Source organism: Panonychus citri, unplaced genomic scaffold (genome assembly GCF_014898815.1).
Source record: "Panonychus citri isolate SS breed McGregor unplaced genomic scaffold, ASM1489881v1 Contig00123, whole genome shotgun sequence".
In the NCBI taxonomy this organism is placed as follows: Eukaryota; Metazoa; Arthropoda; class Arachnida; order Trombidiformes; family Tetranychidae; genus Panonychus; species Panonychus citri.
In genome coordinates, this window is record NW_026515528.1 from 9774 (window position 1) to 81862 (window position 72089).

General features: G+C 31.0%; 4 protein-coding genes and 1 non-coding gene across 6 annotated transcripts in view; 2 read left to right on the top strand and 3 right to left on the bottom strand.

The window, feature by feature from the left end:
- Nucleotides 1–21307: 21307 nt before the first annotated feature.
- Nucleotides 21308–26856, bottom strand: LOC128390574 (uncharacterized protein DDB_G0271670-like). The gene is made up of 2 exons (XM_053350317.1): nt 25834–26856; nt 21308–25248 (listed from the first exon to the last, which is right to left on the bottom strand). The coding sequence occupies exons 1-2, from the start codon at nt 25997–25999 to the stop codon at nt 23825–23827; spliced, it is 1590 nt and encodes a 529-aa protein (XP_053206292.1). The 5' UTR covers nt 26000–26856; the 3' UTR covers nt 21308–23824.
- A 135-nt stretch (nt 26857–26991) lies between these two features.
- On the bottom strand, nt 26992–36806 carry LOC128390573 (CD109 antigen-like). 2 transcript variants are annotated; one of them, XM_053350315.1, is made up of 8 exons: nt 36481–36806; nt 34382–36270; nt 32340–32387; nt 31878–32022; nt 30933–31050; nt 28106–29829; nt 27826–27991; nt 26992–27667 (listed from the first exon to the last, which is right to left on the bottom strand). In XM_053350315.1, the coding sequence occupies exons 1-8, from the start codon at nt 36552–36554 to the stop codon at nt 27347–27349; spliced, it is 4485 nt and encodes a 1494-aa protein (XP_053206290.1). In that variant the 5' UTR covers nt 36555–36806; the 3' UTR covers nt 26992–27346. The 2 variants fall into 2 exon arrangements, with proteins under 2 accessions (XP_053206290.1, XP_053206291.1); XM_053350316.1 differs by lacking the exons at nt 31878–32022; nt 32340–32387 and adding an exon at nt 33583–33772 and having other exon boundaries at nt 36481–36805.
- On the bottom strand, nt 30029–30100 carry Trnaa-cgc (transfer RNA alanine (anticodon CGC)). The gene has a single exon. It is a non-coding gene; the product is annotated as a tRNA-Ala (tRNA).
- Nucleotides 36807–56443: 19637 nt separating the features above from the next.
- On the top strand, nt 56444–57019 carry LOC128390549 (uncharacterized). Its single transcript, XM_053350284.1, has one exon. It carries the CDS (start codon nt 56444–56446, stop codon nt 57017–57019), a length of 576 nt encoding a protein of 191 aa, XP_053206259.1.
- A 13128-nt stretch (nt 57020–70147) lies between these two features.
- Nucleotides 70148–72089, top strand: part of LOC128390547 (muscarinic acetylcholine receptor M2-like) — a 4092-nt gene continuing 2150 nt past the window's right edge. The window contains exon 1 of the mRNA XM_053350281.1: nt 70148–72089. This exon is cut by the window's right edge and continues 2150 nt beyond it. Coding sequence (XP_053206256.1) covers nt 71143–72089 — 947 coding nt within the window. The 5' untranslated portion in view covers nt 70148–71142.

The following is a 72089-nucleotide window of genomic DNA, read 5'->3' on the forward strand; positions in this document are numbered from 1 at the left end:
TTTCATCCACCTCCCACCCACTCACCTTCTCTCCCTCTCTCATTCTATTTCATAACATTATAATATTTCATTTTATTCTCTGTAAACACTAGAGATGCACAGATGCATAGGGTAAGCAAGAACATCTATGGATGACTATCTTCATCACCCAAATATCCATCCATTTAAATAAAAGTATAAGTATGTGCATGTTATTATTCACAGAGAGACAGAGAAAGGATGGAAACGAGAAGGATAGAGACAGTAAGTTGAATCTCTCTCTCTCTCTCTCTCTCTCTCTCTCTCTCTCTCTCTCTCTCTCTCTCTCTCTCTCTCTCACCTTCTACATTCACACAGATATAATATTAGTTAATATTAACAGGGAAGCAACAAGAAATAATAATATATAAATTTGAATGCTACAGATGACTGATGCTTTCTTCCTATGAGATTGAGTGTATGCATAAATTGTTTATCAAAAATGTCTCCAGGCTTATTGTAAGAGTAATAGTATCATAAAACAAACAAGAAAATACAGCAAGAGTTATATAATAAACATAAATATATGGATATGGAAAAAAATGAACCTCTCAATGAGTACAATTTTCATCATATTCATCACCATAATCATCCTCATCTTCATGATCAAACACTAAATTTGAATCGTGCGAGAAGAAAAAACCTTAAAACTCAAATAGATTGCAGATATTTATGAAAACTTTAAATGGATGAACATGAAGCTCAACAGTAAATAAAAAAGCCTTGGAGGTTTTTTCTCTCTATTTGGATGTATTAGTATATATATTTTATTCAATTCAGGATAATCAAATATAATACATCGAAAATGAAAATCTCCATGTTAATTTAGAGTTTTTCTTTTGTTTTTACTCTTCACTAAGAGAATATAAATAATATAAAATCCTATCCAAACGGATTCAATACCAACCATTTATTAGATTAAATATACACTGTGGTTAAAAGGTTAATACCTTCTGATGAGAGGGTGAAATTCATTGTGTCTGCTCAGATTCATCGGAATTTTAGTGAGATACCTGAAGAAAAATTATTGGAATAAGTGTGATGCAAGAAATAGGAAGAAGATGAAAATTCTGAGACAATAGATTATGATTATATCTTGTATTTAATGTTGATCTTTGATCATTTTCATCACCAGGATTTGAGGTATGATCGGAATGTTTATCGTTAATGAGTTTTTGCTCATCTTTCCATAAACTTTTTCTCTGTCTCTGTCTCTATCTCTCTCTCTCTCTGTCTAAGGAGGATAACATTGTTTCAATATTATCGATAAACAGTTAAAGTAATAAAAGTAATAGCATCCATGAGGATATAGCCTGTTGATGAAACTTGAATCAACAATTTCTTTTCTCTTTCTAACTCTATGTCTATTATATTGGTAAGGAAGAAAAAAAGTTTAACGAATAGCAAACTAGAAAGAGAAAAAGAAAGATATTGAAGATGAGGATGCTGACAAGCTCATGATATTTTTCCCAATAAGATAACCATGGTAACCTGTTCATCTATCATAGTGAATGGATGAAAACGGAATCTTCATCTTTCCATCATCTATTTTCAGCATTTAGACGAGAAAAAAGGAAAGAGAGGTGAAAAAAAATCTGAAGAAACTTTTTGACATTGATATATGTATAAGCATGAAGAGTGACATGAATAACATTATGCACCATATCATGGCGATGATGATGATAATTCATGAAGAAAATTTTATTCATCAAATCAAAAAGTCAAAGGTTTTCTACCCTGAATTGACAATTTAAACAAGAATATATAATAATAATAATAAAACAACTATTGAGATGAAGTTTGAAACAAAAACTGTCATTTGAATTATGATTAGCTACTTTGTGATTAATATAATCATCTTTATCATCGTTATTAACGGTTTGAATTACCTCATCTCTTCATGGAATCATCATTATCATAAAAATGAGCAGGAAAAAAAACAATCACGTTTTGATCACAGATTGGAAATCAAATTAGAAGAAGAGAAAAGTTAAATTGTAATCAGAATTTCAGATTAAATTGATTGAAAACCAATGATAATCATCATGGAAAATGAATTCAATTTTCTCTCTCTCAATTTTTCTGCTGATTATCAAGGTAATCAACTGAACCTTTACTCAAAACTTTTCTAGCTCCTTGCTTATTACATGTGAGGAGTAAAAAAGAGGTACATTTACTAATCATGATTTATGATAATTTTTAATTCGATTTGAATATTATCAATTTATGTAAAATAAGTTTCAACATGTTTCTCATCATTCTAATTCCGAGATGAGCATTTTCCTCAGAATTTTGATTCCCAACAAGGGCTACAGAATGAACTTTTTTTTTACATCTTCTCAAGAGAAACAACAATTTAGATTGTAAATTAAAAATCAAGAATCAGAATCATTCACTGAGGGTAAAAAAAGCAAGAAAGAGGAAGAAATTATTATATTTTATTATTATGAAATTGAAATTGAACTGAATTTTTTATGAATTCTGAAGGTGAAATAATTTATTATCATTATGATTAGTTAACCATCTTTCCCGCCACCAAACACACACACACACACACACACACATACATACATTGTACATTTAGACAAATGCATTTAAGATAATCTATTCCCCCTGAACTTATACTCTGATTATTATTATTAACATCATGATGGATGAACATTAATTCAATTCCAATCATTATACTGTTGTAATAATGAGGAGAAAAATATTAATCATAGTTTCATAAATCATGTTGATCCAGAATGTAAAGGTTGCGATTTTTTTGTTCAATCTCCCTGTTGTATATCTGCTCTCATGTTTCATGAAGGATTTTTTTTTCAATTTTCATATTTCACATTCATGATCAGTCTCATGTTTAACTAATTATCATCATCATGGATCAATAACAATTTTAATTGTCTTTAATTTTTCCCTATTGTTATTATTATGGTTACACAAATCATTTTCTCCATTGATATTGCTTGTAATATTAATATTTTTTACAGAGACCAAAGTTTTTTTTTAACTGCTTACAATCAGAATGATTAACTTGATGATGATGAGGATGATGATTAACCCTTTCCATGCTCTAATTTATATTATCATTTCATACTAATCATTATAATCATTGTGCTATCTTTTCCTTTGTGATAATGATTAATATAATTATCACGTTCCAAGTTTATCAAAAGTTCATGAATGATCAGTAACTGAATAGCAACTAGTGAGTAAACCAGATGATAATAAATTTTATATCATTAGATGATGATGAGGTTTGATCATGCTCTTCAATGATATTTACTTATCATCATCATCATCATCATGGTGGTAAGGAGGGAGGGAATGATGATAATAATGATGATGATGGTCGTGGTGATAATAGGAACCATTAACTACTCACAGGTTAATTGAATCAATGGTTTTTAATTGTAAATTAATTTTCGCAAATTTCATGATCATATAATAATAATGAATGAATTGAAATACATGTATCTTCATCCTCAATCAGAACTTTTTTTTTGTTATTCAAACTTTATATGATAATATTAACCATGAATTTTAGTTCCAATATCATTCAGGAAATAGCTATCAGAGTAATTACCGTTTTTTACTTGTCTCTCTCTCTCATTTTGTACACCCTAATTAGCTTTTACCAGTTAACTGATTATGATGATGATGATGATGCTGATCAAAGTTAATTATATTCACAATTTGTAATTTAATAACTAACTTTTTATTTCCATCAGCCTTCCTGAACATTACTACATGTAATATGAAACAGTTTTAACATCATAATCTGCTAATATCCATGAGATATTCACATAAATAAGTAAAGATAATTTAATGTTTAACATGAGAGAAAGTTATGATTTTAATAATCAAATTTATCATCAATGTTTTAAGCAGAATAAGATGAGAAAAAAAGATAAACACAATTCAGAATTGTGAAAAACAATGATACTAAAAGATTCAAGTAATTAACTTAATTATCATCATCTTATCTTATCATGATTATTGTGAAATTTACACAATATTATCTTCATTATAACCTTACACTTGCTTGATTCATCTATTAATACCATCACCATGAACACATAATCAACTAATATTATATGTATAAGTTACAAAAGAAAATGAATAAAAATGTAATAGTAATAAGTAAATGAATGAATCATGAAACAAAATCTGATCAGTTGAAATGCTGATTATGAAAATGTTACTCTTTTGTTCATGATAAAATGCTATGAATTAACAGTAACAATTGAAATTGATATCATCATCATCATCATCATCATGAGAATTACATTTAATACAAATTATTGCATAAATTAGATGAAGCTTTAAATCTAATTATTATTGTTGGGATGAAGAAAAAAAAAGATGAAAGCAAAAGAGGCAGAAGAAAAAGATGAAGATGATAATGATGATAATGAAGATGATAATGAAATGAGTGATGCTTCAATGAGATTTTAATATATATTCCCAGTTTTTTTTCATCCTCATCCTCATCTCCATCTCTATCCAGCACAAACGCATCATTTTAATCATTTTTCTAATTGAATTGTAACTTGAATGGCCAGATTATTATGATGATGAAGATAATGATGATAATGATAATGATCATTTGATAAAGTTGATTATACTTTTTTTTTCTTCCTTGTTGTTGTTCAATAGTATTAAATGTAATCTAATATGATAAAAGTTAACCATTGTTGCTGTTAATGATGATCAATTGATTATCCATGGGATAGTTTTTCATTCATTGTTGATAGTAAATCAAGTAAACTTTTTCAATTGCAATCACAGCGTCCAACAAGTTAATGATAATTTAATGAATAATTATAAGTATATTATTATTACATGAAAAATACTTACATATAATTCACATAAGTGTAATAAATTTATGCACATTTATCAAGTTCAAATGTCGTCAATGATAAATTGTTGCATACCCATGTAGTATTTAGTAATATCTGAAGAGAAGGTGAGGAAAAAAAAGTAAATATAATATATATATATGAGAGAGTATCTCAATTTGTCTACAGGGAATTGATTCTGTAGTTTAGTTGAATGATTTTCTATGAGATATACATTATATTGGTCTATGAATTAGTCAAGTCAATGTCTCATATTGAGATTTTTTTTTCTCTTCTTATTCTTCTTCCTCTTGTTCTGTATATGTATCATCATCTTTGACAATGAAACATTGATTGATACTTGTCATCATGCACAATAGAATATGAACATTAAAATGGATTACATAATGATAATCAGTTGACGATAATTTAATTAACTGTGTCCAATCGGTTGATATAATTATATACTTGATCATCAGAACTCAAAGTTACCATTCAAATCGTAATTTTATCTAATCTCTCATTTCAAACTCTCTCTCTCTCTCTTCACTTACTCATTTGATTCAATTCCAAGCTTCACATCACATATATACAATGGGAAAAGATCAACTTTCAATCAACTGGTTAACTTATAATGATAATAGTTTCAGTTCGTTAAATGAAGATAATCAAATTGACTCTTCTTCCTTTACTTTTTTTGTCCTTCTCTTCCTCCTTGTTGCCTTTTCCTTTTTTATCATCATGGGTCTATTAATGTGTATATATTCATTGAGCATAGAGAAAGAGAGAATGATAATGAGCCAAATTCTGTCAATGTTCTGAGACATTGCTGGGAGGTGGAATTAGTCGGTGGGATGTGATCGAGAGAGAAAAATGCACTGGGACACAATTCTCAGTTGTTGGAGTTTTTTTTTCTCTTGCCATTTCTTTTTTTTTCTCAAGCTCCTTCTTCCTGTCTTTTCCTATGTGATGGTACTTTTACTTGTGATGCTGTCTAATGAAAAGAAACGGAAATGAAGTAAATTGAGGTAGAGAAGCTTTTCTCTTTTTTTCTCTTTAACCTCTGGACAGTTCTCTCAACTGTCACCAAGAGTTAAAATAATATATGAAAAGTGACCAGTTACTATTATACAAAATACTAGCATAAGTTAAAGTTTAATAAACATTTTTCTCTTAAATAGGAGAAATTATTTCTCTCTTGATGATTGAATACCAATCCCTGATGGTTCTGGTTGTGTCCACTTGTTATCCTTTATTATTATTCTCTATTTTTCATCTTCACCATTCTCTATAGCTATAAACAGAGCCATTCGCCACCTATTGTGACCATTATGGGCTGAACATTGATTCCCATTCGATAGCCTTTCAATTGTAACAACTTGTAACACCTTCTTATTATTTGCTCATTTTGAGCTCCTTTGGACATAATCTAAATGTCTTCATCCTTTCAAGATGCTGAAAATTATCTTTAAACCTAATACTTATATAAGTTTCCGCTTCCTTCTCATCTCTCTCTCTCTCTCTCTCTCTCTCTCTCTCTCTCTCTTTCTTTCTCTTTTATCTTTCAATTTTTCTCTCTCCCTCCTTCCACCAACACCGAAACTCATCAAGAGTCACTTTCATCATTGATGATTATCTTCTATCAGCATCATGATGATGAAATTTTCCTGCCAATCTTAAGATTCTCTCTGCGTTTTTCCTTTACTTTTTTTGTTCAATAAGATTTTTGTTTCTCTCTTTTCTCATATATATTTATTTTCCTTCCCTTTGGTTTACTGATGATTCCTCTTTTTATTCCTTAGCTTGCAAACTTACAACTGATTTGTGCTCATTCCCTTCATCATCATTGTTGGATAATACAATTGAAATTAATTTGAGTGATGATTGTTTGACCTAATGGGACACTAATCTAATTTACTTATAACCAATTCAATTTAATTTTTAGCTGATATATAGAAATGGGAAGAAAAAGAGAGATGCAAGATTTAGGAAGAGATGATGAGGGATGATGAGAAGAATGAGAATGATGATGATGAAATAGAAGAAGAGGAATAAGAAGATGAGAATGAAGATGAACGATTCTCTTTCTGTTTATGCTACCAATTTTGGTGGAAGAGATGAAGAAGAAGAAGAAGAAGAGAGAGAGAGAGAGAATTACGCTATTTTTTCCAAAATCTTACAAAGTAAATGTTACAAACTCGTAAATGTAATGATAATATAATAGTTACACTAGAACACCACTAACTTTACTTTTCTCTTTGTTTTTTTCTCTCTAACCATCATCAGAATCTAGAATCATCAACTATTGTTGGATTAAAGGAATGAAACATTTTGTCAGGTCACTGGTCCTGAGAAAATGATAAGAACATGTTGATTTATCATCTCTTTTTCAACAAATTCTGAAGATCAGGGAGAGTAAGTAAAATGGTCAAATTCATTTAAGAAGAAAAAGAAAATAGTAATATGATGAATCATGAAAATATCATCGACTTCAATCATGGGATTGAAGCTATTAATAATAGAAACCATTACATATTTAAATTCTGATCTAATTGTTGCAGAATCGAAAATACAATTTAAATTTATATTAATAAATAACAGTTCTATTTTCCAGACAAACAATCAACTAGATTGAACATGTTCTTAATACATAATTTGATATTAAAACAATTAAACTGATTGATTTGATGGTAATCAGAATAATTACTCATTCTCATCTAATTTTGATGAATAGATGATCATTTTTATAAATTAAATATATTGCAACTATTTTATATTAATTTTTCCCCCTCTGCTATCAAATAGCTGTTTGGATTTTTTTCTTTTTCTGAACTTTAGCAAATCAATTTATCAACTATTAGCAATTTAATGGTGTAAATCATAATTTACAATATGAAATATATGGTTTAGGCTGTTTCTTATATAAATCTAAAGTCTATCAAGTTAGCAGAGAAAGTTGAGATTCTGTCAACTCTTTGTACAGCATTAGCATTATTATATTATTATTACATGATAAAGTTTGAGTGGTAAAAATTGATTATGTCAATCAAACAAGTAAATAAGTAAATAGTGACAAGAGAGAGAGAGAGAGAGAGAGAGAGAGAGAATGCTGAAAATATGGAAACAGAATAGGAAGAAGAAAATTTTTATAAAAAAAAGTTCATAAAGATGAATAGGAAAAGGAAGAGGAAAGAAAAATTTATATTAGACAAGTTATAAGAAGAAGGAAACAAATTAAAGTAAAACAATTGAACCTTATTACATGATAGAAGATTGAAATTGAATTGGATTGAAATTCTCATGATGATGGTGATGAGGCTGATTGATTTAAGAAAACACTTAACAATTGAATTTCTATTGAATTATTGTTGATGTTTTGGTTTTCAGAGCAACCTCTCGTCTTGTTGATTCACATTGATGGGATACTACTTGTTATGTATCGGATTTTATTACTCGTTAGTGTGGGCTATTTGACAGGGTGACCAATGATATTTAGAGTTATAACCAAAGAAAATGATGAGACTGGCAGTCAAGGAGCTATTAATAAATAAGTATTGATAAACTAATTGATAAAAGAGCATCGTGTCAACCAAATCATCTCTAATCGGATGAAAAGGATAAGTAACAACATAATTCATGTATTTTTGGTACAAATCAAGATGAAAAACTATCGGTGTATAAAAATTGGAATCAATTGGAAATTGAATATTGATCATAAACACACACACACATACATACACATGACAATTGTGATGATAATTATAATGTTAAGATGGAGAGATATTGATAAAGAAGGGGATGAGAATGATTATACAATTATCCAATGAATACCTTGTACATATTATACCATCAAGACACACACTCACTCACACACTTCAACCTTCACTTTCAACCTTTTCTATTATTATTATCACCATTATTATATATTGGTTGCTCTTTTTTTTCTTCGCCTTGTTTCAATCTCTCATTTTACTGAAAAACTTTTCTGTCATAGACATGCCAACAAAGCGAAAAAGACAATCAATTATAAGTGAATGAATAGATGAAAGAATGAGAGTGGTTAAAGTGAAAAGAGGGTGTGGATGGATGAGGATGCAAAATGAAAGAGAGAGAGAGAGAGAGAGAGAGAGAGAGAGAGAGAGAAGGTAAAAATGAATGAAATTTGAGATTTTTCTGTGTAAAAATATGATGAAGGCAAGAAAAAAAAATAACAGAGAGAAAGAAAATTATAACAATGATAATATTTAATAATTCAATCTCATCTAAACATTATTACCATTATTAATAATGAATAATAGTGTATTAACATTATCGGAAAACATTATCATCATCATCATGTATCCAAAATATGAATAGTTTACATTTAAACTGAACACCCTGCAAACACATGCATTCAAATTCAATTATCAATATTGATTAGCTTAATTGATTTTATTGATGATTCTTCCCCCATTCCCATCAACAATTTACTATTTCTTATATGCATACATGTGTAAAAGTATTGAATTGCTGTTATTTGCATTGTGAATTATATAAATCATGGCTCAGAATTATATTATTATTATTCTAGGAAAAATTATCAACAAGGAGAAAGAAAAAACAAAAGACTTGAGATACATGGTGTTTACATGATATCGAATGAAATTACACTCAATGAGATTGATATTTTCCTTTACAGTGTGAGGATTCCGTATCTCTGGCTTTGAATTGTGGTTACAGTTGATGACGAGAATGATGATAATTCAGTGATTGCAAGAATTGGGATGAGAAAAGTTTACTTTATCAATACACAAGTAAAATATATAATAAATACACTACTAGTATATTTGTGTTTACATATTTTACAATTGGATGCACTTATCCGCAAGGTAAAATGAAAATGATGATGATGATGAGGATGAAGATGAAGATGAAGAAAATGATGATGATGATGAACAGAGTGAGGATTATTATTATTATTGCTGTTGCTTCAGTATTATCATTATATATTGTGAACGAAATGATAATAATAATCAAACCAAAGGGAAGAAAAATTGAGATTCTTATCTTGTCTATTTCTTTTTACTTTTAGTGATTGTATGTTTGTCTCCCACATCTCAACCAATGTGTGTGTGTGTTGTTTCAAAATGTTGTAATCGCTTGGGGGCTTTTTTCTGTTTCCTCTTTTTTTGCCTCTAAACCTTCCACTTCCACTTCCTCTTTTACGTTTTGCTTGTTTTCTGCTGATTTTGTTTATTGTTTAATGTCATTTTCAATGAATATAATATAATAATAATGTTAGAGTAAATCATGACGCATTAAAATGCAAGAATGTACTTTGTCAAGGTACATTAATTCAAGATATAAGCAGAAAGATTTGACATGAGAAAGAGAGACTAGTGGGAATCTTTTTCATGAGAGATGTACAAGGAGATAAATAAAAAAAGGTGCTCTCTCTCTCTCTCTCTCTCTCTCTCTCTCTCTAGCTCTCTCTCTAGCTCTCTCTCTAATGTGATGAGCTTCATGTCTTTCTAATGATGACGAGCGAAATTATCATGATCGTCATTTTGACGATAATTTTGATGATTTGAACTAAATAAAAACGAAGCATTTTTTTTCTTCAAGTACTTGATAATACTAAAGAAGTTTGATATCTAAAAGAATATAAAATGAACGATATTCTCGAATACATTTAACATTCATATTCCTAACCATTAGCTGGTAAACTTACTGATTTAGTTCAATTGTTTGCTCATCTGTTTATCATACCTGCCGGCGATGCTTACCCGATATTATCATTTGAGGTAGAGTTTCAAGTTAAATCAAATCAGACAGAGTTAAGGTTAACTTTTAGGAAGGAAGAGAAAAAAAGAAAAAGTTCAAATCAGAAATCGAGAGAGAAAAAGTATTATAATAGTTAGGGAAATGAGAAAAGAATAAAAAAGATTTTCGAAACTCTAAAAATCGAAAATCTCGAAAAAAAAAGAATCGAAATCTTCTATTGTGGTAAATGGTGGAGAATATTTTCATCTTATTGATAGGTCCATGATCTTGCTACATGTTGATGACGATGAAAATGAAGAAGATGATGATAATAATGAAAAGTGGTTTGATTTAATTACGATTTGATCAAATATCGTCAATGGTGATATCATCATCAATTCAGTTAATACAAACAAGTCAATGGTAATGATAATAAGCATTGACAGTGATTCGAGATCAAACTTTTAATCATCATAGTTGTGTCTTTATCTTCAATCTATTTTGTCGTATTCCTCTAACTTGACCTCCTCTACATCTTCATCCACCAGCATCACTATGTCCGATATTATCTATCCACTGTGTGATAGTATATATGATGGAATTGAATTAATCAAAATTCTGTTGAAAGAAATATAATAAAAGATAAAATGTTATGATGGTGTGTAATGATATTATCATTACTATTATTAGTATTAGTTTATTGTCAATGGTCATAACATGATGGTCAGAATCGGAAATCTTTTCTCTCTCTCTCTCTCTCTCTCTTGCTTATTTCGCCCACTAAGCATTTGTTTGTTTATTTTTCATCTTTCCCTCTTCGTATTGAGATAATAATACATTGAGACGTAACACTAATGCTCAGTGGTTTCAACTTTATTTGATTTAAATAACTTCTTATGCTTTGATCCGTTCCTGTAATCTTTATTTTCCTCATCTCTCTCTTTTTCTGTTCTCATCATCATCATATTATCTCTCTCTCTCTTCTCTCTTTCTCTGTCCTTTTTCTCTACTATCAAGGCTAAATGGTCAAGAATAGATCAATCTAGAAGACACTTTCCTCTGTCTTCCACTTTCTCAACGATAGATCACAATCAGAGTAAAGTGACTTCATCTGTCACTTATTTCATTCTGACATTTTGTTATTATTTGTTTCTTTATTTTGGACTCTCTCTCTTTCTCTCTCTCTTATTGTGCCCTTAATCTAACTCACAGTAATACTTTTCTCTCTTTCTGTTTTCATTCTTGACCTATCATGAACTTCCCTCTCCCCTTAAGGGAAATGATTACCAGAGTTTTCATCAACCTGCGGTTTCGTGGTGAAACTTATGAAATCTTAAGAATCCTACAAGTTCATCATTATATTATAATTTATACCGTATTATATATGCAATAAGCTTAAGTTTAGAATGAAAAAATTGTATCATCTCCTTTAGTCTCATCAACTTGATTTCCATCATGTTTAAATATCAAACTATTTGGTTCATGGTAAGGATTGAGAATATACCAAAAAGAACAAAAAAAAACTTTTACATAGATTATCTTGTTTAACGTAATTGCATCTTCATGATATAAAATCCATGAAAATGATAACTAGCATGACACTTACTCATGATGAGATAAAATTATCAAAATGCTATAACGAGTAAATCGGATAAAGAAAATGTTTCTCTCTCTCACTCTCACTTAGGTACATAATAATATCCATACATTTACATAAACAAAAAGTAATCTAGAGAAAATATCTGTCATATGTATAAAAGAATATAAGGAAAATCGAAAAAGAATAAGATGACAAATGGAATTGCATATTTTTCCTGATATCTTGAGAAAAAAAAGAAAAAAAAACCGTTTCGTGAGAGTTTCAAAGAGTTTTCTTTCTCTAACCCAAACATGAATAAAATTCTCATTCTATCGGAATTTCCAAGAAAAAAAGAAGAAGAAAAATAGAAATAAGTTTGATGCTAGATTAAGATGTAACTCGAAATGTTATTTCATTTAATAGTGAACAATATTGATATTTTGACATTTTCTCTTCTCTTATCCAACTAATCATCCCTTTAAGTAAAAAGACAGATATTATATGGGGATAAACTGTTATTCTTAATGATGAAGATAATGATGATAATTGATATTGATGATGATTATGAGGTTGAAAGGAATGGTACAAAAGTTGATGGCAGAAAGAGGGAAAAAGTTTATAATCTTGATACATTATCAACGTTAAATGTTATCCAGACATAGAAAATGTGATCTAGTTTTGCTTGATTTTCTCTCTCTCTTGGCTTTTGACGAAGAACTTTTTCCAAGCTGTTTCAGGGTTAATTCAATAAGTATTCAGTCTGTGTTGAAGATTCTTTAAGAAGTTGATTCAATCAAAGTTCTGGGATGCATGAGATTATCGATTAAATTTGATTCATTTAATTAAACTTTTACCGTTATGTTTAAGGTGATGGTGGTAGTGGTGAGTGGGTTAGTCAATATTTGATTGAAAAGCTAAAGAGGTGAATGTGATGTAGATGAAAAAAAAGTAGTAATAGTAAAGTTTAACAAAGAATCTAAAAAGAGAAAAAAGAATGATGATAACATGATCATCATCATGATAGAGAGCGAAGCTCGTGAAAGAGAGAGAGAGAATAGTATTGAAGAGATTGAGATATTAGAACATAAATAGAATCAAGAATAGTGAGAGATTTTTTTCGGAATGGGAAGAAACTGAGATAACTTGAGATGGGAGAAAAACTAAAGGGTAAAAGATGATGAAAAAAAAATCAGTTTGATCGCATCAACCAGTGTATGAGAAAAGAGCAACAACTTAATAATAATAACAACGATTATAAGTTAGAGATGTTATCATGATAATATTTCATCAAGTGCCCTGGGTAATAATAAGCTAACATCATGTCCCATGTTTAATATAAAACTTTTTTCATGATTCTTGAGAAATCTCCTTTCATATATTTCTTTACTATTTTTTTCCTTGGTTCTACTCTACCTGAATTCATTGAGGCAAAAACTTTTTCTCTTTATTACTGGTGTTGTTCAATCTCAGTGTGTTCGAAAGAGATCTCATGATTCCTGATAATGTTAACTGAAAGTCTTTTCGAAATGAGTTGAACAATAGATTCTAATGATTATCAATGATAATATACTTGTAGATGCAAATGATATACCGATTGTTATAAAAATGCAAATACAATATGTAATATTCAAGAAATGGATGCGGTGGGAATGGAATGAGATGAGGTAATAAGAGGTAATGAAGCAACAATATCATCATCATCTTCATCATCTCCAAATCTTTTGCTCTTTTCTCACTCTCATTTTCATTCTTCAATCAGGAAGAAAATAAAGAAGATGAAATCAACTCCTTGATCTTTCATATTTTTGCTCCACTTTCACAATCTTAACCCACTTTTCTTTCAGCTTTTTACTGTTATTTATTGTAACTGTTGGTGTTGTTGTCGTGGTTGTTGTTTACTTCAGTTGTGAGTAAAATTCATCAGTTTCATCAGAAGATTAGATTGACATTACTTTTCCTTTTTTTCCTTTTCTATTGTTGAATCAATTCTTTTCTTCTATCAACCATTCTCATCAGAAAAAGAAATCAAGAGAGAGAGAGAGAGAGAGAGAGAGAGAGAGAGAGAGAGAGAGACCTTTTATTTCCATCCTCATCTTTTTCTCTCTTTTTCATCTCTACCTTTGTATTTTATTCTTACATTTCTTGAACTTTCTCATTTACCATTATTTTCATTATCATGAATACAAAATATATCTCCTCGTGTGCATAGATTTACTAGCGATCAGAATGATCATCAGTTACTATTAATAATATGTGAAAGATGATGAAAAAATATCTCAGCATCATTTTTTTTCTTACAAATTTGAGAAAAGTAAAAAGTTTTGATTGTTTGAATTGAATGGGTAACAATCAATTTTTATTCTTATAATATATAATAGTCTATCTACTCTTTCATCATGTTCATCATACTCAATGCAAAATGGTGTAAATTATTTTCCCTGCAACCATTGGAATCAATGAATCTTTTCTATTGGTATCATCATCATCATCATCATCATCATCTCCAACAATAGGCAAGTGATATAATAATCATACTATTGACCAAAGCGAAAGTCACAAGTAGACAGTAAAATAAAAAGAGAAAGGAAGAGCATGAGAATGAACGAGATAAAAAAAAACGATTTTCTCAAGTGATGAATTGAAATGAAATTGCTCAGTGTTCAGAGTATATGTGTTTATATTCGAGATTCTCAAGTTTTGATGAGTTAATATTACAAAATAAAAGTTGCACTATTGTAAAAGTGAGAGGAGAGAAAAAAGTTTTATTGATAACCTGTCAATATCTTTCACAAGATATGTAACAAAGATACAAAAATCTAATAACTGACGGTACAATATCTTAATGACATCTCATCAATTGCAATTCAATCCAATTGACTTTAACGATTACAATCAATCAATATCGTATTAGAACGAAAATGTGGGGTTGAGAAGAGAGAGAGAGAGAGAGATTGGATGAAGTTCTAAAGGAAAATCAGGAAAACGTAAAATCGATAATGATTAACATTTGTAACTTTGACTAATCTTTTCTCTTTTCCATCATCATCATTTCTCTCTCTCTCTCTCGTTTCGTATCCCTACATTTTCTATTCTTGAGCTAATTTTCATTCTCGGTTGGTGAAGAGAAATTATATTTCCACCGTTTGAGTAATAATATTATTAGCATCCAGAGACTTGTGTGGAAACAGGTAGTTGTTTGCTCTACTAGTGTATTAGGTATTACCTGGAAATGATGATGAGAAAAAAGAAGGAGAAAAAAATAAGGTAACAGATTGCATGCTCAGCAAATTGGATAAAATGATTTGTCATCATCATGATAATGAGCTTTGAACTTTATCATATCTTATCTGAACAACTATTACAATGGATTCACCATGCAAAAATCCCTTATCATGAAACAATAGGTCTCTCTCTCTCTCACACACACACACAACTGAAAACTGCACAGTCAGAATAAGTGTTTTTGACATTTTTTACATCAACAGAAAAGTGATGATGAAGATTATGGTATGATGCTGCTTCTGATGATGATGATGATGAAGATTGTGATGTAAAATAAATAAGCTGAGGGAGAGAAAAGTTTTTACTTGAATGATATAAAAAAAGTGTACAAAAAGATGATGATAAGAGATTGTGAGGATGATATATGTAAAATTGTATTTACATATCAAAAGTCAAGGTTAAATTATCCTCATCAGGGTAACATGATAATGTTGACAGTTAAATTGTTAACAGATTAATTGACATAATTAATTTAATATGGGACAAACGTTTTTCCATTCACATTAAGCTAATCATCCACCATTTTAATTCAAATTTCAAAAATTTCGCTCTCTTTTTTTTTGCTCTTCCCTTTTTTTTATCAACTCACGTGGAAAAGTATTAATCCCTTGTAAATCTTAATCTTAATCAACTTGACGATAGTATTATCATTATATTGTAATGGTAAAAGTTTATCATGGTTAATTATATAATCAGTTGATAGCAGTTATCATTCTCATGATGATGATATTTTGTGTAGATAAAGGGATTGAAATTGCTCAACAAGTTTCCAAATCTACGTTTCATTATTTCAATTGTTTGTGATAATGTTTTTTTCTTACCTTTTTTCCTTCAACATGAAAATGTTATTCCGAGTCATCATCATCTGTAGATTATCAAAATTTGATGATTGCTGATATTTGGTGGGTATAAATTTATGCAATCATATGAAAAATGCAAAGAAATTGTTGCAATATTGTGGATTTATGACTTTTATCTGAACAAATCTCATGAATATTGCATATGGAATAGAATCCTAAAAATGGAATGAAAATTTTTCTCTCTTTTATTTTCAAAAAAAAACAGTTTTTCTTTTTATTTGAATGTAAGGTCAACAAGGTCGTTCAGTTGTTTGCATTTCATATTTCATAACATTCACCATAAACCATTAGTATAATGATGATAATGATGATGATGATGATGACGGTTACGATGATTTTCCATATTCCGTATTTTATTTAATATTCAATTGAACAAAATATATAATTGACTTTACGAAGGGTAAAAAGTCAAAGAGTAAAAAGAAAATTACATTTAGAATCATTAGTTTCAGGTCAATCCTAGAATATGATACAGAAAATAATCAAGAACATATTGTTGGATCTTAAGAGAGAAACCGTTATCTTAATGGTTATCAAAGCATAAAATAAGCATTTTCTTTTGTCAATCAGATGATTGTTCATTTTTCTTTCCACCTCCTTTCTTATTCATTCTTTATCCTCCCACTTCTCTATTTGTGGACCACAAGAAAATTTTTGCATAACTTTGTGAATGGAAATGATGAGAATGATTTCTTATTGATTATTATCATGATTATCTTGATGATGATGATGATGATGATCAACATCAGTATCAGTAAAGAGATGGTGATGATGATGATATTCATGGTAAACGATAGATGATCAATGATGTATTCAAAATGAATGGAATCAGCAATCATCTGAACATTTAAAATGCATTTCCTTTGGATGATAATGATGATTATCCTACAGAAGGTACAGTTAGATTAATGTTGAGATTTTTTTCCCTCTAACTTTACCATCCAAAACATTCAACATGGGATCTTGAATCTTGTAAGACTGTGCATCCACATCATCATCATCATCATCATCATCTCTCTCTCTCTTTCTTTCCCCTTGTCTTACTACTCATGTTGGTGACGATAAATTGTCAACGGAAACATCTTGGTAAAAAAGGCAAAAGGATGATGAAAAAATGAAGAGAGAGAGAGAGAAAGAGAGAGGGAGAGATAATGATGGGTTAAATGTTTCGCTGGCTATACTGTTAAAGGAGTAAAAGAGAAGCCAAAATGATGCAACGAAAAGACAAGATGATGATGATGATGATCTAAATCATTTACTGAAAAGAAATCATCACTTTGACTCCTGCAGTTTTTCCTCTTCCTTGCCTCCCTCTTCCCACCCTCTTCATCTTTATCTCAGTAAATGTCTTTATCTAACCATGTTGGCCTAATTCTTTTTCCATTTCTCTTCTTTTTTTTCTCCAAGAGCCCGTAGATAACAGATTCTCCATGAAGTTTCTGGTTAATGTTTATCATAAAATAGAAGACATGGTGATCATGTTTGAATCATCATCATTTTCATCTTCTTCCTATTTGATCATTTCAGTTCTTCTCTTGTCTTTTCATTCTCTTCCTTTTTATTTGTTGGTCTTTTCGTTCATCTTGATGCTTTTGGATACTTTGTACGAGAATGATGATGAATAAAATAAATTACAATTGATTTATCATTTCAGATATGAAAATTACCTTAATCATAATGTGACAAAAGATTCATTCAAAAACGAAAACAAAAATTGAATCAATTGAGTAAATAAAATTTGTTGCGAATTAAAATTATGAATAATTTTCTGATCTTTTCATATAATATATCAGATTCCAGGTAAAACAGAAAAAAGTTCAATCTAATAAACAATTGAAGATAAACTTTCCTCTCTCTCTCTCTCTCTGTCTAATCAACATTATCCACTCATGTCTGACATAATTCATATTAACATGATATATTATCTATTCACTGATTTAAACTTTTCCGTGATCCACAATCATTACAACATTTACACAATAGCCTGGTGATAATTTTCATGATTCTCATCATCAAATAATTTCTTTCTCTATCCATCTCCCTATTCTCATCATCATGAGGAAGAAAGAGAGGGAGAGTACATGTATCATTACGATATATTTCATACTTTCTTTTGTTTCTCTTTAACTTTCTCTATCTCTCTTCTTTTAAGATTAATAATATTTCATCATGATGATGAGTAGGCGTTGAGATTAATTGTTATTAAACAGTCAACATTGTTTATTTAATCAAATGAGTAAATTGTGTATTTATTATACTTACAGAATCTTAGGAACACATCGAAGAGAGAGAGAGAGAGAGAGAGAGAGAGAGAGAGAGAGAGAGAAGAAAAAATTAATAATGAGAAAGTTAATCAAGTTATAGTGTAATGAATGATGATAAAAGTAATGACATTCATGAGATAAAGTTATGAGCCAGAATTGAATGGAAATTGTGAAACAAAAAAAGACGATGAAACTAATGAACATGAATATGAATCATGAAATTGAGAATCGTGGTGAGTATCCGATGAAAGATTTTCTCAATCTTATCATTATCAGATGATTCAGTTTTCAAATCATTGGAAGTTAATTGAATATCTCTAGTTGGAAAATACACTTTAATTGTAAATCAAGTAAATTTAATATTTGCTTTTGCAATAATATATGATTGATTAATTGAATTAAACTTGAACTTGACTCTTTAATTACCATGTAAATTTTAAACATTTAGAGATACGAACAGTGAAAAAAAAGTTTATGGTGAATATATAATTTAGAATGTTGATTCGAAATAGGCAAAGAAAAGTTAAAACTTGAAATTCGAGATGAGATTAAGGATGAAAGTGAATGATATGAATATAACAGTGAATACTAATCACACCAAATGAATGAAATCAGATTACAAGAGGATCAACTTTGAATTTTCATCATCACAGGTTCCTTGATTGATGAGAATCTCAATTATATTTGTATATACACATATAAATTTCTTTATCTGTTGAATATTCAGTTTAAAATGTTAATGAAATTGAAACTTTGAAACCTTTTGAAAGATTAGGTAAACATTTCCCTCGTCAGAATTATCATTTATATTATCGTATACTTTTATCTAGATTATCATCCAATTGTGGTAATTTCAACAATTGTCCATCCAACTTTTTTTTGTACATCATCATTATCATCATGATAATTGAGTTCCAAGTTTAAAAAGTTACCTCTTGAGGTTTTAGTGTATTCATTTAATATGAGACATTTAATTCAGGATCATCATCATTTTAATATCATTATTATTATATTCTTGGTGATGAGGGTTAACAACAGAGCTTTTTTTTATTAGTATTTTGTTAAAATGAAATAATCAAAAAGAGATTAAAATTACATAGAGATTTTTGTCAGATTGTTGCTTCATTTCAGCATTTGCATACAATTGATGTTACATTGGATCTTTTTTATCATTGTTGTCGTTGGTTTCATCTTCCATTTGTTTGTTTTTTTTTGTTTTTTTTGTTTGAATTCAATTTCTACTGAAGTAGATTATCATTATTATTATTGTTGTATATAAAAAAAAGAGAAGGCTAGAGATTAGGATTAAGAGTAGGAGGTGAAAGGTAGTGTTGCTGTAGTTAGATGGGTTTAGGGTTTAAAGGTGAAAAGGTTGAGGTTTTCTGTAGGATAAGAGGATATCATTTATTTATATTTACTATCAATATATTATAATCTTGTTCAACTTGTAATTTCTGATAAAAGAGAAGAGAGATCGACAAGTGCAATGCAGTAAAATGTATTATATTCATTTGCATTTTTTTAGCATTTTTCATTTGCAACCAAACATTTTCCTTGCACTTATTACCCAGCACGTTTTGTGTCAATTATGGTTATTCAATTCATTACAAATCATCAAATGGAAAGGAAATAGAAAAGAGAGAAAGAGAGAAAGAGAAAGAGGATAAAGGGTTGAAAAGGTTAAAGGGTCAGTGGTCAAGAAAGAAAACAAGGAATATCAAGAAGGAGTTGTTTATGCATAATCTTATTGTACTGGTTAAATGAATCATTATCATTACTGATAAATTATCATCAATGGAGTTTAGTGTGTAAACCTTAACAACAACGAAAAAAAAATGGAGAATGAAAAAGAGAGAAAAAAACTTTGCATACCAATGGATCGATAAAAATGATCGATTAAAACTTTGCGATTCTGTGAGTGGGAGTTTGTTTATATACGAATGTTGACCCTATTGATTAACAAATAATATTTATAAGTATTGAGCATTATTATTATTAGAAACTAGGTAATAGTATATATATGTATAAGAAACAGGAACATTCACTAATAATGAAATATCCTCAGAACATCTCATATGGAAGATTTAACTTATCTCTGTTGGAACTTTTTTTTTATTTTATTCTCTCGCTTCACTTTGTCACTCCTTCTGTTTTAATACATCCTCATCATCTTCAATATCATCAAAATCATAATCTAATATCCCCCTTTTTCCTATTGATAAGCATTATTATTACATATAATATATATATATATTTATATTCTGTGTAGTATATGAGTATATGTATTGTTATTTATGTATATTTATTATAAGCTTGTTTGCTTACAGATAACAACATGCATGTATTTACATTGGCATGTGCATTATTATTACTATTAGTGGATGTATGTGTTACTTAAAGGTTATTGCTCGAGATTGTCTGCTTTACCATTTTACTGTTATCAGAACTTATCATTAGCATTATTATTGCTTTTGAATACCCTGAGTATTGAGAAGAGTATATTATATTTATATATATATACTCATCAATACTGTTTTCAGAACATTGTTTTTTTCCCTCCTATTCTATTCTGTGAGTAGATATATATAAATGCTGAGATCTATGTGTCTATGTCCCTCTTCACCCATTTCTACACTTCAATTATCCAACTCAGGTCTTTATTATCATTATCATTATTGTTATTGTTTTCTTTTCTCTTGAGTTTTCTCTCTCTCTCTCTCTCTCTCTCTCTCTCTCTCTGTTGCTTACTGTTGCTCTATCTATTGCTTCTTGTTGTTGACTTGTTGCTTGATCTACAATATTATTTATTTATCCACAAGTTGTATTGTGTTGTTGTTGCTGTTACTGTTTTCAGCTACTCATCATTATCTAAATTAACCTTTAAGTGATACATAAACTAACATCCTAGTGTTTTCTTGGATAATAATAATAGCGATAATAATAATAATAACCAAACTGAATGTTAAAGTTGAAATGAAGTGTTGGGTTCTCTAGGTGGGTATTTTGAAGGCTGTGGTGTTTCTTGGGTGTGTTTGTGTGTGTGGGTTAGTCTTTTTTGTTTCATTCTAATGGTGATGGTTTAGATTGAAAATTGTTCTTAAATTTGTTGGCTAATAATTAGATCTAATTGAGAAGAGGTAGTAAGAGAAAAGGGATTTAATTTAATTCTAATTTGATTTGTTTGTGGTTTTTTGCTTGCATTTCATTTTTTTCCCCATTTCCTTCATCATTGCATATGTATTATAAATGGATATGAGGTGAAAGAGGAAAAGGAAACAGTTTCCGTTGCATTGGTTATTTTCATTGTTATTATCATCAATTTAGTGTTTAGTCTTTTGCATACCTTGATTATCTAGTACAATTAGTTGATTACTGTTGCATATCATTTTTTTTATTGTCTTTTTAATATTTTTATCGATTGATGAGTTTGATTGATTGATTGATTATTACTATTTGCATAATATTTACATGAGCTTGATTATCATGATATTAAAAGTGTAATGAGAGGAGTTTGGGCTCTTTGTTTTCCTTTTTTTTCATAGTTATTGAGTTTCGAGTGGGTGGAAGAGGAAACATGGGAAATGATGGTGATGTATTAAGGGAGAGAGAGAGAGAGACAGAGAGACAGGGAGATATTATGGATGATTCATTAAATCAAAGAGTCCATAGATGGATAGACAGAGTCCATGGAGAGTGGGAGGTAAAAGGTGATGTTGATTAAATGGGAGGGATTTGATTATTGCTATGGTTTTATTTGGATTCAGGTCCAATTGTCTCTCATATATATAATATAATACATATAATTTTTTTTCTCTTTCCATCTCGAATGTGTATTATTATTACCATGATTATTATTATCATTTGAAATCATGAGTTTTGCAACATACACTCTCTCCCTCTTACTCACTCTCTCAATTGCATTTGCATTTATTATTACATTCATTCATGAGAAACAACTATCATCTATTAATAATATAATTTCATAATAATAATGATAATAATAATAAACTTTCTTCTTCTTCTTCTATTATTTTTTTATGTTTGCATAGGATGTTTGTGATTGGGTCTGTTTCAATTCCCAGAATTTTTTGTTTCCTTTTTCTTTCGATTTTTGTTTTTTTCTATTTCCCAAATTTCTCGAATGTCAAAATGTTTCCCTCAAATGCTTGTAACATTATCTCTCTGTTGCTTTTGTATACATATATTTTCACCTTGTTGCATATATAATATTCCCATAGATTGTTGATTAAATGATTGATAACTTGCTTAGATTAGTGGACAGAAATTGGATCAAATTGATGATAGGAATTCATTGATTTTAGCTTTTCATTCATCATGATTATCATGTTTACTACTCTCTCTCTCTCTCTCTCTCCCTTATGTATGCATAGATAAAAGTGTTGACATTATAAATGATTAATAATCTAAAACCAATTTAGATAACTTTTTATAAGAAACAAATATGAAGGAAATGATGACATTCAAGAAATGGAAACTGGAATAGTAAAAACAAACAAATTATCCCAAGAATTGAAATTCAGACTACAGTTAATGATTGATTGATTGATTGATAAAAGTTTCTTATTACTTTTGTTTATCGTTTTTTGTGTTTTTTTCATCTAAAACTCATCAGGATTAAAATTGTTTCTTTGCATCAATTGGGTTTCATCATTATCACCATAAAACAATTTATATATAAGAGTTTATAATAGTAATAATTAAAAGAACTTGATTGTAATTAGATTTGTATGTATAATAGGTTGAAGGTAATTCTTGTTACTTATTTGAATAAGTATTAAGAATTTAGGGTTTAGGAATTAAAGGGATTAAAGATAAAGAACAAGGGAGTGAAAGAGATGAACTGGGAGATTATAAGAATTAGAAGAAAAAAATAATTCTCTGTTAACGTGTTAACGTCATGAAGAATAAGAAGAAGATGAAATTGATTGAAATGAGAAAATTACTTTACATTGAGAGGGAGAAAAGGAGAGAGAGAGAGATAAAGAGATGATGAAAAGAAGAAGGAAAAAAGTTTTTTAAACTTTTCGAATTATTTTCCCTTTCGTCCTCTATGAGAATCTGTCTACCAAAAAAAGAGATTGATGATTTTTACTTTTTCTCTTCATTGATTAGTTTCTGCATAATTATATTATTCTTGGGTGTGTTTGTATTTATATATATATGTGTGTGTGTGTGTCTGATTGTAATCGTGTCTCTTTATATACACATGATTATTGTTGATTATGATTCCGTCGTGATGACATCTTTGAAATCTCTTCTTTCTCGTTCACTTTCCCAGTAAGAAGATGAAGTTTTAGTTTCATGTGAATTATTTGATGATATTGAAGAGGCCGGTGAAGAAGGCATTGAATTGGAAGGCATTTCTTTGAAACAGGACGACTCATAATGTTTATTTAGATAAGATTTAAGAGCAAACGATTTATTACAACGTTGGCACCGGTAACTTTTTTGACTTGAATGAGTTTGCATATGTGCTCGTAAATTTGATCTATCTGCAAATGCTTTACCACAATGGGCACAACCAAAAGGTTTCTCACCTGTATGTGATCTCATGTGTCCCTGTAATAACCAGGGTCTTGAGAATGCTTTACCGCAAACATCGCACTTATGGTTAAGGTTATGGGTTAAAACGTGCATTGCAAGAGCTGGCATAGAGACATAAATCTTGTGACAGGTTGGACATTTACGTGCCAACTGAGAATCGGGACTTCGATGGGTTTGCTTATGACGTGAAAGATTTGATGAAGTTGCATAATGTTTACCACATTCACTACAAGTATAACGTTGCCTTTCCTTACCCACCGAACCACTATTACTATTATTACCACTTCCACTGATATCCCCTCCATGAGTTGATCCACCACCACCACAACCTATTCTTCCTCCACCTTTACTATTATTATTACCAGAGGTTCGTCCAGTTCCCATTGAGATTAATGTCTCTGAACTGTCGTGTTCACTATCCGCTAGAATGGTTCCTTCACTTGACTGAAGAGCCTGTTGCTGTTTCTTACGTGATCGACCATCGGTCATGAAAAAGGTATCATAAGTGTAACTGATTGTTGAAGGTGTTGATGTTGTTGTTGTGATTATTTGCTTACGAGTTTGGCTTAATGAAGACTTGGAATTGGAAGTTGATGAGGTTGAGAATGAGGATGTTGCTGAAGAAGTTGAGGAAGAAGATGAGGAGGAAGAAGAAGAAGATGAAGATGAAGAGGAAGAGGATGAAGATGGTGAAGACGCTGGTGATACCAATGAGGGTTGTTTAGATGTTAATGTGACTAAAGTTGTCGTTGATGTTTCATTATCACTTGTATTGGTACATGTATCTGATAATTCAATCTCAATCTCGGTATCACTTACTGGTTTACAAGGTTCTGGTGTACTGGCCGGTGTGGGCAGTGATATTGGATTAACTGAGGTTAATGTTATCGTATGAAGATGCTTATTATCTGTGCCACTGATTAAATTACTATTACTATTAGTTGATGTTAGTGTTACCTCGTCAACCAACAGTTGATCTGTCGTCTTATCATTATGTCGTTTACTAAGGTCAAGCTCTTTATCCTCTTTATAACATAGTTCAACTCGAACCTTGGGACGAATCTCATCATCAGGTAAGTTGAGCTTCTCAAAGGCGACTCCTAAAGAAAATAATAGATAAAAGTAAATAGAAATTAACATTTTATCGAAATAAAATTGAAGAATATATGAACTCTATTGAATTTGAATTCAATTTCTTCATAAATATGGTAAAAAATATCATAAATTCAATAACATCATTGATGTAGAATCGATGATAGTCTTTGATCGAACAGTAAATATATATTATATAATAGCCGATAACAGAATATTATTAAAATTCAGTTGAGTATATATTCAACATTTTCCATGTCTAATAAGAATATTCATCTGTATTATCTTGTTGATATGATTTAAGGGAAAGCTCAGTGAATAACTTTCTCAGAAAGAAACAAAGTATTACCATGAAGAAGTTAATTGAGTTACAAGAAATTCTGATTCTGATTATGATCTGATATTATAATTCTTGAGAATATTTCTAATCCGATACAAGTTGTGAAACTTTGTTTTTTTGTCTCTTTCATTCAGAATCTTTTATTCATTTGAGTCTTTATGGGTTTTTGTTTACATCATGAGTTTAATTATCACTAGAATAGTTTAAACTGTTGATCATTTTGGGATTGGAGGCTCTTTTTGGTCTTACTTACCAAAAGCATTGTGCAAGGATGATGTTGATGGAGTTGAACTGTAAGGTTGATTGTTGGCTTTATTATGGAGATTATGGTGGTGGTGGTGGTGGTGATGATTATTGTGGTGGTGGTGGTGGTGATCACTGCAATGCCTCGCTTTCTTAACCAGAAATGATCTAGGCATTCCACTTGATTTCTACACTTTGATGGGAATTTTTTTATTTCATAATAACAACACACTGAACACACTGATCACAAGAAAGACTTTAACTTTATCCTCATACTTTTGGTTTATTTTCCTGGTAGGTTATCTTTCATTCCCTGCAGGATAGTGAACACTATTTACTGTTAGAAAGTGAGGAATACAGTGTAAATCGAAGTGAGATCGAGAGAAAGAGAAAAAAAGTTCGAAGGAGAGACAGAGAGTGAGACAGAGAGAATGAGAAATATTGTATTGATTCGACTCATTGAGATTGAAAAACAAAAAGTACTAAGGATATACATTCGAGACGGAGAAAAACAGAGAGAGAGAGAGAGGGAGAGAGAGAGAGAGAGAAAGAGAAGGATAAAAAGAGAAAAAGAAAGACAATGAGCAACAGAGAGAGGGAGAGGGAGAGAGATAATACCTTAGCATTTCATTTATCTCATTGAAGCCATACGCAAGTTGAGTATTTATGTTTAAATGAAGATTAAGTGGCAGGGAAAAAAATCAATACCCAATGAGAATGATGACTGAGAAGCAATAGATATGAAAAAAATGAGAATTATTATAAAATGAACATGATTCATTGTCTGTAAAACTGAATTGAAACACAAGTCAACAGCTACATTGGTGAGGGAGTTAGAGATTATCATCATCATCATTAGTAATATTATTATTCTTATAAATTACACCGATGCGTGAGTAACTTAAAGTAAAAGAGAAAATCGATAAAAATATTTAAGAAATGATGATGGAAAGAGAGAGAGAGAGAGAGAGATTAAAGGTTATCGGTAAGATTACTTGTTAGTCTTTGAATATAATACAAAGAAATTAAGAAAAAGAATCTCGTTATCATTTTCGATTTTCTTTCCTTTAGATTAATAAACGTCAAGGTATTAGAAGAATATCAAATATTGTATTATATTAGATCTCAATACGATATGATAATCATGATTAAGTGATGATTAACAGACTAGTGTTTTTCTTTATATTATTATATGTATAAACAAAAGTGATTACAAGGATGATATATTTTTATTCAATACAAATATTGAATGGCCATTAAAGTTGAGATATATATTAAATGGTGAAATTAAATTTTCGAAGACAGAAACAAAAGTTATGCTGGAAAATTGAGATTGGCATTGAAGCGAAATATACAAAATCCTGTTGGTTTGTTTGCCTTTTTCTTTTTTTTGTTGCTTTTTCTTTAAATTATCCTTAATATTAAATCAGCAATTAAATTGATTCAATGTCTTTATCCTCATCCTGGTGTATTGAGGGTGGTTATTGTTATGATTATTATCATCATCATCATTGTTATTATTATTATATGATACAGACAAAAGAAACCAATTGAAGGATGAAAATAACGGTGAGCATTGTTGCTCTTGTTGTGGTTGCTGATGGTGATGATGAGCTTTTATGATTAGCACTGGTCCCTTTGATGCCGTTTTCATCATCATTGTTACATTGACAGTCAGAGCTTGTGCAAATGGAACAGGTTGTTGTTACTTTGGGTTCGTACATTATTCGAGCTGATTCATGACGATTGTAATAATCGTATAAAATAACGGGAACAGGCTTATTATTGGCAACTTTTTGTGTTCGGTGAGCGGGAACGGTAAGGCACAGTTCTTCACGAGTGATCTTTAATTTATATCAATAGAATAAAGAGTAGAAAATGAATCATCATCATAAACCAGAACATGGATGAGAAAAAGGAGAGAGAAAGAGATGAAATTAGTTTTGATAACAAAAAGTAAACAAAAACGTTCACATGATAAAATGAAACAAATTCAACTTACCCTGTCAAAGTAAATGACAACATTTGTATCACCATTGTGACTTTCAATTCTTTTGATTCCGTTTCCTTGACTTTTGATGCTTGGTAAAGCATCAACATCAGCAGAATAACCAGAAGGTAATTCAACCTCCATAACGGCCATATTGGTGGAATTACCAGCTTTATAACTAATATAATAGAAACAATGAAACAATTAACAACAGTGAATAAAATAATCGGGCGATTAACTGATCATCTCAACGAGAGAGAGAGAGAGAGAGAAAAAATCAAGGGTAACATACTAAGTGCATAGATTAAGTTGAAGGAAGTTATCTGTTGATGCTTTTCCTAAGAGGGGATTAAGGTAGAAAGCGGGCTCTTCAGCTGATACAGCGAGATTATAACTCCAAGAAACTTGTACAATTGCAATACCAACACCGGATGATTCAATTTGAACATCTTCGGGAATCGTTTCACCTTTGGCATCGGTCATTTCAAACTTTTGCAATACTTGGGCATTTTCCGGGTTAAGTACAAAAGTACGACTTGTTTGCTTCTCACTTATTTTACCAAATTTAAATGTTACATCAATAGCTAATTTTGAACTTTTTAGGTGACTAGCGATAGAGGCCAAAGCTTGCAGGGCGATAACGGTATCTTGGGTTGATGAGAAACCACCTTGGGCATTTTGTCTTGAGATGAGCCACTTCATTACAGGTAAGGCATCAGCAATCTTATTTTTTTCGATGAATGATAAAAGTCCATAAGAAGAGGCTTCGATATCTGTTGATTTTGGTAAGAAAAAGTGACTTGACTGTTTATTTGTAATGTCCAATTTTTCCGTCTCATCAGTCCAATAACTGACATCACCTTCAATCTTCATTTTATCAACTGATTTATCTAAAGCTGATTCCATTATCGATGATCGCATGAGGATTAGCACATAGGTGAGAATATTTGTCTCATAAGAGGATTGAGATGATTTCAACATTTCAGAGAAAAAATTTTCAGCTTTAAGAAAAGTTTGCGGATATGAATGTCGGAAATGTTCATCTTGAAGTAAAGCGATCATAACGAAGGCAGAAAGTGTCCCAGAACTTTCAGCTGAACCTCCTTGCATCGGTTTATGATGAATTTCACCCGATTCCTTGAATGAACCATCAGGAGCTTGTTGTTCAATCAGAAATTCAGTTGCTCGTTTTAATACATCAGTATCAACGGTAATGTATTCCTTTGCTTGGTGGAAAGTTTTCAATACAAAAGCGGTCAACCATGTAGATCCTTTTTTATCCGCTTCTCCGAATGCAGAAAATGAACCATCAGATCTTTTATAAGTCAATTCTCGCTGATATCCTATCTCCATGTGTTGAATGGCTTTCGATTGAATATCAACAGTCAATTTTCCAGCATTTTTAAGATACCAAAGAACAACAATATTTGGAACCAAATTGAGCATATTCTGTTCACCGCATCCATAAGGCATCTTCAATAAATCATCTAAATTATTTAAACTTGTTCCTAGAACATCACCAATAACGGAGACTGATAAACGTTTAGAACCAGGAATTGCATTATTTGGCATCCAAAGGGGAACCAAATGATTATCTTTCGAGGAATCTTCAGATTTAGAGTAGTCTAAAAGTAAGGCACGATTTAGATGTTGGGTTTTCCCTTCAGGTTTAACCAGTAATTGTTTAGTAATTCCATCACCAACCGTATCAGCTAAAGCGGTTACCTTAAGTTTAATTGTTCCGACTCGATTGGTAGAGATAAGAAAGGTAACAGAAGCAGCACTTTCACCAGCAACTTGAACAAATTGACTTCGAGATTCATCTGACAGGTAAGTATCAATTTCATTGCTTGCAACGGTAAAATTAAACTCTTTGTCCTCATTAAAAAGGGTAACCTGAGCCTCTTTCGGTTTAGTCAGGTAATTGAATACAAGCACTTGAATAGCAACAGTTTCGCCCCGAATAATTGAATAGGGAAGGTTTAACGACACAAAGAATGGCCTGAATACCGTTATCTGGAAAGAGAGAGAGAGAGAAAAAAAAGATGAGAATGATTATAATAAAGAAAAATGAGAATAATATTCAACAAGTGCTGGTGAGAGAAAAGTTGAAACAATCATAAAATAAATATTCTTATGGTGATATTAATGATACTCTTGAATTGTTATGACTTTTCTCTATGTACATTTGATAAAAATAGAGAAAAAAAATTACTGGAGATGCCGGGGATTGAACCCGGGGCCTTTCACATGCGAAGCGAACGCTCTACCACTGAGCTACATCCCCAATTTTAAAAATTAGGTTTTTTTTTCATTGAAAGGAGGAATTAAGCAATTCTAGTAAATTGTTATTGATAATCAACAATGTTTATCAATATATTTTTAGTTACATCTCATTTTGATTACTTTACCAAAGTATCTTGAAATTGTAAAATTTTATGACTCAATGATAATAAATAAAAGAATGAAAAATGATTCCGTTTAAGAATCACAAGGTTTCAGCAAAAAAGATACGATTGTTTTCATTGTGGGCGAAAATTTTTTTGTCCAATTAAAGAGATAATTTAAATTACGATTAATTGTGCTCTCAATTAGTGATTTAATTTCAGCTTTCCTCTCTCTATCTCTCTCCCATTCTTTAATCTCATTCATGATTTTCTTTCAAGGCCAACTTTTTATTAATCGTATTTATCAAAATCGAGAGAAAAATCTTGTTGATAGTTTTCACTTTTGTTTTGGCGGATAGAGTAATAATTAATGAGTAGGTAGAGAACGCAAGAAGAGAAAGTCAAGAGAGAGAGAGAGAGAGAGAGAGAGACTATTTTGATCAACATTACTTGTAGGAAGATTAATCATCATTTACATGAAACTCATGATGAAATGGAAGGACAATTAATCTTCTAACACCATTCATATTTAAATGGCGATGAATGAAAATCTTGCCTACGCCTAAAAAAAGTTCACTAAAAATTAATTAACTAAATTTGATGTACCACAATAATTTTCACCATGAATTATATTCTTACGCATGGGGCAAAAGAAAAGGCTAATTGTCTAAAATTAAATTGTAACAATTAAACTGACCAACGTTATCTTGAAAAAATAATTAAATTAGATACCTTTGTAGGTCTTTCGACAACTCCCAATCCAGTTCGCTTGTCAACCGCAAAAGCTGATATACTCCAGGTAGTTATGGTATCAGGTATTATACTACTGAAATTAGCTAATCCACTGGTTCTGTAATCAAATGGGTAAACAAAAACAAGTTAATCAACATGATGCAATAACCTTGCCTGGCCTTCTCAATCTTATTGTTTCTCTCCTAGAGAAAAACACAAATTAAACAAAGCAACAATTGATGATCTTGAGTGAGAAGAGCAACAGAGAGTAAAAATGATGATAATTATGGAGTTTTACTCTTTTCTTGCCCATAAACCCAATCAGAATTAGTTCTGCTTCTTATATAATGAATTGTTGAGGTAAAAATGATTAGTTGGGAAAGAAAAGGAGATTCATGATGTAAGAAACCTGATATAAGGTGTAGTCAGTTTTACACCGTCATGTTGTTGATATTGAATAACAACAAACATTTCAAAAGATGAAGTAAGATGAGAGTAATAAGAAAAGTAGAATTAAATTTGTTAGAGAAGAGAAAAGTTTGATGAGCCTTAAGTTCCGACAATATTAGTAAACATAATTGAGTGCAATCACTTATTATGTGTATATACTGAGGGAGTAAAACTGACAAACAGTTGACAAAGTAAAGAAAAATACTTCAACTGGTTTAAATATGAAATTAAGAAAAACAAAAAGAAAAAGAAAGAGAAAGAGATTTTTTCCCCATCAAATTGAGTTTGATTCTGAGGGAAATTAGCTAATATTAAATGATGTTATTCAGGGCTCAAGATCTAATAGTATGAAGATGGTGAATCAACTTTTGATTAGTGTTAATCAAATTTGGTTAGATGTTCTCATTGAAATGATTCAGCTGATCCATTAGGTTACTGGTTGATTATCAGGGTGATGAAACTTTCTTGGTAAAATAATTAGGTATAAACATGTACCGAGTGAAAGTGCTATCCCAAAGCCAAGTCTCAGGGAAGTGTTTTCTCAATACTATCCTTGTATCGGTGCTTTCAGGTAAAACTATTTTAGCCAAATGGAGACGGTGATCAAGAAGCTTGTCATCAATAGCGATACTTGTAGGGGCTAGTGAAACAATGAAGATGTAACAAGATGATGATGATGATGATGATGTAAAGAAAAGAAAAGTTGTAAAGATGAGGAAAAAAAAACAATAGCTAAATTAGATTTGTGATTAACACTGAACAGGTAAAAGCTGTTCTCTAATTATTGTGAAATGTTAAGATTCTGTAATTAGAGTGGGAATTTGCTCCAGCTCTTTGTCTTTTTTTTTCATGGTTTTACAGGTTATTCATTTTCTCTTTTGATTTTTTTTTCTTCTTATTCTTTCATTTGAATAAAGAGAGAGAAAAAAAGAGAAATCATTAGTTAATTAAACATACCAGGTAAATAAAGTGGAACAGGTCGGCCGGATATTGACTTTCCAAAACCTGTGATAATCAAGGTAACGTAAAGATTATCATTTGAAGAGATGAAGTGATCGGTAAAGTACAATTAATAGAGAATCAAAAGAGAAATGAATGAGAATAGATGACAATGTAAATAATTTTGGACATTTTGATTGGTATACCAAATAGAATGTAACAAATAATTAAACACAATTCAAATTCAAGGCTAATGATGAATATCAGGATATGATCATATTTCAGGGTAAAGTAAATATCGAGAGAAAATCAGAACTAATTATTGAATGGTTTTTACCAGATAGAGAAGAAGAAAAAAAATCAACTATTTCCCCATAGATGAAACAAGAATTTATGAAAATATTGATATTTCTTGTTTACATAACCATGAATAAAGATTGATTCATTCGTTGGAACAATCAGAATCTAATTAGACAATCAAAACAGAGCTTGAAAGATTCTCTATTGATTTGATCATTTCTTTTTTTTTCTATGGAATCAGAAAGTTGTTCAATATTATTTATCTTTCTTTTTAAGTTGTCAATTCAATGAAAAGAAATAAAAAATTATTACCAATTGATCATTAAATTAACAGTATTCAATCAACTGGGAAATTCAATGTTGACAAATTGTCAATGATTTACAAGAAATTAATTGAAATCAAGAGGGTGAGAGAGAGAGAGAGAGAGAGAGAGACTAAATTTTTGCAAACTCGACTCAAGTTAATCTTGAAAAAAAAGAGGAGAATCAGTTACATGGAACATATTGATTAATCAATGATTGAACAATATGCTGAATTGAAAATTGAAACTTGAATGTCATAAGACTTTCATGATATATAAGTATTCAGGATTGAAGGTTATTCTTTTTGTAGAATATGGTGAAAAAAAAGAAGAAAAAAGAAAAACAGGTTTCATGGTGTTTTCTTTCCTCTTTCACAAACAAATACATCGACGATCATCTTGTTCAATTGTATATTTTGTCTATTGATAAATAAGGCTATTGGGTAAATATTACTACTCATAATATCAACTATTCAGTGGATGGTGATATTAATAGTGATGGTTTTAGTTTGTTGATGTTTTGGTTAGATGATGTTTGCTGCTTTGTTATGGAAAAGTTATCAATTTAATTGTAGTGGGAGTTGTTTGATTGAGAAGGGTTGAAAAGGCGCAATAACTTTCAATTGTTAATGAGATTAAATTTTTGATTATACTCCTACCCAGAAGTGGTTACATTTTCCCATAACCAGGTTTCAGGGAAATATTTTCTCACTTTCACTGTTGCAACCTGAGAAATGCCAGGAAAGTTGGGTTGACTGATAGTTTTTACACTCTCAGGAGCAGGCCCACCAGGAACTCCATCGTCATAAGCACTAGCAAAAGAAACGGCAAAACTGCTTCGATAGTAGACTTTTTAATTCCAGTAGTTAGAGATAATTAGTAGTTTGATGAAGAAACGGGAAAAGATAGAGAAAGAGAGAGAGAGAGAGAGATTAGTGATTAATTGGAATAATTAATTAGAATTGTAAAATTCAAGGGAGTTAGAAGTGTTATACCAACTGAAGAATGATAATTATTGATTTTTAAATAGTAAATTTAGAATATGATTCTTGCTGACTAACGATATTTGTGAACTAATTTTGATAGTTGATGGAAATTGTATCTTCATGCAAAAATCTAATACCAGAAATAGAATCAAAAATAACCAACAAAATCTAAGCTTTAAAACTAAATAATCCATTCAATTTGCTAAAACTTGATATTACTTTGATGATGATAAACATCATTATCAACTTGTGATGACGATAATGGTTTATAATTCAAACGATGAAAAAAAAAGTTTCAAGGTTAATGAGAAACAATTAATTACCCATAAGATGAATAATTGAATAATATAATCAAAAGATCAACCAGTTCTTTTTGAAATAAATGAAAGAATATGGAATTTAAATTGAAAACATGAAAGATTATAAAAAGAATAGGGGAAAACAGTCTAATAACAAAGAGAGAGACACTTACGAGGTGTTATATAATCGTAGACGATTCCATTGGAAAGGACAATAAGTCCAGCACTATGGAAGGTACTTGCTGCTGAACTTTCTGAGGGGAAGGAATTTCTATAGATAGACTTGAATGGGTCAGTTGAATCGGAATTATAATTGGAATCGTAGGTTGCCAATTCTGCAATTACATCATCTCGAGTTATATCATTGCCACTTTTAAGGAGTAAAACACTTTGATCTAATCCCAATACACCAACATAAGTGTTCGGATTAGTTTTAACGGTGATGTCGATTTTTTCACCAGGTTTAGCTTTTGTGTTAGATGCTTCAATTTCAACATTGGTACGGAAAATTCCGTCAACATCAAATGAAAGGGAATCAACGATAACCTCTTTATCGCTTGGTCTTACATAGTAAACAACTAGACGAGATTTTGGTGCCATTGAATGGGTAACCAGAAATTGGAAGACATGTTGTTGACCTGATTTAACGAAAAATGTTTGCGTAAGACAAATTTCCCCTTTACTCATGACGATGGCCACAAAATGATCGATTGGTTCGGTGGTTGCAACATTGAGAGACAAGAATTCACCAATTTTAGGTTTTGAATTTTCAGCAATTCCAACTTGAATGAATTTGGAGCTTTGTGAATGAAACATATCCAAACTCATGAAATGATAAGTTTGACCTTTATATTCAGATTTAATTCCAATGATTGATGTTGGCGATGAGATTGGTGTAAATTCAAACTTGATGATCCCTTTTTTGGGAACTTGTTCAATAACATTGGTATACTCTTCTTCATTATAACCATAGCCATACATTATTTTCACTGGTGGACCATTATCTTCAACCGGTGTATCATCTCGATAAGCGACCTTAAGGTAACAGGTCATCGTAAGATTGGGCTTATAGTATGGTGATGATTTGATTAGTTCAATGTTTATCTCTTTATCGTAAACTGTAAGGATTGAGGTTTTATTATATTTACGGCCAGTTAAATCTTCTTCAACCAGTGCAAAAAATTCAATCTCTCGATCATAGAAATCTTTTGCTAATCGTACATCTCGAATAACATCAACTGGAATATCAACTGAACCATCAAGTTTAGCTTTTACTTGATATTGTTCTAGGGGACGAGTAGTTAGAGATCCATATCTTATCCTTGGTTGAACGGTTAAAGTGACCTCACCAGTAACTGGTTTTCCATAGGTATAAGTTGCCTTTACATTAACGATAAGGTCAGATTTATTGTAGGTCACATAACTTGGTAGATTTACGTCAACACTGAAAGTGGGTAATACATATTCAGCAACGGTAAAAGTTTTCTTAAATATTTTACTATCAATGTCAACATTTATGGTCCAATCACCAAGAACCGGATTTTCTGAAAGTTGAAAATCAAATGAGAGAACACCAAATGAAGTGAAAACCCGATCCCATTGTTTGATACGATTACTTTTAGCATCCTCAATGTAAACAGTATTAGCACCAGTTTCAGCGGTTGCTAAAGTAGGACGAACAATAATTGCACGGAAGAAAACCTTTTGACCAGGCTTGTAGATCGCTTTATCCGTTTGAATAAACACAGAGAAACTTTTACTCTCATAGACAAGTTTTGTTTCATTTTTAAAGGTTAACCCATTTCCTTGGCCATTAACGGTTAACTTATAGTTACCAGCACCCCAAGGGCCAACACCAAAACGAACCAATCTGGTCTCATCGTCATTTAAGGTAACACTTTGAGAGATGGTATTTAGGTGAGATGAATTTTCATGTCCAGAAATAGTTGCATCAAAATTGATGGGTCCATGGTTATTGTGAGTAGAAATGGAAATAAAATAGTCCGAGTTTGCACGAATCTTTTCCGGTGCTAGGATTGTGTAGCTAAACAAGTCTTGAGTTCTGAGTAAAAAACAATACACAGAAATACAAGAAGGTAAGAGAGATTGAAAAAGAAAATTAGTACCAAGACATGAGAGAAAAAGAAAAACAAGAGTATAGACAAAAAAAGGTCACAAATCGAATCGTTGAAAATACAATAGAGGGAAACAAAGAAAACTGATGAAGAGAAAAAAAAACAATCGATGAGCGAAGATAAAATGATTAACTTACAATCCATGATGAGAAAAGAAAATAAGAAAAAAGATCGGTAATAACATTGAAGAGAAAATTTTTAAATAAAACATTGAGATGAATATTGGCAAATTCTAGAGATGATATGAAACACAGAGAGAGAGAGAGAAGATGATCACCGTAAACACTTTTCACATGAGTGATAATTTAATTCCTTGAAAGTGGAATTAAAAGATGACATTAAATCAAAATTAAAAATTTAGAAATAAATCAAAAAGAAAAGAAACATACAAATAGAAAAAAAAAAGATGATAAAATTAAGTTGCAAGAGTAAATTGATCAAGTCGAATAAGAAAAAAAAAATAAAATTTTTCTTTAAAGAAAAAAACTTTTCTTCCTATTTAACCAGTTCCAGGAAAATGAGCCAATCAGAAAACGAGGAAAGAGAAAAGTGCATCTTTTAGCCAAAGCTCACACTTTTCTCAGTTAATGTAACCCAATGGTAGAAGATGAAACCTGTCGCCATCTATTGGAAAAGAATGTTTGTTTACATATCAATTGGAAAATCTTTCTCAATTTCTTAATTAGATAATCAAATTAAAATCCTTCTATTTAATCAGATGGTGAATTTTTTTTTTCATATCATGAAGGGAACGAGATAATTGTCAATTATTCCATGGGAATGGTTTCCATCAATTGACACAACATTGAAAACAAGATGGAAACTCTTGTCTTCATGTTTAGATGTTCAATCTCTCCCGTTGATCAATTTGGAATAATTTTTTTTTCTTCTTTTCATTATAATTCTCTTAATCTGTTTTCATGTTGATGGATAAATTAATTCTTAATGAATCAATTTGTTTGTTTTGTTTTCTCCACTGGTAAAAACCAAAGTGCTGTTCAAAGTGACTGGATTGATCGCTGTGCATGTGTGTGTCTCTAACCCTCCATGTCTCTCCCTCTCTCACTCTTTAGGTGTCATTGGACTGGTTAACCATTTGATTAACTGTTTCTATTTAAACACAATCAATTGAATAGTTTAAAACGTAAATATGTGTATTTAAACTAATAGTTGATTGTGTGGCCATTGGGTATATACCCTAGGAGTTCACCCAAGTGAAGTGAATAGATTTTGGCACCAATCCCATTGGAATATTTTTCTCCTCGAATATAATAATACATAATCCAAGAGAGTTCAGTCAACAGAGTCTCATTCTCTGCGAGAATTTCCTAATAGCCATGAAAAGGCGAACAATCTAAAAATGGTTTGTTTGTTCAATTTAGATAGTAAATTATGGAGAAAACAAAATTCTCAACAATTAAATGAACATGAAAAAAAAGTAAACTTTTCCGGAACTAAACGATTGTACAAGAGAAATGAAAATGAAAAACATAACAAAGAAAAAAGTTCACCAATCAATTCAATAGATTACCGAATACAATCATCTTCTCACATTTAAATTCTATTGAAATCAATTATCAAACAATTAGAAATTAATTTCCAATTGAAATGGTAATGGTTTCCGTTTTCGTTTTCGTTTCCAGCAACTATTAATTTACTTCCAACATTTTACCATCATCATCACTTAAAACAATTAACTCTTAACATTAATCACTGGGCTTGAGAAACAATAAAATTAACAGTAATCAACAAGAATAGTTGATGAATTCTTTTTGTCGAATGTTGGTTTTTTTTCTCTCTCTCTCTCTATCTCATTAAGGATGAGCTCTAATTGTTTACGTTTAAAAGTCACGTAAATTTTACCTTTTGTTTTCCATTGGAAATGAAAAAAGTATTACAACCAATGTTTACACTATCAGCCCACTGATTGTAAAAGTTAATGTTCTCGGTGATGATGTTAATTGTGATTCTTACCCAATATTTACTGAGAGCTTGATATGATTATTCAGGTATCTTTTTCCATTTCCATCATCTCCAGTGGTTTTCCAAATTGTTCCATAATTTGTTCAATCATTTGATTACAATTGTAATTTTCCTCCATCTCTCTTTTGGTGGTTCATTATTGTTTCCATCATGTTTCAGGTTTAATTGTGTTTTCCATTCAACCAGAATTTACTTTTGACCCATCATAATCTATTGATAATGATGGATATGTTGATGTTGATGTTCCTGTTCATCTTCATTTCTCTCTCCCCCTTTTGTATCAAAAGTCTTGTTTCCATTTGCCTTTAGGGTTAATGTTTCCTTTTGCCTCAGTTCATGTATATTAACCATGTTTTCATTAATTCCCATCAAATGTGATTTTGTTTTTTTTTGTTGCTTCTTCTTTCCTGGTTATACACATAAATATATCTTTATCATTCTCGTTAAATTGAGTGGTTTGTAATCATTTGGGTAACATCATCATCATCATCTCATTTGATTTCTTTGGCATCACCCGTTGGTCAATTTTTGATGGTTCCACATAAGGGTTAACCAGTAGATAGACATAAATAACCTTAAAGACAGGAAACATATTAGCTTGATAATGGATGATGATCAACTTGAAAATGTCTTCGTTTCATCATCATCATCATCATGATCCAATCAACTAAATTAGCTTCTGATATAATAATAGTAATAGAAATCAAAGAGAGAGACAAGTGAAAATATCAAAATATCAAGTCAATCAATGTTAAATATATTCACATGGAGCCCAATCAATTCAAGTCTGTTGAATCTGTTAGAAAGATTGAAGAAGATAAAATCATGGAATTAGAAATATGAAAGTCAAATATATCAACATTATTAATCAATTGAAGCAATTGAAAAAATAGACTTTCAATCATGAACGGAAAATAAAAAATTCTTACCAATTTATCATTCCAAATATAATCCAGACCATCAATTCCCATGTTAATGCAACACCATAAGATCACAGAGACATCAACTAACACTAATCACAGTTAATAAAATTGAACAATTAATCACAAATGGGTTAACAATTAAACGAGAAATGTAAATAAACCAAAAATGCCAACAATTAACAACAAGAAATTAAAATCATATGGTAACCGTTTTAGTAGCTGAAGAATTTGATAGATGGCGCCAAATAGAACAACAATCAACTGATTGTCTTTGATTGTGATTAAAAACATTTAATTATTTTCTTTCTAATGTAAGGATTTAAGCAAGAAAATTAGCAACTTTGGCGAAAGAAATTGAAGCCAATTAAAACTGTTGAGAAAATCAAAAGGAATAATTAAAATTGACACAAGAGAATTGGAATATAAATAAAGTTGATTTGATTCCATTTGATTGTAATCATACAACTAATTGAGATTAAATTCAATTAAATTAACTACCCTCTTTTTCTACTTTTCTTTTATTTATTAAACAATTACAATTCGATGATTTGTGAAAAGAAAGAAAAATAAACTAAATTATCAATGAGATTCTAAATAAACTTTCACCATTGGAATTAGAACTTTTTTATTGTTACTTTAAACTTTATCGAAACTTTTTTGATTACAATTAAACAAATTCTCGTGAGGATAAAAGTATTAACATTTTGATTGAGTTAATTGTTATTGGATAACAATCAAAAATAATGATAAACATTAACTAAGTGTTAATCTAAAGATAAAAAATAATGATAATAATTATAAATAATTTAATTAATCAAAGTTAAATTTTCATCCTTTTAATTTTATTTGGTTTCATCAGATTAATATTATAAAACCATTTTAATAATACATTGATTACTGATATAATAGTAACAATTAGCTTGATAATATATAATAGTAAAGTAATTGAGCACCAAAGGAAAGGCGGAAAAAAAAATTAACTCTCAAGACTTTAATTTAATCACCATTGATCACAATTAGCCTAATTACCTTATAATAATAATAATAATATTAAATTGTTCATCCAATATAATCAAAAATTAAAGGTTTTCATTTTACACTTGAGGCAAATTAAATACTAAATCCGGTTCCCTTTATAATCAGGGAAACATTGAGATTGAAAATTTTTCCCTTCTAATAATAATTGATTAACACAATTAGTAAACTGCTAATTAGTATAATATATTTTTTCATATGAAAATGACAGTATAAGAGGTAAATATACATGTATTATAATTACAAATATAATTAACTCTTTGTTGTCTTTTAATCAGCTTTTTTTCAATCACAATTCAATTGAACAATGAGATGAATTCTGATTACCTGAAATTCAGAGGCTCCTGATGGTGAAAACTTTTCATCTATTGCCTGCCGGTATATTAACTATAATCATAAACAGATGACAAGATGAAGAAAAAAAAAATGGATCAAGAAAAATGATGAGGATGAAAAGATGACCAAGGAAAGGATGTAATCAGATTGATACGAGTGTGTGTTAATTAAACTTGTCAAAGTTAATTACCATAGATTGTAGTTTAATCACAAATCAACAGTTTTTGATATGTAAAGTTTTTCAATTCGTGTGGTGATTGGATTCATCATGATAATAATTATAATTATAATAATAAGATGAGATTAAATGTCCAGGTAATGATTGATTGTTGAACTAATTATCGAGCAAAAGTTCAATTAATGTTGTTGATCAAATTGTGACAATATTTAAATTAGGTTGAAAAAAAAATTAGCTCATTGGTGACAGTTATGTTTACTCATGAAATAACAATCATGTTGTTTCAAGTTGTTAATCAATCCAATTTTAATTAATTCCAGTAAAAATCATTACAATAATTTTCAAGCAAAGAGAAATTAATTATCACAATTGATGGATATTTAATTTCTGTCAAAACTTTTAATTATAATAGCCAAAAGGAGAGTAGATATTAAATTGTATCAACAATGATAACAATTAGAATCGATTTTCTCATTTAATTAATTAATTGTCAAGTAGAAAAATTGACTTTTATTAACTTTTTTACTTTTGCATTTTCTTGATTAGTAAAATAATTGTTCATTGATTGACATTGGATTCGTTTGTTGTTTGTTTTTACTTTCAACTGATAGTTAAATTGTTATTGATTACTTGATTTCAATCAACTGATTAACTTGAAGGATTTCCATGATTAGAGAGAAAATTGATTTATAATTACAACTGTAGTTTGTTAAATTGTTTCATTTCCATTATAATTATCTTTGGTTTAGACAGATTATGATTAGAACTTGCTCTTAATCTTATCTCAGCATTTTCTTAATGATGTTGATTATGACGAAGATGATGATGATGATGATGAAGATGAAGATGATGATAATGATGATACAATTACTTATGCTTGGGCAAAGATAAGTGAGGTGAAACCAGAGAGTGGGGATGAAGCTCATGTTGAATGTGTGAGTGAGTGGAATGAAAAAAAATCTTATAGTGATGATGTTTCAACATTCATCCAACTCCCTGAAATTTTCTATGGTAAAATGAACGATTGAATCAGAATCTTCTAGGGAAAAAGTTTCAAGAATAAGTTAATTAGTCGATAATATTTTTCAGCTGGTAAAGCTTAATGACTCTTTCTCATCAATGGATTTGATTACTCATGTTTTCTGTGTAACATAAGCTTGAAATTTAAGCTTTATTTTACTTCGAATGAGAAGAAAGAAAACAAAATATTCATGATCATTATCAACAGATTCTTTTTTTTTCCATCATGAAATCCTGAATAATCTCCTCTTCCAATTTCAAGTCAGAAAAAAAGGAAAATCTCTCTTCTCCTCTCTCTCTCTCCCTCTCTTCTTATCAACCAATGTTATTCTCACTAATCATGCATCTCATTGCCTCTCAATCATTTAGATATCATTTCGATTTGATAACCTTTTCAAATGATAAATGGTAATGATGATGTTAGATTATTTGAATTGATGTTCGCTAATTGCTTCATAAGATGACTTTAATTACCTTCACAAAATGGTTATCATGCTACGTGAAAAAAGTTACATCAATAATTTATCATGATGGCTAACAAATCCTATTGGATTTACCATTTAAATAATATCTCTTATAAGGAAAATAACATCTTCTTTATTGTAGAAATCCATACAATAAAGCAGGAAAAGGAGAGAGAGAGGATAATTCAAGAGATAAAGAAAAAGACAGAGATGTTTAGATTGGTTGTTGGATGTTTATTAGAAGATAAAGTTTCAGAATAAAAGGAAAAAAATTACAAAATTTCACCAAGAATCTCAAATTGACTAAACATTTACTAGGAAAAGTGTATTCAACAATTGATGATGATAATGATGACAAAACGATAAGGTAACTATCTAAGTACCTAATGAATATCATCAATGAAAAGAGTAGAGAATAAGTTAAAACATAATGTTACTTGGAGGAAGATGAAGAAAACTGAGATGGAATATTTTTCTTTTTTCTTTTTTCTTTCTTCTTTTTATTTTCCTACTAGTCTGTTGCTCTGATAAAAGTTTTCTTTTTCTTGTTCGAATTTTGTTTTAAAAGAATTTCCTGGTAACTATGGAGTGAAAAAGAAAGAATAAGGAAAGGAGAGAGAGAGAGAAAAAATTCAAGGTAACTTGTGATTCTATTTCATGACAATAATGATTATAATACAGAAAAAGAGAGTCTAATAAGATGATTGTAAGGGAGGAGGGAAAAAAATCAATGTTAAGAATTGCAATTATAAGGATGATAAACGAACCAATTGAAGTGGGAGAATGAAAAAGGGACGGAAAAGAATTTATATAAGATGAAGATGGTAAAGGTAAGTGGAAAGAGAAGGAGGATAATAATGATGATATAAAGATGCGGAGGAAAGGAGAGAAGTGTTGAAAATTATGATGATTGAAAAATCAAGAGAAAATAATAGTTTAGTAGGAAATAGATGAACAGGTTAACATTGTGATGTGACATTATTATTATCATTGTTACTATTTCTTCATTGACATTTTTAGCCTCATCATGTTGACCAATAGGTAGCCAATAATGGCTTCTAATAGACCATTAAAAAGGAGGAAATAATCATTATTATTATTATATTTTTATTGGACATTAAGGTTTACCGTTTGTGTTACAATGTCAATTTAAAGAGTCAATGGTTAAATTGAATGATATTCAATTGGACATTTTGTTAATCAATCGATTGTACAGTTTGACAATCATCCACCTGATTGTTTACTATTATATGTAATTTTATATGCATTTAGATAAAACTGAATTGAAATTCATTGACATCAATCATGTATTTCTCTAATTGACAAGATTATTGTTAGTATTATCCATATAATCTGAAAGTTAAAGTAAACGTTTTTTATTAACTTTTTTTTGGTTTTTATTGCTTTCACTTCTTATTATCTAAGATCAATCTTTAAGACAAACATAGCTTCTTTAGGTCAAATTTTCTTATCTTGGACGGAAAATCTTTACAGGTAAAATTTGGTAATTTTCTTCATCCAAGATTTTATCTCATATGAAGCAAGTTTTGAAAATCAAGGTTGCGCGTATTTTAGAGTATGTATATAAGAATAAAATGAAATACTAAAAGTTATCATTTGAAGTTTCATCTTTGAGTAATTCTAATTCATCTAAATGGCCGATCAACGATATTCAACTCAAGAAAAAGTTTTTTTTGTTTTGTGTTATCATGAAACTAAGAATTTGGCTGAAGTTCAACGACGTTATTGTTCGCAGTTTAATTCGACAGAAAAACCGAGTAAACATACAGTTAAACGTGCTTACGATAATTTTTCATCAACTGGTTCAGTTTTGCCTCATCTTCAAGGTAATGTTGGTCATCCATCAACTGTAACTACCGAAGAAAACATTGAAAAGGCGTGAATTCATGGAGGCTAATCCTCAGACCTCACTCAGAAAAGCATCAGCTCAATTGGAGATTCCTTATTCGAGTTTACACTGGATCGTCACCATGAACTCATTGAAACCGTACAAGATTCAAGTTCATCAACCATTGACAGGTGAGTCTAAATCGAAACGCGTTGAGTTCGCTAAGAAAGTTCTGACTTTGATTGATGATTCTAAACTTGATATCAATATATATTATGGCTACATGTAACTTCTATTTGTATTTTATTATCTATCGTATACCAGTTTGCATATACTCCAAACACATCATTCTCGTCTACAGCGAGCGTATTATACATATTTCTACCAGTGAAAAACATCATAGACTACTCACCGTAATTTGACCTTGAGATGACTTTGACATTATTGTGTGACCTTGACTTGATGTTCAACTAAATTTAGTACTTCTATATGTAGTGGTTCATTAATTATAGTAAAAGACGAATAAAGTCTCATAAAGAACACACTATAAGTACTCGTCCGTGGTAGCTAGAGTCTTAATTTTTTTCATGATAATACTTCATACCATAAGGTATAACATATACAAAAATCAAGAAGTAAAAGACACTAGTATGCATATACGAAAACTTCATTTTTACCCATAGAGCTCTATGGCAAAATCCAACTTTGAAGCCCTGTATCTCAGGAACTAGATCTTTCCTCAATTCCACACTTGCACATAATATGTAGTTTGACATGAGCTATATGTACAAAAAATTTCAGGTCTCTAAACGTGCGGACCTAATCCGAAGTCCATCCGAAACTTTTATCATTTAGGTGCGGACAACTCAAATAGTAAAGTTCAAAAATCTATCCTATGCTGAAAGTACACTTATTGAAATTATTTAATATCAAGGCAAACCTTATTGTAGAGGTCGTTATAAAGACCTTCTTTTCGAACAAAAAGATTTAGTTGGACAATACATTGTTAAAGCGTAGAAAATACGAGGATCTTCCAGAAGAAGAGAAAAAACAACTTGTTTTTGTCAGCCAAATGCAGAAATTTCATAATGATTTCATCAAAAAAACCCTTATGCTTTTGAATGCGGTTACTGTTTCACTACTAAATGTAGAGCTGACCTTCTCGTTCGTCACATCTTAGAAAGAGACGATTCTACAAATAGATTCGCAACTGTTTGCTCGAAAAGGATCTCAATCGACAATTTAATGGCGCGTGATATCCATAATACTCCTCTTAGAGATCCATGGGCGAGAATCATTATAAACGATCCATTTTATGGTTTTGATGATCCGATACCACGGAAAATTGTGCGTGAATTCAATAGGTATTTTACAAGACATACAAGTCTGTCAATCTTAATGATGACACATTCTGGAAAATTCTTTACCTGATATGGGCGGTGGTTAAGTACAACCATATCGATCTTCATGCTATGTACAAATCCTTTCTCTCATACTATGATTCCATTAAACAATGGATTTGGACTGAACAAATAACAGATGAATGGGCCAATCTTTGGTTGAAAACTGAAATAGATTATTTTAAAAACAGTTATGGGAAGACTTTATTTTAATCAAAAAATGTATTTTTCTAGAATCAAACCAATGAATTAATTAAACCTGATTTAAAAACGGAATTAATTAAAACTGAATTGAGTAAAATTATATCGATCTGTTTCAAATTTTATTATCTCGGGAGATCATTGATGCATTCAAGGTAACCTTCAGAAACGCTATAAAAGAAAGATTAAACAGCGGAAATTATCAGAGCAATTTTTTTTTGAAAAGTGCGCTTCAAATAAAATATTGCAACTAACTAATAATGGTGAGTTTATTCATCCATTTTTCTAATATAAATAATTTTCCACTTTACTTATTTATCAAATTTATTTACTTATTTCAGAAAACATCGAAAACGTCCCGGTTATGACAGACATGAAGTTTTGGTTACTTCTACACAATGAAAAAAGCAGCTGATGAGTGGTTGACCGATGAGAAAAAACAATTCATAAATGATTATGCTACAATATTCGGTCACAAAAAACTATTAGAAATTGCTATGCGCTTCAATGCTCGATCAGAATGGGAAAATATGTGGATCAAATCAGAAATCAATTATCTTTATTATCTTTTGTATATTGGATACAAAAAGTTCGAACGTAAATATATTAAAGAAAATATAAATCGTTACCACCCAGATATACCTAATCATATCTGGATCTGATTTGTACCCAGAATGCATCACGTTTTTTGTTTTAATTAAAAAGTTGGCTCTTCTACTTCAATCTCTTAAATCTCTACTTTAAACTCAGTAACGTGCGTAAGAACGGGATAAATACAAATTTCTTTCTAGATTTTCCTCAATTGATAATCATGTTTAGTGATAAAGAATATCTTCAGTGTGTCAAAAGAAGTTTAGAGGATGAAGAAAAAAATCGTCATCCACATGATATCTTTCGATTTGAAAATCCATGTTGGGGAATAAAAGAATTTGAACTTTTCCCTTTGATCACTCGTGCCTGTCCACCTAAATTTAGACCTAAAATGAAGGTTATTTCATCTCCATATGGTGAGTTATTATTATTATTTGTAAAAAAATTGCTTTTTCATTGTTTCTATTTAGTTAATGAAAATTTAGGTAACAACGATTGGCAATGGCAATGGATGTGTATTTACTGTGGTTTGTGTTTTCGAAAATACAAAATATAATGTTACATGTTTTTAGTATTGACATTGATGGTGATCGACAACCTCGAAACCCAGGGTGTATGGAACGGATAAAGCGTGAGGAGCTTAAAAATCGTGGATGGCACATTGAGCCCAAAATCAGACCTTATTTTGAGCCAGTTAATCTTATCCCATCCATAAAAAACTATTAAAAAAAATTATTCCAGAGAGATGAGCATCCAATTTACTAAATATGCTTTTTCTCTTAAGATTGCTTTTTTCTGACTACAAAAAATACAAAGGATTGTTCAAAGTTTTAGGTTCAAAGCAAATAGATTATTGTTTTTATACATGGAATAGCAATGTACAAGATGTAACTCAATATTATCATTCCATTCGCGGGTATTTTAGTCCAGACTCAATCATTGACCATACATAAATCAGCCCGGGAAAAACTTGCAGAGGTTAAGTTTCGCCTCAAATTAAATGATGCACGGTGAGTGGTTATAATTCAAATTGTTAAATTTAACAGTCAAGGCTGATATAAAATCCGAGATCTTGAAATTTTTTTCTCATTCATGTTGCATTATTTCTAGTGTTTGGGGATCTAATTGTAAGCTAACTGTACCAGAAAATGGAATTATCTCATGAAGTAAGTTTATCTTTTCTATCTAAATTGATTTTAATATTTAATTTTTTTGTTTTAGTTTGAACAAATTATGAATAGAAACAACATAGATAACTATTCTTTTGATCCTATGGAATTGGACGGAGGGCGATTCGATCGACTTTGGGAGGAGTTTATCGATAGAGAGTGGAAAGTGAGGAAAGTTGTAATGCGAGGAAGAGTTAAATCTAAAATTATCGAACTCTATGGAAAAATAATCAAACTTGAAAGAGCAAAGAGAAATTAGTTAAAATTCTAAAACTTCATGTTATATCAAGAATTAATGAAACCATTTCTGTATTGAAAAGTGTAAATCACTGGAAGTTTTATTTAAAAATTATTAAATATTGAAATCCGTTAAGCCGACAAAAACAGAAAAAGTGAAATTCAAGTGCCATCCTGTAAGTATTTTTCCAACAGATACAAAGTCAATGCCAACAAAAATGTATGTGCATCACAATCACTAATGGAATTGCCTAGACCATCGGAATCATTATCATCATTTACTCTTAAACATTCAGCCTTCCGTAAAGTGTTTCGTGTTTATCAACGAAAGTTAGATGGATTAATCTTGCCTAGACCATTTAACTTTTGCTTTGTCTTTGCCAACTGACGTAGAGTAGGTAAAACTTTTATCGCTCTTTTACTGACATATTCTTATTTGAAGAGTTTCTAGTTTAGTTAATCTTATATAATCATAATTGATAAGCTATAATTGGTAAAGTGAAAATATTTGATAGAAGTCGAACTTCATTTGGTGTTGCAGGTTTTAAGTCAATAAAAAGGGAGTGACGTAGCATCTTCATAGATCTTTTGGAACTTGGCAATTTTACGAGGGAACATTTGTCGAGCAACGATTGTTGCTATTGATTGATCACGGAGATTTTTGAATAATGTTATATATTGTGAGTTAATTGATATATTTCTATTCTCACTTCCACGAATGAAAAAATTGCGTACAATTAAAATTATTGATAAATTTCTGTGATGACTTCCTTTGTAAACAATTCTGAGATTAGTTTTGAACTGGCTGACTCATGCATTAAATCATCGATGATCATCCATGTTGGTTTCTTACCTAGTGAGTTTATCGTGTCTTCCGGAAAACCGCGATATAAATATTTATATTCTATGGCTATTTGTACATTAGGTAAGACTTCGGATTAGGTCCACACGTTTAGAGATCTGAATTTTTTGTAAATATAGCTCATGTCAAACTACATATTATGTACGCGTGTGGAATTGAGGAAAGATCTAGTTCCTGAGATACAGGGCTTCAAAGTTGGATTTTGCCATAGAGCTCTATGGGTAAAAATGAAGTTTTCGTATATGCATACTAATGTCTCTTACTTCTTGATTTTTGTATGTGTTATATCTTATGGTATGAAGTATTATCATGAAAAAAATTAAGACTCTAGCTACCACGGATGAGTAATTATAGTGTGTTCTTTATGAGACTTTATTCGTCTTTTACTATAACTAATGAACCACTACATATGGAAGTACTAAATTTAGTTGAACATCAAGTCAAGGTCACACAATAATTTCAAGGTCATTCCACGTTCATTAAACAATCCAACTTTGAAGCCCTGTATCTTAGCAACTATATCCTCCCTCAATTCCACACTTGCACATAATATGTAGTTTGACATGACATGCTATAGGTACAAAAAATTTCAGGTCTCTAAACGTACGGACCTAATCCGAAGTCCAGCCGTACATTATACTAATTTATGTAAAGATATAAAATTCATGTTCAAAGGAAACACCAAATTAGTTGAATCTGACCAATGGAACGCCTACCATAACACCTAGGAAGTGCCAGCGAAATGGAAATACCTTAAGGCTTGGCTCCTAGAAAAGATATAGAGCGCGCCCATGACGATTCAAATTCTTCGGTCGAGAGTAATCCAATTAATAGGGATCATAGTCGTTCGCCTATTAATGATTGCGACCGATTAGTTGATCCTGTTCTTGACAATATACCTGGACCTCCAATAGACGATTTCGATGCCGATACAATAATTGAAGGGGGGGTCAATTCCAGTGATGATGAGAGTAGTATATAAACCTCCGCTTCTGGGTGAGCCAGAAGCAGAGGTGGGGTAAAAAATTCTCACTGAACTTTTTTGTTTAAAAATCGGTTTTTTAGAGGAAAAATCAAACAATGCGTTATTACAACCTGTTGCTCAGCAACTTTATTTAACTAAATTTTGTCCATGTAATTTTTGTTTACGTTTTTAGTTTTTAGTTTATTTTCATGATTTACATTCTTTTATAATTTAAGCTTAACAATTTGTATATTGATTAAAACTCCTTCTTATTTTTGATTAATTAATCAATTCGAACAAACCTTTATCTTTAATTATTTCATAAGCAATGCTATATGCAGGGATTCATTTGAATGGCATTATCCAGGCCAATCAACAACAACAAGTAAATCATCAACAGCATCAACAAGAGGTTGAACAACTTATAGAGAGTCAACTAGCCATCGATGAGCCTAGCTGCTGATCACATCAGGGTAATATTTTATGAATATTTCTAGATTAAAACATGATTCAAACAACTTTTATAGGCATTTTCTTTCTCTATGAGATTCAATTGTTTACTTCTATTGTTGAAGTATTACCATTGTGTAATTAACATACATAGAAAAAGGTTGAAGATGATATGATAAGACATTTTCTTTCTTTATAGAGTTTCCATTGTTAAGATGACTAATAGGTAAAAATGTTCATGCGAGGTAATCTAATTAGTGGGACTAAATTGCAGCTTAATGAAGATGATATGAAATTTTCAATCAGTTTGACCTCTATTTTAACGATTCATAGACATTTTCTTTCTTTATGGAGTTATGGAATTTAAACGCTATTTTAACTTGTCAAGTTACATATTGATTTATATATTTTTACACTAATAATTTTTCCCTTTACTGTCATAGACAATCCAGCAGCCACTCAGCTTCGTAGTAGGAACCAGCTGCGTGCTCCTAGAAAGGATATCAACAATTCAAATGATCGCACAGCTAAAAAAAGAATAGCAGCAATTGCTCAATCTTCCGGAAGATCGTCTCGAATAATTCGATCTTCAACAACACCAACAGCTTCAGCATCATCTTCAACACCAACACTTTCGACAACAATTGATCTGATACAACGCTGTAGAACAGCTGTAAGTTCACTAACCTAACCTAACTAAATACAGGGCGTTTTTTTATCCACTACGGCTATTACACTGAATATCTCCAGAACTAAAAGTCATATGAATGTCAGACTTGACCAGAGGTCTGAACAGAATTGAAGCGCTCGACCCTACGATTTTCAAGGTCATTGAGGTCATTTAACGAAGGTAGCATTTAAAGGTCATTTTAAGGTCGTCGTGTGAAAGAGCAAAGCAAATCACGCATCAGATTTTATTTTGAAGTGTCTGTGATGAATGGATTAGAAGATAGGCATGTTTCAATCTGAAAACACTTCAAGAGCCAAGTTCATAAGAAAAGTTGGTATCTCAGCTGCCTTTTGATGGAATATCGTCAAACCTAAGACTTAAGTGTAACTTTTTGTTTTCTTTCACACGACGACCTTAAAATGACCTCTGAACGCTACCTTCGTTAAATGACCTCAATGACCTTGAAAATCGTAGGGTCGGGCGCTTCAATTTGTTCAGGCCTCTGGTCAAGTCTGACATTCATATGACTTTTAGTTCTGGAGATATTCAGTGTAATAGCCGTAGTGGATAAAAAAAACGCCTTGTATTAATTTCATCTTGAATTTTGCAAAGATCACGGGCGAAACATCTAACTAAGTATAACAACATGGCGTTTTGGCCAACAGCTCCCATAGGAAGGTACAAGAATTATCCTGACCAAGGTCGTTACATATATTCTGACTTTGGAGAAGGACCTCTCTCAATAGAATGTTATAATGATATGACAGTAGCTGATTTTGATGTTTTTCCTGAAATTGACTAGCTTTCACTTCCTGCATCTGAAAGAGTAACTTATTGTGAGGTTCTAGGACTAAGGATTATATCAAAGCGAATCCATATTTACTTGACTGTAAATACTGTAAGCAGATTTTCACTAGTGGTCCTGGTATAAAAACACATTTAAAAGGGAACGCATATGCAGCCAATCACTTTAGGAGTATTTGCCACCAACGAATAGAGAAAGATGAGTTAAGATCAAACGACGCTAAGAAGAACCCACAACTCGATTCATGGGCATCTATTGTTATTCTAGATAGAAAATATTCATTAGATGACAAAAGCTCTCTATCAATTGTCAATAAATTCACCCAAAGAGGAACAGAAAAGTATAAAATGACAAATCCTGACTTAATCAATCCCAATCGTTAATGACATAAAATTTTGAATCAGTTCAAAAATATTCAGTTATTTAAATAGATAATTTTTGAACTCTTGTTGACAACCAACATTGCTAACTCTAAAAAAAGATGAAGATGAGGATGACGAAGATGATGAGGATGGAGTTGAGGATGAAGATAAAGAAGATGATGATAAAAATATAACTGAAATTGTATTAGTTAGAATAGGGATCTCATCCCAACAACAATAAAAGTCTATTACATTTGAAATATGTGAAGTGAAGGTGACTACAAGGTCAACAATTGGTCCGTCGAGAGCCGGATACGGCGAAAGTTTTAATTGCTACTAATACTTTTTAATATAGCCAGTTAATTTAATTCAATTTTGTTGAAATATTAAATGTTATTTAATACAACAAGTTAAATCATCAAATAAATAGTGAAATGGATCGAACTTGATCAAAGTTATGTGAAATGTGAGTTTCTTTGTTACCTTTATTCGGTTAAAGTGAATAATTAACCACCATCACAAACGAATATTAATGAAATAAATACATTAAAATCACATGAAAATATAATAACAAATCGTCTACAGCAAAGTGATAAACTTTATGAATAAATTAAACAATAAACAACCTGCAAACAGGAATCAGTGAAATTTAATATATAAATATTCAATAAAATAAAACAAATGTTATTTATACCTTTCATCTACCTGTTTTGCTATAATTTGGAAATGGAATTTTTCTGATTGCGATTTCTGTTGGAACTTTCGTTTTCTTTGGACCTTTTTCCCTTATTTCTTTTATTTACAACCACTGGAACTCATTTATTGTTTTGTTTTTTCTCGTCAACAACAGCATATACAGATAAGTATCCTGTTATTCATCGAGTATATTTAGCAACGAAGTTTATGCAAAATATTGTTCTAGAAAAAAAAAGATTACATTGAACAATCAATTGCCAATTGGCAAATACTGATGCACAATTTCTTACACAATAGTTTCTATGACCTCTATTCCAATCAAAAGAGATTGATGTTGCTTAAAATAACTTGTTGACGGGAATATTAAATCTAGTCTCGAGTGAATTTGACAGCTCAATTTGCACCTCTCCTTTAATTCTTTGACTTTTAAGATAATCTTGAAACTTGAACAAGTCACAATCATATTTGGTGACATAATCAGTATTCATGCTCCAAGTCTTTAACTTTAATTTAACTCTGTGATGGGAAGGGTTTATTCTAATCACGAGTTATAAGTTGAAATCCTTATTTGGTATCAAACACACTTAAAAGTGAATCACTCTCACTGACTTTGATGGGAAGTTTTACTCTAGTCAAATGTTAGTTTGAGTTGATGATCCTTTGGTATAAATATAAATTGTACTCAATCAAATAAATCAGTAAACAACTTGAACTGACTGCTAATGGGAAGCTTTAATCTAATTAGTAAGTATTAACTTTAAGTTTGTGAACTGGAACCTTGTGTTTACCTATGACAAATTGTGAAATTAAGTTTGAACTTATAAGTGTAAAAGTACATCCATCTGATATTTACTGGTCTCGTTATCAACGCCCTGTAACTGTTACCTTCTCCTATCATCAAAGATTAATAGCCACTCGAAGTGAGACTGAATCATTTGTTGGGCTTTATTGGCCACCTTACTTTGTTAACTAATATTCATGTCTTCTGATCGTTCATTACAACGAGTGTGTCACGTTTACACCCCTGAAGCAACTGATGAATACCTTTTCGGCGATGAACTAAGAAACAACTTGATACTTTTATTAATCTGTTTATCACCTACTATTATTGCTTTTGTTTTTCTCCTATTTTCTCTTTATAAGTTATACGTGTCAACTCATCAACCTCTCTAAAAATGTCTGATCCATCTCCTAATTATTATCAATATATTGAACAGGTTCAACCTGATGAACCTCAATCCTCATTACCAAGAGTAAACAATGTAACCTTACCTAATCTACCGACTCATATCCCATACTTTAGTAGTGAAAACAACGACAATGTTTTCGAATGGTTTGAAAACTTCGAAACGATAGGTCGCAATTATGGTTGGAATGCCGATAACATGTTCACAATAGTACCAACCTATTTACAAAATACAGCGCGAAGATGGTACAATTTTATTACTGGTAAATATACACCCGAAGCTAAGCGACCCGTTAACTATGTTGGGTTAAAAGAATCAATGATAAGGGATCTTTGTCCCTCTGATTTCCGTTCTTACTTATCACAACAATTACACAATGCCTCTCAACAACCAGGACAATCAACAACTGCTTTCATTTATGAAATTCAAGAACTTTGTCTACGAATCGATGAAAATACTCATGAAATATTTGTTCTGAGTCTTGTTAAAGAAAAATTGCTTCCACAAATTAAATATGGGAAAGCATTACAAAATCCACAATCGCTACAGCATTTGGTTGAATCAGCAAGATTAGCTGAACGAGCAATGCTTTCCTGTAACAGCTCATTCATGATGCAAAGGGATTCAATTAATCCCAACATGAATGAAACTATTTCAAACCTACAGGAAACAATGAAACATTTGAATCAAAAGTTCGTTAATTTAGCTACTAAGGTAATCATCTGTAGTTATTGCAAGAGATTCGGTCACACCGAGGCAATTTGTCGTTACAAAAATCGTCAAGCATCTGACAATAATCCGAACTACCAGACAAGATACAATCAACCGTCTGAATCAACGAATGCATATAACAATCAACAACCTAATCAACAACGACCCCAATACACTAATAAGCAATTTGCTGAACGTGCCTTTAGAGAAAGATCTAGAGAACCTGATAATTGGAGAGATAAACCCTCCACTTCAACCAATCTTCCACGGCGTGGAAGAAGCAGAAGCCCGGAGGAGCGAAAGGATGATGAAAGAAGGAAGAGTCAAGGTAACACCAGAAAGCGATCTCCTAGAAGACCGAAGAAAGCGGTAAAAATGATAACCCAAGAATCATAAGAAGAGAGTGAGATCGATACCGATGATTACGATTATCCTGTGGAAAATAATGCTATTTAATATATAATGCTTGGTATACATTGATGATATTATCATATTCAGCAAAACGTACGAAGAACATTTAATCAGATAACAATTAGTTTTCGAAAGGTTGAGAATCGCAGGACTAACCCTGAAGCCAGATAAGTGTCATTTCTTAAGAACCAGAATTCTTTATCTTGGTCATGTAATCTATGTATCTAATGTAACGAAGGACAAGAACCAGATCCTGAAAAGATTCGAGCTGTAGTAAATTTCCCAACTCCAAACACACTTAAGGACATTAGGGCCTTCGTCGCTTTGTGCTCTTACTACCGAAAGTTTATCCGCGATTTTGCTAAGCTAGCATCACCTCTAACTCAACTGACGAGAAAGGATGTTCCATTTCAATGGAAAAATGATCAAATCGAGGCTTTCGAATGGTCAAAGCGAAAGATAAGCAGCGCTCCCGTTCTGGCTCATTTCGACCATACTCTGGAAACTCAATTACGAACTGATGCATCTGATGTTGGTCTGGGAGCAATCATCTTGCAGAAGCATGAAAAGAAATGGAAACCTGTTGCTTTTGCGAGCAGACAGATTCGTGGGGCTGAATTAAATTACCCGGTGTCTGATAAAGAATGCCTCGCCATAATATATGCGGTGGAGAAGTTTCGGCATTACCTGGAAGGGATCAAATTTGAAGTCGTCACCGATCATTGCGCCCTCTGCTTCTTTCGGTCGAAAACTAAACTCCCACCTCGGCTAATGCGATATGCTTTAAGTTTACAATCTTTTGAAATCAATATCTTTTACAAGTCTGGAAAAATTCATGCTGACGCTGATTGTCTCAGCAGATACCCAACCAACGATCCAGAATTCAACACAGTTGGTTATGATGATTGTGAACAAGGTGATGATTTGTTTACTTTATTGATCACCGAAGAGAATCAAGAAGAAAGTAAATTATTAAATGAACAGAGAAATGACCCTTTCATCCAAGCAAAAATTTAACAATTCAGTGAGGACAAGCTATCAAAAATCACTGATCGGACAAAAGTCAACACCGAATTAAAAATGGTCTTTTACAGCGGAAAATTAATCACAAAAATAGTCAGCAATGGGTCGTTGTCCTTCCGAGGTCAATGGTATTGCAGATAATGAAAGCTTATCATGACGAACCTCTTTCAGGACATTGTGGTTTATTCCAGACCTATGAGAAGATCAGAGCGAAATATTATTGATCAAAAATGAACAAGGAAATTGCTGATTACATTCAAAATTGTGAATCTTGTCAATACAATAAGACTGGAATAGGAAATTCAACTCCACCATTAAACTCAATTGTTGTTTCGGCTCCATTCGAAAAGATTGGGATCGATATATTGGGACCTCTCCCTCGTTCATCGGGCAAGGAATACATCATTGTAGCCACTGAGTATTCCACTAAATGGGTAGAGATCTAAGCTCTAGCAAAGAAAGACGCAAAGAGTACCTTTAAATTTCTAATTGAAAATATATTGTGTCGACATGGTTGCCCCAAGTCAATCCTGAGTGATCAGGGACGAAACGGTTCAAGAAGTAGGAAACCTCATGAATGCGAAGTGGCAACTTTCAACCGCTTACCACCCGCAGACGAATGGATTGACCGAAAGAGTAAATCGAACGATTTGTTCAATGCTCATGCACTATTGTCAGGAACAAAATCAAACTAAATGGACGCGAATTTTGCCCCTAATTAATTTCGCTTATAATTCAAGTGTCAACCGAATTAATCAAGTTTCACCCTTTTTTCTCTTGTATGGGAGAGAGCCAATGCTTCCCGTTGATTTACAAACTAACCCCGATGTAAAGAAGACAACCCTTGGTGAATACATGAAATTTATGAATCATGAATGGAAATTTGTTAAAGAACAAGCGCAAATCCATTCTGCAACTTCGCAAGAGAAACAAGCTGAATATCATGATAAGAAGAATAAGATTAGAACTTACGAAGTTGGTCAATTGGTTCTACGCGAATTCAACCTCAGGGAAGGGAAACTTGGCCCAAAATACGAAGGACCGTTTCAAATAATTAAGAAAATGGGTAACACCACTTACATAGTGAAACGAGAAAATTCAACGGACGAGTTTAGAGTTCATGCATCGCAAATAAAACTCTACCACTGACGAGAGAAACATCCAGAAGTGGAGGAGAAACGCCTCAGGAATCGACGAAAAGAGACAAAATTGTCACCATGAGTCACGAAGAGTGGATACCTGTCTTAAGCACCCGAGATAACATCGAAGAGTTGATACGCTCACAAACGTACGATGACGAGATCCAGATAATTGAACCTGAACCTCAAATCCCATCTTACCTTATAGCTGAACCCATTGTAAACCCTTTTAAGCTAACCTCCTACCTATTTTTAGACACCAATGTAGTCAGAGATTACGAGTGCATCATCTGTCAAAATTTAGCAGAAAACCCATGTGTACATAAGGAAAACACTAGTTGTAAAGTTATGTTTTGTAGCTCTTGTCTTTAGATTAGCAGAGTCGAAATAACTTCGAGTGCCCCGCAAGATGTGATTTACCCTTCAACCGCAGCCATCTGCGACATACCGGTCCTGTTTCAATGAATGAATTTCGCAAGTTACTAGTTCAATGCCCAGATAAGGAATGTAATCAAATCATGACGGTAAGACGGTACAAGGTCCACGTCCAGAGAAAACATCAAACAAATTGGCTTTGACCAGTGGACTGGTCACCATAACGTCGGGGAAATGTTGGCAACCAACATTGCCAACTCTAAAAAAAGATGAAGATGAGGATGACGAAGATGATGAGGATGGAGTTGAGGATGAAGATAAAGAAGATGATGATAAAAATATAACTGAAATTGTATTAATTAGAATAGGGATCCCATCCCAACAACAATAAAAGTCTATTACATTTGAAATATGTGAAGTGAAGGTGACTGCAAGGTCAACAACTCTTAATGATAAATTATTTCTTTGTAGCAGTTTTTCATATAATTTGAATTTAGATTTATATTGTAACACTTTGATTATTCTCACGAGATAATAAATAATTTCAATCATAGACTATTCCTTAGCTATACAGACTTTTTAAACAAAGTCTGGTCTCTGCCTTAGGGATTTCAGAGAGAGCAGATTGCACTTGGTACCTGATATTGTATGTGAGGTTGTAAGTTCGATGAAAGTGTTGGTGTGGAAGGGGCGAAGTTGGTCCTCTCTGCCCTCAGTCAAAGACCCGACAATTTTTACCCTATGATGCTTCACCTCCACGTGGTGTATGGTGGTAACAATGATGCAAATCATTGGCTAACGAAGCTTTATTTTGCACAATGACATACCAATAGAAGTTTATTGAAAAGATAAAAAGATGAACAAAAATTGAAAAGAATTTGAAAAATTAAATCGAAGTACATTTGCATCATAGGTTTATTTACTACTTACTATAGAAATATGTTTCGATTTCTTTTATCAACTGATATTTATCAATATTCTGATTATGAATCAAAGTTCCAGTTCTATATTAATCTGATTGAATTAATAAATTATCTCAATCAAAATTATAATTCATTATCAAAATTAGTAGTTTTTTATCTTCTTGTTTTCCTTCAGGACATATTTAATTTTTTTCAATAAAACGCTTTTCATCAAAAGCTATTTTTACCGATGTTTTGCGATTTTCTCAGCAACTAAAAGTCGAGGAGACACGATACTTGTTTGTCATATCAAAAGATCAAGGTCATTCAGGTCATCGGTAAAATAACAAGTTTCAAGGCCATCTGAATTTACGTTAATTTACGTACGGTAATTTTACGAAGAAGAATATTCAGAGACACTACCCACAAGTTTTTAGGTTTCTATGAGCTTTGCAATGCACGTTATGCTAAATTTATTACATGGAAGATTTTCAGCAGTTATTCAATTAAACTGTAATATCTCAAGATCTGTGGCAGCAAGGATATCTTAACTCATTTTTCAGGATTAAAAAATGTGATGAATAACTGTAGCAACATATATAAAAAAAATAAAAACATACTAACACAATTAACAAAGCCGATTCCAAATAACATCATAAGTATTCATCATGGTAAGTTGTTATATTTTTCATGTGAATATTTGCGACATCTGTTCAATTTTTTATCTTTTATTTCTAGTTAACACTGGCAGAGAGACAGCTGACCAACGAAAGTTTTGGGTTAATGGTATGAGGTACGCATCCTAGAAAATGAACGAAGGATGGACAAAGGAGTTCATGGCAAAATTCACGTCCAAAAAAGAATGATTGAGACCGAGATGAAACACAATGGAAAGACAGAAGAAAAAAATGTTATCCTGGTTAATATGAAAAACATTTTATACATGGAAATAAGAAATCGTTTTCTATTTTTGTAAAAAAGTTCAAAGAATTTAAACATTTTGTTGATTAATTACTTGCATAGTCTCGCCATATTTGATCAGAATTGGTTATGAGTTGGTTAGAGCTTTCCCTTGTTAGTTTATCTTCAGTGATAATCTCCTCTTCTTCCCAAGGCTGATCTATACGTCCAGTTTCTTTAATCAGTGTTGCAGAGATAAACACATCTGTAAGAAACAATGAACCTTTGAGGGTCCTCGATGAATAGATGAGTGATATATGATAGCATTTCCATCAAATAAACAACACCGAGAATTAGAGCAATTACTGTTGGAACAATATTTTTATAGACCATCGAGTCTCCGATTTCTTTTAGATAGAGTAATTCCATAGTCATTGTTTTCGATTGTCAGTTCTTCTATTGTTTCTGTGGCTCCAATGTCGTCTATCTTCAAATTATAGAAATCACCAAGTCCACTGAGCTCACGTCAGGTTAGATTAACACCAGCCAATTTAGGTTTGTCTTCGATGTTCTCAACTAGATCTACTCTTGCACATCTAATCTCACCATTTCTGAGTTCACCCCATGAAATAGTTGTAATTGTTGATTTTAATTGGATTTAACGATAACCAGTTTAATGTTGACATGTTGAACGTTTGATTTATAATGAGCTGTCGGATCGTTTGATTTCCCTTTTTATACTGTCACGTTTGTTTTTGTGACGGTTTTAAATATGGCAAATTAAAGTTTAATGGAAGTAATTTTACGAATGTTTAAAAGAGTACACAAGTTAAGAATTGATTTATAATTGAGTCTAACTTAAATTGTCATTGTTTCCTAAATCATTTTTCTGGTTAATAATCTTATTTAATTATTGTTTGGTCACCTTATTAATTAATTGACCTTTTACAAAAGAAAAGAAGTTAAAGAAAACAAAAAGAAAAAGAAAGAGATTAGTCGGGCCACCCGGCTTATCTATAAGAATAATAAGATTATAGTGATGAAATTCAAGTAATAAGCCTCTGGTGATGAGATTCTGGTGTTGAGATTCAGGTGATGAGATTTTGGTGTTTAACTTTTTTAATTTTGACTTTATTAATGTTGAGCTTTAGTTTAGCTGAGATTTAGTTTGACGGCAATTTAGTTTACTTACGATTCAGCTTAACTTAGTTCTGACTTAACGAAGATTCGGCTTAACTGGGACACATAATACAGGGCGTTTTTTTATCCACTACGGCTATTACACTGAATATCTCCAGAACTAAAAGTCATATGAATGTCAGACTTGACCAGAGGACTTAAAAGAATTGAAGCGCTCGACCCTACGATTTTCAAGGTCATTGAGGTCATTTAACGTAGGTTGCATTTAAAGGCCATTTCAAGGCCGTCGTGTGAAAGAGCAAATCAAATTACGTCAAAAGGCAGCTGAGATACAGACTTTTCTTATAAACGCGACTCTTAAAGTGTTTTCAGATTGAAACATGCCTATCTTGTAATCCGTTCATCACAGACACTTCAAAATAAAATCTGAGGTGTAATTTGCTTTGCTCTTTCTAGCAACGACTCTAAAATGACCTTTAAATGCTACCTTCGTTAAATGACCGCAATGACCTTGAAAATCGTAGGGTCGAGCGCTTCAATTCTGTTCAGGCCTCTGGTCAAGTCTGACATTCATATGACTTTTAGTTCTGGAGATATTCAGTGTAATAGCCTGTATGTTCTTATTGATATATCTTGTTATTTAAGGGATTTCAAAATTGTACACCCGAATTTTTGAAATTTTTATAACACAAAAAAAGGTAAGGTAAGGGAAAGGAATTCCACCACAACGGACACCCGTTGTGGTAAGGAAATGGTCAGGAGAGGGAGAGGAGAAAAATATATTGAAATATCTAATTTTTACCTTTCTTTGTGGTATATATTAACGAATATATAAAAAAGGTGAACAAAATATGAAATGTTTTACACAAAAAAAAAACAAACTATTTAAAGAAATATCAATAGTTATAAAATTGAGACAAACTATCTGTCGTTACCGATGTGGAAGCTGAGTGACCACTTAATGAAAAGGAAATAGAGAAAGAGATGAAAAAAGCTAGAAAGAGAAAGACGAAAGAGGAAAAAGAATGTGGGCGGAGAGAAGAGAAAGAGGAGAAAGAGATATAAGTAGAAAGAGAGAGAGAAAGAGAAAAGTAATGATGATGAAAATTTCATCATTACAATACCTAACCAAGGCTTTGAATTCATTGAACATATCTTGCAACCCTTTGTAGGATTTAGCAACACTCATTTATGCAAGGATCTGAGTATGCTGCGTGCTCTTCATTAAAGAGTTAGTCGAAAACTAACTTGCGACAATACTCGTCACTTATTTTGATCTGTAACCAAAAAAATCACTGTTTTTTTCGTGTTCGCAAGTCAGTTGGCAGGTCAGAATAAATGTCACGCATAATTTCTCATGCCATTTCCAAAAAACGGTTTTCAGGTCATTATTGACTTCACAGTTAATGAAGTTTTCTTGTGAGTCGGCTTTTATATATGCATGCACTGAATAGATGTGATGAACAAGTCGACATGTAATTCAAGAGGAAGATTTGAATACAAATCATTCTCAGAAATCAATCAAATAAGAAACAAATTGAGTTTTTTAAATTTTTATAAAAAAAATCAAATTAATCAGATTTATCATCAAATAATCAAATTAATCTCCAAGTTTTTTCTTTCTCACTCTTATGCTGTTCTTTATGGTTATCATTGAAATTCAATTGGGTTGCAGTGTTTCAGGGGAAAAGAACAAAGGCAAATTCAATCAATTGTCATCTGATTGGAAAGAAATAAAGTTAACAATTTCCAAGCAAAGGTTGTGAATTAAAACTAATAGAAGTGTAAAAAAAGTTTACGAAATGTCAAATAGTTTCACATCTAAATTAGATCACCAATGGCAACGTAATTGCTTGAAAATTAATTGCAATAGTTTAACAGAATGCTATAATATAAATTCATCTTCAAGTGCCTTTAAATATTAAATAGCTTGACACATGTGATATTTACCTTTGCCATTAAAAGACAAGAGATCAAGTGTGAGCTGTATAAGGTCAAGTATTTTTAATTGTAAAGGCAAACAAAAAATTTCAATGAATATTAATTTAATTGTAGTTGGTGAATAAGTACAATCTAAAGGATGTTATTAATATAAGGTTTAGAGAAGGAGTTCTATTGTTCTAGTGCTGTGTGAGAGCCATTGGGAAGCAATCTACAAATGCTCGCATAAAGCAAGAGAAGTAACAGGAGACGTGAAAATTGTTCCACCGGTGGAAAAAGTTGAGCTGTAAATGAAATGAATGAGACGGAATAATCTGATTGAAAAGAAACAGGGATGAAGATTAAATGAAAAGCAAATCATTGTGTATGTATGAGAAGAAGAGAGGAAAAAAATATCGAATGATAATCGAGGTTGATAATACATTCTGTGTACCAGATACAGAATGATTAAGGTTACGAGATCAACTATCAAATATATTTATGATTCAATCTCGAGCAAAAAAGAGGAAAAGATTAAGGATCGAATTAAGCTGATTACTGGTGCAAGAATTAACTAATAACCCTAGACTAATAATAATATTGAAAAGAAAGGTTTGTTCTCATCATCATTACAATTATCATCATGTTGGAAATGCTAAATATTTCTGATTTCTTGTTGCTGATTACACTTTCTAAATGAATCCATGAAATTTGCGATAAACAGTAAAAGCTCAAAGATAATATTCTTGATTTAGACCCCCCCTCTCTCTCTCTCTTCTTGGTGATAATGTTCAGTTCAAATACCTGAATATAAATGATAAATGAATTTCAGATAATTGGAATATTTTTGATTGCAGCCAATTCAACTGACCTCAAATTAATGGTCATTGTGTTTCGATTATATTATCATGATTATTATGTAAATGAAAAGGTGAATTTGGTGAAAGTTATTTCATCAAAATGATAAGAATATATTATTAAAGTTTATTACTCGATTGCTTTGTGATAATGGTGATAAAATATTATTATTAATGATAATAATTTGTGAATCAACTTGTTAACAGCTAAAGTGTATTTGACTTTAATAATTTTCGTATTAAAATGAGATGAGAAAATATCATTCTTATTAATAATAATATGAGAAGACATTTAAGTTTCCATCAAGTGATGATGAAGTTTAATTTGACAAAAAGTTATGATGATATTTTCATATTTATATTACAGTTTATCTATTCAATTTTCATTCTAATCTCAGAATCGATTTTTTTTACTTACTATTTCTTTTGTTTCATTCTAATAAAAATGCAAATAAGCTCAACAATTTACACTTAATTCCGAGCTTATTATGTTAATATTTACTGTTAGATGGTAGATATTTTTTTCTTTATAATTATTATCAATTTTCCTTATCAATCAGATGATGAAGGATGAGGATGCTGAGAATTGCTCGTTGCCAGGTGAGAGAAGATAAAAATAGCTACATTAGTTATATTTATGGTTTTACTTTTACATGAGAAAACTGATTACAGTTATATGGCATTGCATCATCTTCATCATCTTCATCACACTCATCATCATCATCATCATCATCATGAGTCTTTTTCTCAATTTATCTCTCTCTCTTCACTTTTTCCTCTATATAAATTATTACATTTCCCATCAATTAAATTCAATGAGCCTTAAATGAAATAGGAAACGATTTCTGCTCTTCTTTTGACTTTTTTCTCGGTTTTTTTTCTTCTCCATGAATTTCATGATGAATTCTCTTTTTCCCCAATTTTATTCAGTTTGTTACACACAAACAGCGATTTTTTTATATTATATATACCTTTTTACTCCCTTGATAACCAGATTCGAGCTGATATTACATCGATTATATCAAAACTCAAAGGCCCAATCCAATAATGAAAAAAGCAGTTCTAAGTAAACATCTTTACAGATACAATACTAAATATAACCTAATTTGATTAGCCTCGTAATCGACTGTTAAATTAATTATGGTTATTGGAAACAGTTAACAATTTACCTTATTAATTGCAATTAAAGGTAATCTATCAATCACATGCTTGTAGAAGTTTTTTTTAAAAAAGAAAGCACAACAATCAAGAAATCTAATTGTTGATTCACTTACTGTTGTCTATCAAAGGTAATCATTTTTATTTCTCTCATGATTTATAATCATCATCATGTTCAATATCAAAGGGTATCCATTAAGGTCATCCTCGAGCAAGATTGATGAAGACAGTTGCAATTGTAAACTAGATTTCATACCTGCTTTGATTTTACCATTTTTTCCAGTTTTTTCTCACTCTGAAAATAAATCACTGATGATCCATGTGAGAAGAGATACCGAATCAGTATATACTTTTGATAGATCTCTCACCTTAGATGTAATTCAAAGTTTCGAGTTCAATTTTCTAAGAGAAAACTTTTTCTACCAATAAAATAGAAATGATTGTATCTTTGTTCATAACATGAGATAAGATATGAGTAAGTTTTCTTTAGTATTATAACCCAACCAGTCGACTATCATATTCAAGTATCGATACTTTAATTTTCACTCAGAGTGTCAAAAATGATGAACTTGAAATTAATGTTCAGTGAAATGTATTTTATGTTCATGGAGAAAAAAAAGTAAAATCTAAATTGATCAATGAACAACCTTGAGGTTATCATGATTATCATCTTGTTAATATTATTATTGGATAATGCATAAAACAATTTCTTATAATAGCATTAAAAGTTTATCCAAAGAGAAACAAAGTTTTTACTTGGACATCATCATCATATTTCATGTTAATAATAATTTTCTCTCTCTCTCTCTCTCCATGATTCTTACTGAACCATCTTCATCTCCTTGGTTCTTTTGCTTTACCAATCTCATGAGATTACCTTTAAGATGATAAATCAACGTCTACAATGAACTATTTTATAGTTTCAATTGGTTCTCATACCTAAACATTTACCGTTATAATAATGATCGTCATTATTATTTCCTATTAGATTCTTGATGTTCATTATATTGCTGTTATATCGTCACATTGTTAATATAATGGATATTTATGACTCTCTATCAACTTTAGTATCACTTTTTTTTTCACTTTACAATAAGACTTCATCTTCTCTATCACAATTGCTGTTACCTTTTCGTAACGATCAGTATTCTCGTATATATATTGTTCCCCCATTCTCGAGTTTTACCTTGTATGATATGTGAATATCATCAATATTAATTGTTTTATATTCTTTCCATTGTTAAGTCAACCTGAATCTCATCTCTAGTCTATGACCAATGAAATGTCCAAGGTAATTTATGAAATTTGATTTATGGTCATTTCGTACGTTTGATGCTGATTAACTAAAGATCATGGTCATTTTTAGCTACAATGATCATTAATTTTATCCAAGGACTGAAAATGATAGCAAATTAATCATAAAGAAATTTGCACAATCAGTATAACCATCAGTGTCAATGAAACTGAAAGTGTAAGAGAAACTTTCTTACTTTAGCTCAATCCAAAGTTACTTAATTTTACCGGCGAGAAAAAAACAACAACTCAGTTATGTGAGAAAAGTTTTCAATTTATCAAGTTGATTATAATTTTTACTTAAACATTTAATTAGAATTTAAGATGAAGTGTAATAAGTTATCTGTATGAGTGAAACTTTGTTATACCTTTGCATGTGATTTTCTTTTCATTCTCTGAATATTTGGTGAATCTAAAGATAAATAAGAAGATGACACGAAATTTTCAGGGGTAAAAAGTCAAATTTGCATAAGCAATTTTCTTGGTCGCTTTTACTATGCAAATCACTTTCCATTGTCTCCTTTTCTTGTCTGTAAAATGATAATGATGATACACTTATGATCATCAACTTGTCTTTGTGTTATTATCTTTTAACTTGATATTTAACTTTCTAATTAAACTTAAATTATGAAACACTTAAGGCACTTTTTTTAAATACGTTGCAATTAAAATTCACCATTCATGATAATCTAAATAAACATATACTAAGTATATCCATTGTTTTACTCTGGATAAGACAATGTGTATATAAGATTATACTTTGTCAATGGTTATTAACAATATTGAATATTAACAGCTCGTGATAAATGTTAATAATCTTATTGTGTATCAACTTTTTCCATTCAAGTTTGAATTCTCATCGTTTCAATGGTCACGGAATTTACCGAGATTCGTTGATGTTGATATTTTAAGTTCTGCAAAGCTGATATGAAATAATTATCAATTTTTGCTCTGAAATGAAAGTAGATAATTCTGTATGTTAACTATGTCATATTCACTTCTGAGCTGTTGAAATTTAAGGTTTATTAAAAGAAGACTCAATTTCATATCCTTTCATTATATTAATCCCAACGATATCTTATTTAATCTCAAGTCTATCCTCAAAATGTAAATATCTACAGTTAATTACACTTAAAGTACAAGGATTAACTTGAGTTACATCACAAGTAACCATTAATTACACATCCCATGGGATGAAAACAATGAACAATAATAGTGTAGATTAGGCGAAGATATTGGTCAGCAAAATGTCAATTTGTGATGTGAACAATTTACAAATTGTCATGAAACTAAAGTACTATTACCGAGAACAATGATAATTGCAATCAATTGATAAGAAATCAAACTAATGATTATAATACACAAGTAACATGTTATTACATTTACCATTTTATTGGTCTATTTTATCAAGATATTAATACATAAATATTAATAATAATAATCAATAATCCTCATCATCATCAGTTCCCTTTATCTATTATTTGTATTATCCATCTTGTCTTGTAAATAAACCAACATGATGATGATGAAGATAATAATTTCATGGTTATTATGATCATCCTCTTTAATAAGCTTGACTATTCAGTATCATGTAAGAAAATCTTAATCAAAACTCAGGTTAAAATATCAAAATAAAATCACAGGAACATAAAAATCACCATGAGATTGTCTAGAAATTGGTAATTATTAACAACTAATTCACCTTTTCGACAACTTTTGTTGTTCTGTATCAATGTTAAATAACAATAATTATAATATTATTCCAATGATGATGAAGGGTAAATATCATGGTTGGATGTGCATGATGACTGAACAAGAAAACAAAAAGATATACTGTTGACATGAAGTGTATATTATTATATAAAGTAACAGAGGTTGGGGTGGGTATGATAACAGTTCATCCTGTAACTCTAGCATTATTTACCTCCTTCATCATCATCATCATCATCCTTATCATCTGCTCTCTTTCATTTTCTTTCTTCACTGAATTCGGTAGGGGATTTCATCTTACATGGTATTCATTGAAATCTACTCTCTAAATCCAGTGTATCAATTTTTTTTTGTTTTTCTCTCTTCTCTCTTGTTGTTATTTTTTTTTTCTTTTTCTTTTTCTTCTCATTATCATTTTTATCGTCATCATCAACATTTATCATTTCATATCTTTCTTTCATATGATATACTTATAGTCTTGTCACTTCGAGCAACTTTTAAGATACATCATCATAAGTGTCTACATATTTACTCGACATTTAAACTCAGGTTAAAGGAAAAGAATATTCTATTCGTGAATACCTTTCGCATATTATTCTCTCGGTATTTCAATGATATTCACAAATTCTATGAGTACTTGTTTCATTCAGCTTTTTTCTTCTTTTTTTTACCTGTGGTTTTTTCTCATTTTGGAGCTGTTTTCTTTCTCTCTCTCTTATATATTCTAATACAAACCGCTCTCTTCTTGGTTTCTATTTAATGGTAAACCTTTTTTTTCCACCTTCTTTATGTGACATAAAAGAAAAATAGAGAATAATAATAACTCAAAATTTATCATATTCAACTTTCGGAAAGAAAATTTGAATTTGTCTCATCTCATGTTTACAGAATTTTTCATCTTGCAACTTTTTCGACATTTGTAAATAGTTTTACTTTATTATCACTTTTTTCCTCTTCTTTCCAACACAATTGGTTTATATTACTATCGCTGTTTAAGTTGTAGCGAAAAATTCTGGTTTATATTACAATATTTCTATCGTGCCAGTTTTCGCTAATAATTTATTACATCACAAGTTTTGCCAAGAAAATTTCAACAATTTCCTATCGAATCTCATGTAAACATCTCTTATATTTATATTGTTCCAAAATAATTTGAATTCGTCCTACTTGTTCTTGTTTATCGTTGCTTCTTATCACAACCAATGTCGAACCCTTTATATTAATTTTTCGTTAAACCAAAGTATTCGAAATATTCAAATTTTCGTTTATCTTTATAATTTCCGTTTCCTAAATAGTTCAACCATGGATTGATAAAAACTATAAGGAAGTGAAAAAAAAGTTGATACTTGGTGTTATTATTATATGCAAATTGTTCAATGTATTTTTCTACCAATTGAACTTACACAATGAAAGTCAGATTGTAATATTCTCGATCAAATTTCCAAACATTCAGACAATTTATTTGTCAACTTTGAACATCCGATGAAAACATGATCATGATGAAATAGTCAGACATAGAAACATGGGAAGTGATGATCACATAGAGAGCAAGATAGAAAGTTGAAATTCGTAAATCGTAAAAATAAAGTAGACTAAGAGAGCATCAATTGAGAAAAAGCGTCTTTTCATCATTTGACATTCATCTCCATTAATTCATCATCGTCATGATGCTGAGCTTTTATCTTGTTCCAATATCCTTGATAAAACTTTCTCTGTCTCTTTCACTATCCACATGAAATCTACTGAACTTTCAATATTTGGAACATGGAACAATATCACTCCAGTAAATTGTTCTATCCTTTTTTGACACTCTTGGCATTGACTTTATGGTTTTTCTCGCTCGTTTACTCGCAATTGTCAATGTTGGATTATCATCCCATGAGAAAATACCAGCGACACAATCATATTAATCCATTTCTGTCTTACGAAAATCAATTAATTGATAATGAAAAATCATTAACCAACAAGTCGATTATTAAACTCATCACGAACTTTTTTTTCTCCATCTAACCTAACCGATATTAATATTACTCTGAACAATGGGAACTTGAAGAGAAAATTTTTTACTTCTCTTCTCTCTCTCTTAATATTACCAAACTTTTCCATGTTGATTAATATTCAACGTATTTAAGCTATTACAAGTGTATTTTTCTCTTCATTAATCATTAGATTCTTGTTTGCATATTATATTCAATAATTTTACCATAATCATTATCATCCATGCATATAATTCACTATCATATGGGCTATTAATAAATCGTTACCAAAAATGATGAGCATTAGTATTATGACTTATCGTCTCAATGAGATTTACATTTGGGTGAGCTCTTGGATTCCTCTACTTTCAACACCATCTCCATCACTTTATTTACCTTTTTCACTTCTTCATTCATCTTCAAATTTTTGTTCTCCTTCTCAAAGAATCCAAGCTGATGAAAAAACGAATTTAACCGTAAAAATGTATTGAGTTTTTCTGTATATAAATAATGTTCCCATGTTTCTAAGAGAAATTGTATTGAAAAGAGCAAGAATTAAGGTTGCAACATGAAAGAAACATTATTCAAGAAAAAGTATTTCCAAACCACCATCGAATTGATAATATTCATACTGAATTTCCTGGGAACTGGAGATGAAGGAGACAAAAGTTAAAAGGGAAGTGGAAAAAAGTTTCCACCCTGTAGCCATGCTCAGAATTGAACACTAATACCAACAAGCAGTAACCATTCAACATATTATACTGAAACTTTTACGTCATCCTCCATTGAGAACGCCTTCTCATGAGTTCGAGAATCAACAGAGAGAGAGTCTATTTTACTCCCACAAGCTCCCTTTACCACCTCTCTCTCTCTCTCCCATGGAAATTTGTCTCAATCATTTTATTCTTGTTCAGATTGAATTTCTCCTTTTCATCTCTGTTCATTTCTTCCTCATCTCTCTCTCACTCTCGCTCTCTCTTTATTTCTCTCTGCTACAAAATGTACTAAAAATTTTCTACAAGATCATTACCATGAGATGCTGTTAACATTAGTGATGAGAGAATAATGATGATGATGGTGGTGAAAAGAACTTGACAAAAGTTTGAGAGAGAAAAGGAGAGAGAGAGAGAGAGAGATGGAAAAGAGGAAGACTATGAAGAAGATAAAGTGTAAAATCATATAAATGAGTGAAAGAGAGAGAAAGAGAAAGAAGAAGATAAAGAAACAGTGTTAAAAATTACACCTTCTCTTTCCCAATCATTCATCAAATTCACCAGGAAACAAAACATGAATACAAACAAAGTGATGAAAATATAATCATTCCCAGTTTCTCAACTCCCATCGGTCTAATTGATATTTATTATTGATAAAGTGTTAAAACTTTCAACAAGAAAATAACCAAAACAAAAAAAAGTTATCTAATATTCGGGAATACGAGACAATATAAACGTCATTATAATCATCATCTCCATCATCTACATTATGATTTTCTTTCAATAATCAAGTAGAAAATGTTAACATGATGAAAATTTTACCAATCATAATTGTGATATTACTTAAGTTTCAGTGTTTCTCCTGTTATATATCACTCCATCTGAAAGAATAAGCCAAAATAATTCATAACTTTAATCCATTGAAAAGTTTTTTTTTTCTGTGCCAAAGTTTCAATTGTGGACCAGCAAAAAAGTTTCATCTTCACAACTCAGCAAATTAATATTATTATTCATTCATAAATTACCATTAGAAAAGCTCATCATCATATTCATTTTTATACAATAGTTATAAATCCATAAGGATCATTATCATCATCGTCTTCTTTGTTTACATTATCATCTTTTTATTGATCATTATCATTAGTGAAATGTATTGATAATCGTTAATACCAACGATTAGCATTCAACCATGGATTTTATGGATTATAATGTGATGATATTCAATTTAACACCATGTTCATCTTGGAACAATTCAACTGTTACTTATGATAGGTATGGATGTGCTGATGATCTTTTACCCTCATCACCCTCATCATTACCTTCATCATCTTCATCATCATCATCATCTTCCATTGAAACGTCAAGTTCATCCTTCTCATCACCATCTTCATCATCAGTAGTCGCCTTATCAACCTCTAAGTTATCAACTTCCAATATTTCATCTGCAAAACTTTCACTTTCTTCATCACTTGTTATCGTTTCCTCTTCTCTAACCGATATAACCCTATCAGCATCATCTTCATTATCTTCCTTTGATTCGGATAATTTTACTAGTATACGTGATCGTTTAACCGATTCTGGTGATGAAAGTGCTATCGGTCCACCATTTAACCTTTGGATGACCATTTTTATTGCAACGTCCATCGCTATTCTCAGTGTGATCACAATACTTGGTAACATTTTAGTTCTAACAGCGTTTGTTGTTGATAGACAAATTCGACAGCCAAGTAACTATTTTATCGTTTCTCTTGCAATATCCGATTTATGTATAGGATTTTTTTCTATGCCAATATTTGCGATCTACATTTTACAGGGTACATGGAAACTTGGTCCAACTCCATGTGACCTTTGGTTATCCGTTGATCATACTGTTTGCCTGGTTTCCATTTACACGGTCCTTTTAATTACCATCGATCGTTATTGTTCAGTTAAAATACCAGCCAAGTATCGTAACTGGCGAACCAAGAAAAAAGTTATCTACATGGTTCTAATTACATGGATTGTACCAACATTATTATTTTTTACTTCCATTATGGGCTGGGAACATTTTATCGGTTATCGTGATCTTGCCCCAGGTGAATGTGCAGTACAATTTTTGAAAGATCAAGTTTTCAATACGTCGCTAATTATTGGCTA

Coding starts and splice junctions, on each gene's coding strand:
- LOC128390549 (XM_053350284.1), top strand. CDS start 56,444: ATGAATGCGAAGTGGCAACTTTCAACCGCTTACCACCCGCAGACGAAT.
- LOC128390574 (XM_053350317.1), bottom strand. CDS start 25,999: ATGCCTAGATCATTTCTGGTTAAGAAAGCGAGGCATTGCAGTGATCAC. Junction 25,249..25,833: donor ATCCTTGCACAATGCTTTTG/GTAAGTAAGACC, acceptor TATTTTCTTTAG/GAGTCGCCTTTGAGAAGCTC.
- LOC128390573 (XM_053350315.1), bottom strand. CDS start 36,554: ATGTTTTATTTAAAAATTTTCTCTTCAATGTTATTACCGATCTTTTTT. Junction 32,388..34,381: donor CTACGATTATATAACACCTC/GTAAGTGTCTCT, acceptor TGATTATCACAG/GTTTTGGAAAGTCAATATCC. Junction 29,830..30,932: donor TTGTCGAAAGACCTACAAAG/GTATCTAATTTA, acceptor CTCTCTTTCCAG/ATAACGGTATTCAGGCCATT.